Source organism: Trachemys scripta, chromosome 5 (assembly GCF_013100865.1).
Source record: "Trachemys scripta elegans isolate TJP31775 chromosome 5, CAS_Tse_1.0, whole genome shotgun sequence".
NCBI classification, from domain to species: domain Eukaryota; kingdom Metazoa; phylum Chordata; order Testudines; family Emydidae; genus Trachemys; species Trachemys scripta.
The window spans coordinates 12,519,809-12,589,784 of NC_048302.1; the positions used below are offsets into that span (position 1 = coordinate 12,519,809).

The 69,976-nt window shown below is 44.4% G+C and overlaps 5 protein-coding genes across 6 annotated transcripts in view; 4 read left to right on the forward strand and 1 right to left on the reverse strand.

Annotated features, from left to right (window-relative positions):
- Window positions 1-4,643, forward strand: part of JCHAIN (joining chain of multimeric IgA and IgM) — a 9,171-nt gene extending 4,528 nt beyond the window's left edge. Inside the window, exons 2-4 of the mRNA XM_034772772.1 lie at window positions 768-900; window positions 2,020-2,100; window positions 3,084-4,643. Coding sequence (XP_034628663.1) covers window positions 768-900; window positions 2,020-2,100; window positions 3,084-3,285 — 416 coding nt within the window. The 3' untranslated portion in view covers window positions 3,286-4,643. The remainder of the gene's footprint in view (window positions 1-767; window positions 901-2,019; window positions 2,101-3,083) is intronic.
- A 3,989-nt stretch (window positions 4,644-8,632) lies between these two features.
- Window positions 8,633-26,435, reverse strand: LOC117878579 (protein FAM47E-like). 2 transcript variants are annotated; one of them, XM_034772900.1, is made up of 8 exons: window positions 26,205-26,435; window positions 17,881-18,259; window positions 16,307-16,464; window positions 14,358-14,514; window positions 13,613-13,819; window positions 12,204-12,356; window positions 10,249-10,326; window positions 8,633-9,414 (listed from the first exon to the last, which is right to left on the reverse strand). In XM_034772900.1, the coding sequence occupies exons 1-8, from the start codon at window positions 26,219-26,221 to the stop codon at window positions 9,283-9,285; spliced, it is 1,281 nt and encodes a 426-aa protein (XP_034628791.1). In that variant the 5' UTR covers window positions 26,222-26,435; the 3' UTR covers window positions 8,633-9,282. The 2 variants fall into 2 exon arrangements, with proteins under 2 accessions (XP_034628791.1, XP_034628792.1); XM_034772901.1 differs by lacking the exon at window positions 26,205-26,435 and adding an exon at window positions 19,872-20,077.
- A 4,944-nt stretch (window positions 26,436-31,379) lies between these two features.
- Window positions 31,380-35,198, forward strand: LOC117878048 (C-X-C motif chemokine 11-like). The gene is made up of 4 exons (XM_034771921.1): window positions 31,380-31,530; window positions 32,497-32,623; window positions 32,716-32,788; window positions 34,442-35,198. Exons 1-4 carry the CDS (start codon window positions 31,473-31,475, stop codon window positions 34,463-34,465), a joined length of 282 nt encoding a protein of 93 aa, XP_034627812.1. The 5' UTR covers window positions 31,380-31,472; the 3' UTR covers window positions 34,466-35,198.
- A 17,167-nt stretch (window positions 35,199-52,365) lies between these two features.
- LOC117877544 (C-X-C motif chemokine 10-like) lies at window positions 52,366-55,970 on the forward strand. Its single transcript, XM_034770652.1, has 4 exons — window positions 52,366-52,858; window positions 53,712-53,838; window positions 54,476-54,565; window positions 55,506-55,970. The coding sequence occupies exons 1-4, from the start codon at window positions 52,798-52,800 to the stop codon at window positions 55,528-55,530; spliced, it is 303 nt and encodes a 100-aa protein (XP_034626543.1). The 5' UTR covers window positions 52,366-52,797; the 3' UTR covers window positions 55,531-55,970.
- Window positions 55,971-56,884: 914 nt separating this feature from the next.
- Window positions 56,885-69,976, forward strand: part of SDAD1 (SDA1 domain containing 1) — a 31,086-nt gene continuing 17,994 nt past the window's right edge. The window contains exons 1-9 of the mRNA XM_034772353.1: window positions 56,885-57,053; window positions 59,579-59,683; window positions 60,375-60,473; window positions 60,975-61,085; window positions 63,452-63,523; window positions 63,626-63,726; window positions 67,098-67,155; window positions 68,130-68,204; window positions 69,467-69,568. Coding sequence (XP_034628244.1) covers window positions 56,964-57,053; window positions 59,579-59,683; window positions 60,375-60,473; window positions 60,975-61,085; window positions 63,452-63,523; window positions 63,626-63,726; window positions 67,098-67,155; window positions 68,130-68,204; window positions 69,467-69,568 — 813 coding nt within the window. The 5' untranslated portion in view covers window positions 56,885-56,963. The remainder of the gene's footprint in view (window positions 57,054-59,578; window positions 59,684-60,374; window positions 60,474-60,974; window positions 61,086-63,451; window positions 63,524-63,625; window positions 63,727-67,097; window positions 67,156-68,129; window positions 68,205-69,466; window positions 69,569-69,976) is intronic.

The window sequence follows — 69,976 nt, forward strand, 5'->3', positions numbered from 1 at the left end:
TATGAAGTTAGGACTGGTTCTGACAGTGCTGCTGAAGCTGCCCAGCGTTGGACGGACCCCACCCCCCTGAGGAGAGGCTGGAATGCTGGTGGGATTGTTACTGCTCATGTTTCAGGCAGTTTTGGGATGGCAGAGCTCTGTGTTGGTGCTAACTCGATGTAGCATACAGAAGTAGGGTAGTGGTTTCCCTTTAAATAGCTTGTGAGCCTTCTTTTGGCCCTCGTGGTCTTCTGTTTCAGATGCCAGTATATATATATGAGGCTAGGCCTTCCTTGTTATTTATGTTTAGGATACACAGTTATTTGGACCATACTTGGTCCATTGTGGTTCCTTTGTATTCTGCATAAGGAGCAAAAGATAACCCTTGAGTTGCCTGGTGTGGAGCAGAACATCTTCCTTGGCTTAAGTTGAGGTATTGGCACAGGTACTGTACTCCTGTTCAACAGGAACCCTGCACCTTTTGTCTCTCAGACCCTCTCCAGCTATGCATAATTTGTGGCTTCATTCCCTATTGCCCCACCCTTTCAGACCCAGCTGTTTGAGTAAGTGATGGAAGGAGGCCACACTGACTTTGGGGCTGAGCAGTGGGGGATTCAGTTTTTCAGGAGGGCCTGTGATGACTGAGCAGATGTTAGAGGAGAACCACCTGGTACATTACTGAGCGGGTGATAAGACGTCTGAAAAATACAGTAAATCAATTCCAAACTGGCAAGAAGTTTCTTCTCTCTTGTTTTTCTCTCCTTTTAAAACCCATCCTGTGTTCCCAGGTTATGAGGATGAGGAGGCGGAAGAGCATGTCCTAGTTGATAACAAGTGTAAATGTGCGAGGGTGACCTCGAAGTTTGTCCCTTCGAAAGACAATCCCCAGGAAGAAGTCCTGGTGAGAAACATACGAGTCATGTAAGTGGCAAACAATGCTTGATTTGAAGTAGGTAAAGATGAGGTGACACAGCACAGCAGGTTCCTTTTCTTTGTCTCACTTCAGCATATTAGTTATGGGACATGAGAAGGTTTCTTTATGTCCTGGTTTTCATGTTATAGTGTAAGTAATTACAATTTCATTGACGCCCACCTAGTGCTTTAAGGGCCTGTAGCGTATAGTGCTGTAGACTAATGGAAAATGGCCCATGTCACACTACATGTTGCTGAATTCCAGCTGCATGGTGCTTCGTCCATCAGTCCAAAACGCAGCTCAGAAATGTTTCTGAAGGGTTGACAGTAGCTTTGTAAGATACAGTGAAGGAGACAAGAGTAGCTTTTCTCCTGTCCTGATAATTAGGGACACTGGCTGGCACAGAACATAGGATTGCCATTCCAGAGTGGACCCCTGCTCCAGCAAGTCTGAGATTTTGTCCCTGGGAGAAGCCAATGCCGAACTCCCATGATGCAATTAGCTAATTAATTGTCCGCTCACAGGGACTAATTCTGCATTCTTTATTCCCACTGAGTGAGGGATGTTTTGATTGAGTAAGGAGGGCAGCATTGGAGCCATGGGAGTTCAGGAAGAGCTCACTTCAAGAAAGTGAGCGAGTCAGTCACCCGCCCACCCACCTGAAAGTGAGCTAGTCTCATATGTGTTGTATCCCGGTTTCCACCAGCTCAAGAGAGGGCAGGAGGAACATCAGTGCCATGATGTCATTACTGAAAGCATCATCTGTGGCAAGTGACACTTGTGGAACTCGTTCCATCACTCACTTATGGCCTAACACGGTGCAGTGTTTTGACACCCTCCAGTCTTTCCATGGTGGTGTCTGGCAATGATGCAAGAAAGACCCTGTCGCTCTTGAGGGTATGCGAAGGCTCAGTGTAGGTATAACGCATATCCGTTCTACAGATCAAGTATCTGAAACTTCACGGGGAGTGGAAGTGGATGAGATGAAAATATCTGAACACAGAATAAGATAAGAACTTGGATTCTGTGAATCAGAATAATCATGACACATTATGGAGCTTGCAGAATTCATTAGAGCAATTTGTGGTCACTTGATAGTCCTGTTCTTTTTTCCCCCCCTCTCTTAGAGTCCCCCTGCTGAGCAGAAAGAACATCTCTGATCCCACCTCACCAGTGAGAACCACCTTTGTCTACCGGCTGTCTGAGCTGTGAGTAATTTTCTTTACTGCATTAATTTCAGAACACTTTGCCCTTCCATCCCACTGTCCGAACATCCGTGAATTAACCCTCACCACATCCCATTAGACAGATATGGGAATTGAGGCAGAAGTTACGTGGCTCGTCCAACGTCTCAGGAATTCTGCTACAGAGCTTGGGAACAGAATCCCCAACCTCCACTCCAGTGACTTAACCACAAGCCTGTCCTTCCTATGGAGAGCAAATTCAGGATTAACCATGGTGAATTTAGATGTAGAAACTAAACAAATCCCTTCATCAAATGTCATTTTTTAAAATAGTGCCATGATGCACAGAGCACCAATACATTAAAATCCAATACCCATGTGAGATCATGGGGCAAAAGCAAGACCTTGACTTCTAGCATAGATAGCGATGAAGCTGGCAGGAATTTCACTTCTGCAAAGAGCCCGCTTATGCTGAGGCTGAATCCAATGTGAGTGAGATTCAGCCTATGTAAATGTAAGATGTTGGGTCAAATTCTCTGCTGCTCTAACTCATATTTTTATCCTGAGTCTTGAAATATTTGATGTTTTAAGTAAAGTCCCAGCTCTTGGAGTCATGTGATCACAGGAGAATCCCAGAGTTCATTAAAGATGAAAGTGAGTTTCTAGCCCTCAGGGTTGCAGAAGAAAGCTTGAAAAAGTCACCCAAGTGCACACTCAAAAACCGGAAAGCAAATAAAAAGAACCCCACATTTACTGTTAACCAAACTCATCATTTTGGGGACCTGACATCATTTTTGAAGGTTTGGGGGCTGGCCTTGGTGCCAGAGAATTGGGCCATTTGCTCCTAAATCAGGATAGGGCCTGGCTGCTCCAGAGCCTAAAGAGACAGTAAAGCCCGACTGACACGTGACTGCCAAAGTAGCAATGAGGACTTGAGCCCTCTCCCATGTGGTGGCCTCTTTCAATGACTACTGCCTAACATGTGTTCCATCCTATCTGTCTTCCAGCTGCAAAAAATGTGATCCCACAGAAGTGGAGCTTGGGGACCGGGTAATTACTGCTGAGCAGAGCAACAACTGCAGCAGTTCCGATACCTGCTACACCTATGACAGGAACAAATGCTACACCACAACCTTCCCGTTTTTCTACGGCGGGAAGATCAACACCGTCCAAGCAGCTCTGACTCCAGAATCCTGCTATGCTGATTAGATTAAACCACTGCTGTTAGAGTGCCTTGTTATACTGTCATCTGCCCCCACAGACCAAAACACATTTATATTAGCATGGTAAGAAAGACAGTGTCTGAAATATCAGCTCCTCACAGTTAACGTGTTAGCTACATGAAAAGTAATGCCTTCCTTCTATAGCACACGGTGGTAATAAATATAACTGAATAATTAAGCCAATTATGCATGGTGGGCAAAATCCTATACTGTGAGGCAGATCCTCAGGTGGTATAAATCAATGTAACTGCCTTGAAATCAAGGGAGCTACATTAACTTACACCAGCAGGGGATCTGGCTTGGACAGTCTTCATTCAGTCCTGCCTCAGAAGAGGTTCTCATTAAAGTCAGTGGGAGTTTTGCCCTAGTAACCTTTTAGCCCAGAGAGATAACGCTCCTGCACATAAAATACCAGTGTGCCATTTGAAATGGCTCTTTTGGAAAACCCCACTTAAATGATCTAAAATAATCTTTTGCACAAACTTTAAGTAACACAAGACCATACTGTTACACTCCCACCTGCAAGCATAATAGAAATCAGTGCCATTATTGAGAAGGAGGTCATTCAGGATGGGGCTTTCAAAGAGGCCTATGGATTTGGAAACCCAGTTTCTATTCATTTTTAATGGGCATCCTAATCCCTTATGCGGCTTTGAAAATCACATTCTCAGTGTATCCCTGCATATTTAGAGAAGACTGAGGACGCTGCTGTTCTTGAGTATTTTTAAGTGGTGCCAAAATACCATGTGTTACGGGAATGGTAAATTATTCTTTCCCTGGATATTCGAGATTGAGCTACTTACCAATGATATTTCACTGCTCTGTGTTTCCATACTGACAATTATTAATGCTTTCTCCAATTCATCCAACACTGGGGAGAACAAATTATTTCTTTCAGTTTAAATAAATAAATGGTCTAGGTCCTCATTCTGCATTCAGAGGTGCATTGGTGGCCTTTGGGCTTGCACGATCTGATTGCAAGAATGGGGCCCTAGTTAGGGCTTCCTTACAGTCTTCTACACCGGATTCCTCTCTCTTGTTTGTAGAAGGAATTCTCACCCATCAAGGAGGCTGATATTGCATTGCACTGTTCATCACATTTGAGTGCATCATACCTTGTGTTCTCACTAAGCAGTCACGTATGCAAGTCCATAAACTGTGTGCAGCATTACCCCTGGGAAGGCTGATACATTCCTCCCTGTTATAAAAATTGGTTGCACATCCCTAGGCTATTCTGAGAAACCCTGGCATATTTCATGTTGCAACCAAATAGAGCAAGAGCCATGTACCCATGATTTCAGATTTGTTAGCAAGCTTGAAGTAATTAAATAGATTTTTCTGCAACTATCTGTGTGTGAAATTTAAATGGCATTCAAAGGAAGTCTGGTCTGTATTGGTTTTCCTCCAATCTTCAAGGTGAAGAAGAATTTGCACTAAATAACTGACTATAGTTAGGGTTCTAACTATAGCCCCCAGTAGCTGGTGCTGCTGCCCCCCCCCCCCCCCCCCCCCCCCCCGCCAAGATTTAGTCAGGGGTATTTATAGTATAAGTCATGGACAGGTCACGCCCGTGAATTTTTGTTTATTGCCCATGACCTGTCCATGACTTTTACTAAAAATACCCATCGTAGCCTTAATTATAGTTACAGGCAAACCCATTCTGACATATTGATTAGATGCTTATACTTTTATCAAGGAATTTCAATGATGCAATGAAGCGCCATTGCTTTATCCTATCAAGATCCATCCTACATGTTCAAAGTGCTTGACACATTGCATGAACGGGCCGCTGTGAGCCAGTTTAGACCCTAATCCTGCAGTTCATGTACCTGCATGTTGTAAATTGCAGGATCTTACTGTGTGGCTGGCATATTAGGTCTGTACAGCATGAGTGCCTTCAAATAGAAACCAAAACAGTGCTTGTCATCAGGGCTGCCAATTCAAATCCAAAACATCTTCCCTACCGACAAGACAACAACCTTTATAGCCGCCCACATTTGATCAACAAAATGAGGCCACAGAAGATTAAAATACCCTTTTGAGCCAATTTATATCACAGCCTGACATTAAATGGCTGTCACTGGGCCACTTCCTCCCCTCAGGGTGTACCTGGAGGTGTGGGTGTTGACTGTTTCTCCAGGGTAGATGGCCAGTGGCAGTCCCAGTGACGCCTCGGTCGGCTGGCAGCTCTGGCCAGCCCTCAGCTCAGCAGGGCGCCTGCTGTCTCCTCCGGCAGCTGCCACCCAACTGAGGTCTAGGACCTGCCCTTTATACTTCCAGTGGAAGGGGTGGGCACAGCCTGGCTCCGCCCACCTGGGCTCAGAGAGTTGTCCCTCCCCCTCAGGGGGATTCAAGTGGACTTTACTGCAAAACTCATGGGCAAAAGCTGGTGCAGTGCTTTGAAAATGTAGGAATAACTGTTCCCATAGCCGGTGCTACACAGCCAGAGGAGGGCACGTGCTCTCATTGAGTGTAAAAAACCCACCAAGAATACTATGCCCAATAAAACGGGGTTAGAAGAAGGCACAAATTTGGTTTCAATAAACAGGACAGTCCCAGAAGACATGCAACAAGCCCACACTCATTAGGTTACCTCCACATCACTCACTAGAAACCCTATAGTGCTTCTGTGAAGTCCATGGGAGTTTTCCCTTTTATTTCCAAGGGAGCAGAACTGGAGCCTAGGTCCCCAAATCCCTATTGAAGCACAGTTTGGGGCACCCAGTAATACCAACAGAGGCAGGGGCAGCTCTATGTATTTTGCTGCCCCAAGCATGGCAGTCAGGTGGCTTTCAGCAGCATGCCTGTGGGAGGTCCGCTGGTAACGTGGATTCGGTGGCATGCCTGTGGAAGATCCGCTGGTAACATGGATTCGGCAGCATGCCTGCGGGAGATCCGCTGGTAACGTGGATTCGGCGGCATGCCTGCGGGAGGTCCGCTGGTAACGTGGATTCGGCGTACCCGCCGCCAAATTGCCGCTGAAACCGTGGGACCGGTGGACCTCCGGCAGGCATGCCGCTGAAAGCCGCCTGACTGCTGCCCTCACGGCGACCAGCAGGCTGCCCCCCGTGGCTTGCCACCCCAGGCACGCGCTTGCTGCGCTGGTGCCGCCCCTGAACAGAGGAATCTAGTCTGGGGGGGAAAACAAAGCAAAGAGGAACAGGAGGCTTTTTCTAGCAGGTTTACATGCTCAGACCCTCTCTTCTGTTTTAATAACCATTTGTAACAGGGCCCTGTAACAGGCCATCCCTGGGAGGTAGGAAAGGCCATGGGTGAAATTCTGGCCCCACTGACTTCAATAGCACCAGGATTTCACTCCACATTTGTAAGAAAACAGGACTGAGTCCCTCCAAATCGTTTATTTAGGACCCTGAGACTGAAGGAGGGGTATCTAGACCTCAGATTCCCCCTGCCCCGTTATCAGACAGGGGTGGCCTGGGTTTAGGCAAAAAGGCCCCAACCAAGCAAACAAACCAGCCAAACAGAAAACAGGCCGAGAGATTGGTCCTTCCCTGGCTGAAGAATACACCCAGGGCAGTAATACGGAGCAGGCTCGCTCTGTTGAAAGAGGGAGGAAACAGTTCATCTCCTCTTAGCACAACATGCTGGGAAGAGGAGGAGTCCGGGGCTGTTTATAACACAGGCTCTCCTAGGTCTATGTTAGTGTTAGAGGAGGAAAGCACTTAGGTGCTGCCTAGCGAATCTTGGGAGAGGAACATTGATGACGGATACATTCCTTGGCAAAGACTTGAGATCACTATGTAGCTTGTGGGACTGGGCTATATGTGAGTAATTGTGTCTGATGTAATAGACATGATTGTCATTAAGAAAATATTCCATCTCTGTTCTTTATCTAACCAATTAAGTGAGGCAGGACTTCCTGCTGCTGCTGCCACCAGTGCAGTAGGTGATGCCCCCTCCTGACGTCGGTACCATTGGCCTATCAGATCAGACATGGTTCTTTGCCAGGGCATCTCCCATTTGCAATAATTTCTGTGTCAGGACCCACAGGGATGTATTGACCAGAGCTATTTTTGTCCCTAGACACTGCACAAAGCAATCAGAGCTTAGCTTTTTAACAAACTGATGGTGTCCTATGCTCACCTGCTCTAAATACTCCAGGGGGTGAGTCTGTTGTCCTCATTCTAATTTGTAACTGTGTGGTGCTGCTCCCACTAGTTTGAGACTGAGATTTTTGTTGGCTTTTTAGAGACCCTTTGAGTAAAGGGAAATCTACACTGATTCCAAAGCTGGAAGCAGGGTTGGCTGGACAATCTGCAGTAAAGACTGAAATGTACATCAAGATTAATTGAATAGGGCCCTGCTCCTCAAAAATGCTGCCAGACTGCAGCGAACCAAGTGTGGAAAACAGAGATCAACCAAGGCTGGCTAGGCCAGATGGCAGTAAAAATCTGCAAGGAAAAAGCACATGAAGGGACTAGAATGTAATGCACATTCTGCATTCAGCTCTGTCCCCAGGGCTCCCTTCAGCCAGTTACACTGCTCTTCCAGCTTTCTTCCCCTCACAAAATTATTCCTTCCCCCTTCGTTCTCCCTCCTCTGCTTCCCTCGAATGTGCCTGTAAAGCACAGGAGGTCGTGCAGAGCTGCACTACCCCCCTGGGAGCTGCAGACATACAGGCCAGCAACAAATTTCTACCTCCCCCTCCTTCTGGTGCTGGTGGCGCTGGAACAGTTTTTGGAGTGGCTTACCCAAAAACTGTCTGGGTTACCCCTGTCTGTGCCCCTCACCGCCCCCTAGAGCCGGCGCCGGGAGCAGGGCCGTGGCTCTTGGAAGGGGGGATGCAGACAGGGATAAGGCGGCGGAGGCTGTAGCCACAGCTAGAGGCAGGTGCGGAGCCCCAGGTGTGGGGCCGGCAGCCGAGACCTCTCATGTGGGGCCAGGGGCCAGGATCTCCGGGCTGGTGGCCAGGACCCAGGGACCAGTGGCCGGGATCCAGGGGTCAGTGGACAGGACCTTGGGGCCAGCAGCCGGGACCGGCGGCCGGGTGGGACCTTCGGGCCAGCAGCGCAGCCCCTGAGGCCAGTGGCTGAGCGGGACCCCGGGCCGGCAGCAAAGCCCCAGGCATGGGACCAGTGGCCAAGCGGGACCTGGAGTTGGTGGCTGGGGCTGGCAGCGGAGCCCCTGGCTGGCAGCAGGGATGGCAGCAGGGATGGCGGGTGGCAGGGGCTGATGGCCAGGATGGCGGGCGGCATGGGTGCAGGGCTGGTGGACGCAAAACCTGGGGGTGCTGCAGCACCCCCTGCACCCCTACTTCCTGCACCTATGCCTGGTGCAAACAGTAATCAGGGAAGAAACGCTGCCTCTGAGGCCAGGTCTATACTAGAACTCTTGCTGATATAACAACATTGGTTAAAGGAGGTGATTTTTCTTTTAAAATGAATTTCTATACCAGCAGAAGCCATAGCGTAGACAGTGTCATAAAAGTGCTTTTGCCATATAGCTTATCTCACTGGGGGAATGGTAGAAGCTACACTGCCAAGAGCACTAGGAGGGTTTCCTCTGAAGGCAAACCTTTTCTAGCGTAGACTTGGTTTGAGACACTATGTCTCTTGGGGATACCTAGATTGGTAACCTTTATGCACCTAAAGAAATAATCTAGTTGTTGGATTGCAAGCTCCTTGAGGGAAAGGACAACACAGCACTGAGCATAACATTGGTACTTGGCAAGTAACAAACCAGACCATGATTCTTAACCAAATTAGTGCAGTAGAGTCGAGCTGAAATCTCTAGAATGTAACCGGGTGTCCCAGCCAGCCTGTACCATGGCTGAGCAGCCCAGGACAGCTGGCATGTGTCTGGAATTCATAAATCCAAGTAGTTCTCTTTAAACTATATTTGACTAGCAATTTCTAAAGAAGGAAATGATCAATCTATCTTTGAGATTACTATTTTGGGGACTTCCAGGAGCAGTTTCACTAGTGCTTCTTCTGTTTCTTGCGAATAAAGTCAGAACTCCGTGTTAATTAACAATTGTGGAGGAAGATCCTTCTCTGATCCCCTTGGGTCTCTTCGGAGACTCTTTCTTGTAGCCCTTTGAAGTCTGCTCTTGTGCTCCATTGGCATCCCCTGCAGCCAGCATCTGCAGGAGGAACTAAAACAAAACACTATATTATACATATATATATACACACACACACACACACACACACACACTCTCAATTACTAGCAATGCACTTAACTGGCTGACTGTTTAATACAAAAATATTTTAAAGGAATTGCAGGGGATCAAGAAACCAATGTGATTTGTGTTTACATACAGATTTTTTTTAAGGAAAGCAGTTTAGACCTGATGGAATGGTGCCTGATAGCCCACGATAATGAGATTTTCTGTACACGCACGGTTACCATACTGGTAACAGAAGTGCAAGCTTACACCTTTTAAAAATCCTGTCCAAATGACAACAGCACTGTTCCAACAAGCTATTAACAGACGGGTTTAAGCTGTTTCCCTGAGCAGTGCGTATTTTTAGTTTGTTTTCTAAATGAGAACTGATCTATCCAAGCTGTGTTAGCTGCCCTGAGGACAAATACAGGCCTAATGATATTAGCAGTCTGGCTGTGTAGAGTGGCATAAACTTGCATCAGGGTTTTGAATCTGGCCCTCGAGCTAAGAGCACTGTTCCTGGCTTGCTTGAGCAGAACCAAACCACACTAAAGCATGGTACCCGGATATGTTACACCTTGTTGTGTGGATGGGGCCCATAAATTACACCCTTAGCTAGTGCATAGCATGGCTGTATAACCAGCTTCTCGTATGGGTCTGAGACTAAAAATCCCCGTCCACGGGGAGCCTGTGCTAGGAACAACGGTGCCTGAGCAGAGCTACGGCAAGCACGGCTCTGACTCCTGAATGCACAGGCCTAGGGCACCACGGCCCATGCTGTTCTGATCACGTCAACCAGCTGTTACACTCTCACTGACTTACCTCAGGCTTCCGGTAGCCCTTCCTTTCGAGGAATTCCTTAAACGCGAGTGTTCCATGGAGCTGCAGGAGCTCTGCCTCCTAGGGGAATTTCCAAACCAGACTTGAACAGCTTCATATGAAGGGAAAACTTAAAGTAAGCTTGTGAAACTTATTTTTATTTACACCCTCATTGAGTCCACCACAAAGGGGATTTCTGTGAAATTCTCATCACTACAACAAACACCAATTAACCATTAGGCATCTTAATTAGCTTAACCGATTTCTGATTTGCTGCTTTTATAGAGATCTGTATCAGGGGGTAGGGGGTAGCCGTGTTAGTCTGGATCTGTAAAAAGCAACAGAGAGTCCTGTGGCACCTTTAAGACTAACAGATGTATTGGAGCATAAGCTTTCGTGGGTGAATACCCACATGTCACATGTGTCTGACGAAGTGGGTATTCACCCACAAAAGCTTATGTTCCAATACATCTGTTAGTCTTAAAGGTGCCACAGGAATCTCTGTTGCTTTTTATAGAGATCTGGTTACTTCACAACCCTGAAGTGTGGTTTTTTAAAGACAGACCATAATCAAATTTACGGTCACCTAATTTGACCTCCTGTATAACACAGGCCATAGAACTCACCCAGGAATTCTTGCAGAAGAGGAAATTATTCTTTCTTACTATGTAAGTGAACACTATTGAGCCCAATAACTTGTGGTTGAACTGTACAGTACCTTGTTTTTCAAAAAATGCCTTATCAAATCAAGGATCAACAGATTTTGTAAAGCTTTCAGATGAAGCAGACTTCCCATCTTGCTCCTAACAGGATCTGTTTCAAACTTACCTCTCCCTGGGCTTTGCCTTTACTGTTGTCTTAAACAGTACTAACAAACCCGAATCTTATCCTCCGCCTACGCATTCTATTGACCTTGGTTGTCTCCACCAATTTTTCCTTGCAGGATTCCTCTGTCTCTAACCTTCATTCTCAGAGACATTCAAACCCTCTTGTGCTCCTGATCTGAAGCTAACAGAACCCATCTGGTCTGACATCAGAGTGAGTCAAAAGAAGCCCTTTGCATCTTTATCAAGGGTCCTAGAATCTGATGCTTTCTGACAGCTTTAAAGTAGAAAACAACGAGACTGCCACGTATTCATTGTAATTCAACAAACCAATATTGTATAACAATCATTGTTTTAAAAATCGGGTTCCCTCTTTCAAAGTGAGCAATTGCTAAATTCTTGAATTGAACTTTGGAAGCACTGCCCTCTAGTGGGCCAAGAGTATCTTTACTGTTCCTTAAATATAAATCTAGGGAGTCTGGGGGATGTGAGCACCGCTTTGACACCTGTTTGCTAGAACAAAATGTAAATGCAGTGGTTTATGAGCCCCTCTGCTGTTTACCATCAGTCTGATAATAATGCTCGACCTTCTGTAGCACTTCATCATAGCATTTTTTATGACTCATCACATCCCCTAATGTATGTAAGGGGTAGTTGTCTGTTTACATCTGTGATGAATTTGAGCCCTTGTTTATATGGGTGGATACTGCAGCCAAAACCCAATGCTTTCTGAGCTGACATGTCACATGCCTGATCCCTCCCAGGGAATGGCATTTTTGCCACATTGGAAAGTATCTGGTTAATCTGCTTATTTACTGAAGCAAAAATGCTCTCACCTGCATTAAAGAATCACTTGAATTAAAACAAAATCCTTCAAAATAACTGCTGGTCTGTGTGTAGCTGCCTTTTACAATCGCAGCCATATACAGGCATTGCTGTGCCACCCTTTATTGTGGGCTAAATTAACTACCATGTCTGGACTACAACGGTGAGTCGGGTGGATAATATAAACCATTCCCCGCACTGTGACTGTGTCAGACAATATATGGTGAGCAGGCGTGTTCCAGTAACAGTGTAAGCCCATTCACTTGGTTGGGAACTATACCACCGAGAGTCCAGGGGTGCTTGCAGTACCTTTTCACTAAACTGGTTCCTTAAATTCTGAACGGTATCCACTGCTGGGTTTGGATCCTCTAAAGGTTCATTTGCTCTTTGTTTTCTCCATGTTTTTGGTTCAAGGTACCAGGCTCCATACCTGATCTTCTCCCATTTTGGTTGGGATGGATCCTGTAAAAAGATAATTGGTGATACTCTCTAGTCATGTTTGCGTTTGCCTCTCCTCCCACCATGTGTATGTGAACCACTGCTTTTTTCTGAGTGGAATGTCAGACCTTATGAATGGATGGGATCCTGCACTCATTGAACGTGAGATGGATCGAGTATAGCTGATTATGTCTCCCATTGGTCTCTACAGCAGGTATAAGTCCTAGCCCCGCTATAAGTGTGAATGTTTCATTGGTTATCTCTAATAATTACCTGCTTGCATTGATTTTTCTTTGTATTGCAAACAGCATTAGGTAAGGATCCACACAAGACAGCAATCCTCTCACAGAACCTCTCCCTTCATTCCAGGCAGGCAACCACAGCTTGGTTGTCATCTCAGACTTGTTAATTTTGTGGATGACCAGGGACGTCTCAGAGGATCACAGCTCTGGAGTCACTGATCTAGTGAATGTCTTTCCATCATAGTCTCTAAAGCAAAACTAGCAACAGTTTTGGAGAAGCAGTAATCTCTCCGTAGCTACATTTGTGATTTGCTTTCTGTTATAAGCCTAGATCCAGCCCAGCTTTGCCCTCTCCCCTAAAATTGTCAGAAATGTCGCTTCCTCTTCAGGTTTGACACAAGTGGTCTGTGGCTAGTGGATAACGTTTTGCCCAAGTTTTAGGTGATTAAGATGAAAGCGTGTAGCAAGAAAAGCCATGAACAGGAGGGGTAAGAATTTGTAAGTTAAAAGGTGGTCATCCTGTACTTTTAACTTGCACTTGCTCCCCAGTCCTCAGTCTGTGGTTTAAGAGGGTCTAAATATACCATCTCACACCACTGCTGAATTTGGCCCATTGGCTAGAAGCCTGCAATTCTGCACCTTATCCAAAGCTTACTGAGTTCAACTACAGTCTTTCAATTAACATCAATGGGCGTTGGATGAGGTACTTTATACAAGCAAAACATCTGCGAGTCAGTGGCAGTTTGGCCGGTAAAGGGACTGTACGGTTAGGCCATAAATGATGTTCCCAGTTCCCATCTTGCCCTTTTTCTAGAGTATTGCCCCATGCAAAAATAAGGGTCCACAAATGTTCAAAACAGACAGCGATTTTGAGTGCCTCAATTTTTTGGTGCCCAGCTTCAAACACCTTAGAGGAACCTGTTTTTAAGAAGGCGGGTACTCAGCACTTCCCCTTTAACGTATCAAGATGGGCACCTAAAAATTAAAGCTCCTAAAATAAATAGAAACATCTGAAAATATAGGTACAGGCCTGTTTACCTTGGCAAGGCCTGGGTGGCACCTGGTACGAAGAGGACTCTTGACAGCAGTTGGTGGAGGTGAAACATCCAGATACTTTCTCAGCTCTGCTGGCACATTGTTTAATTCCACAACATGGATGGGCACAGACAGCACCAGTTTGGTTTCATATCCAGTGTCAAACAAGCTCAGAATGGTGGCTTCATCCACTTTGTATTTTTCTCCTCCCTGCAGTAATAACCCAATTGCACAGAGTAAGAGGGGAAAAAGCAGCTTCTCTCCCTGTCATTCTGGTTTGGCTAGTTCAGCACTCATATCCCCAGACCTCATCTTCCTTAGGATAGCCAAGGTATATCTCACAAGCCACAACTGATTTCTGCTGATTCTATTGATGTTTATGTGTTTAAAATGTGCCCGTCATAGTAATCTGTAGGCACATTTAAAGTTGATTTAACAACCATACATGAATTGGTGAACTAATGTTGGTCAAATAAATGGACGTGACTCCAGAATGGAGCAGCTATATGAAATCTGACAAGTACACTATGTCCCCCTCCTGCAGGGAAATGCTCTGAGTAAACAAATTGACTTGACAGTATTCCAGAATAAGTCATGTACATTAGGATGAACGTTTTCACACATGGGTGCCTGAAGCTAAGCATCTAAAGTCCTATTTAGGTTCTCAAGTCTGGAGAACATTGGCCTCAGTCTTGATCATTGCATTTCTGGAATGAGAGTGTGGGGTTTTACAGGTTCTTTTACTTACCAAAGAAGCCACCCAGTCACAAAACTCCTTAGTCACTCGCCTTACATTCTCATCCAGGGGAGGAACGTAGCTCAGACTGGCCTCCTTTTTCCTTGCTGCTACTTCTTTCTTGGACAGGTAGGTGTACTGCGGATTCTTGCCTTTGGACTCCTTGCTGCTTAAGATATTAGTGTTATAAAATAACATCTAAAATGTCTTTGATTAGCACAAACAAGACCCAGTAATAACTGGCACGGCATAGTCACTACGACAGAGGACCACATAAAACTTGTGTTTATCTTGCTTTGGCTCACAAATGGTCCAAATGACTTGTACAGTTGGGACTAAAATAGCACAGTGATTTCATGCATTAAACGTTCACCTCTGGAGGACTTGGTTCAAATTGGTCTCAAACATAGGGAAGCCACCTATCCTGCACCTAGCGAAAGTCCCACAGTTTGAAGGCCAGGCCTATGTTCAGATCTGCAGTTTTCTGGGGGGAAAAAGTAATCTGGCTAAAAACAAACAACCCTTCAAACTGGCAAACGATACATGTCAATCACTACACCTTTCTGACACTGGAACCTTCATCCTCCCTTACCTGCTTGTTGTATCACTACTGAATGTCTTGTTTAGACTGTGAACTCTTCTGGAGTTGGACTGTCTCCTTGTGGTGTTGTACAGCACCCAGCACAATGTGACCACATTCCTGATAGCAGCCTCTGGGCAAGACTAACTAGTGTATTCTAGGACATCAGTTTATAGTCAGTATAATCTGAAGCAGGGGTAGGCAACCTATGGCACGTGTGCCAAAGGCAGCATATGAGCTGATTTTCAGTGGCACTCACACTGCCCGGGTCCTGGCCACCAGTCCGGGGAGCTCTGCATTTTAATTTAATTTTAAATGAACCTTCTTAAACATTTTAAAAACCTTATTTACTTTACACACAACAATAGTTTAGTTATATATTATAGACTTATAGAAAGAGACCTTCTAAAAATGTTAAAATGTATGACTGGCACGCAAAACCTTAAATTAGAGTGAATAAATGAAGACTCGGCACACCACTTCTGAAAGGTTGCCAACCCCTGATCTGAAGGATGCAAGTAAGGGTATTTTGTGATCATAGAACCATAGAATATTAGGGTTGGAAGAGACCTCAGGAGGTCATCTAGTCCAATCCCCTGCTCAAAGCAAGACCAACACCAACTAAAAATACTGTCCCTTTGGTATCAGATTTTGTTAAAAAGGTTGACCCAAGAAATATTTTTTCAGTAAAAGACACGAGGTGTTTCTCAGAACACTGACCACCTCGAGATATATTATGTGGGTCTAGATGACTCCCAAACTCTTTTTGGACACACCAGTCAAAAATACTGTACAAAGGTTACAAATATGGAAAGGAAATGTGACAACTGTCCTTCTCTGCACAGGAAAGTACGAGGATTGACATAGCTGGGGGCTATGTGTCAGGATTAAGATGTATTTGCAGAAGAGCGTAATGTGGGGAAACTTGCTTTGGGCCATGTGCCAAGTTCTGGGCTGACTTTTGTCCCAGGAAACACCACTGACTTTGTCAGGGTTACCTGGGGTGTACATCAGCAGAGAATTCACCTGTGTCTGGCCCTAGTTGGCACCGTTACCATATCACCTGTGTAAATAGACACTTTAAAAGTCATGCATTGGCCATGTTTGTTCTCCACCTATCTAGGGAACATGGGTTCCCACTGTCACTCCCTGACCCAGTTCTTCTGCATGGCTGTGAAACATGCTCTGACAGGCAAGACTCTCTGAAGGTGAATTGGCACAGAGTATGGAGTACCCCCAGCCTTAGAAACAGGCAACTCCTCTCTTTCAATACAGCTACATTCAGAGGAGAGAGATTGGACTGGATTGAACCCAGGCCCAGCAGCAGAAGGTGGATTCAGGTGGCCCTGGTGCTGCTCGCACTGTCCTGTCCAGTACTCACAGGGCTGATGATCTGGGACATGCTTCTTTACTTTTCCCATCCTCCAGCTGATACTGCACTTGCTGAGGGGTGTGGCTGTCCCGGTCACAATCCTCGTATCCACCTTCGCTATTCAAGTGCATCTCAGGATCCAGGATGCCCACCACCTCTTCGAAAAGCTGAGAGCCAAACAAGAACAGAGCACGGTATTCACACCAGCGCAGTTCCCGTGGAGACTGCGTAAGGGGGCACATAACAAACAGAGCTCCTGGACAGCATAGCGATGACCAGACGGAATCAGTCCTATTGTCCACTCACCTGTCCCAGACACCAGATGCCTCAGAGAAAGGTGCAAGAAACCCCTGAGTTGGCAGATGTGGGATAATCTGCCCCCATGAAGGACTCATGCAATCCCCCAATAGTTAGAGATTGGTGTCATACCTGAAGCATAAGATTTAACATCCCTTCCAAAACTTTGTTTAGCATTAACTACTGTATCTCTGGATAGTTATCTATATAAATGTCCAGTCCTTCTTTGACTCATGCTAAGCTCTTGGCCTGAACAGTATACTGTGACAATGAGTTCCACAGTCTACTGATACATTGTGTGAAATACATTTCTTTCATTGGTTTTGAATTTACTGCCTTTAATCTCATCAAAAGTCCCTCTGTTTCATAACCCAAGGACACAAGTGGAGTCTATGCTGTGACCTGGGGTCTCACTAATCAGACCCAAGATTCCTCATTTACCCCACAAATTTCAAAGAGTTTGCCTGACACACTAAATACACTCTCCTGATGCTCTTACTGCTTCTTATCCTTACCCCAGTACGTTCCCTCATAGCATTCTGCCCTGACGAGGAATATGCTTGCCATGAATTCCTCTCTCCCTTGCCCCTCTCCCAACACGAGACTAACACTGTCCCTTTGCCTGGTCCCTTCCTCTCCAAATGACCATGTTAACTCTCTCACTCACCTTCACTGTCTGCCCCCAGCTTGCCCGTACAGAGTCCCTCTGAGCTCTGTACCAGAAGCTCCCTGCCCCAAACCAAAGGTAGAACTGTGTGCCGACTACTCTCTGCTGCTTCTTTGCATGAAGCAGGGAATGGGTAGGACAGAGGCTGGAGGAAGATGGGGCTGTTCGAAAGACAGGCTGGGGAAGAACGGGAGTTGGATCAGGTCAGGACTTGCTCTGGTGTCTTGGTCAAACTCTTACCTCTTTAATTTTGAGCAGAGACACTTACTGTCGTGGAATATCCGGTTATATTTGATGTCTGGTAATAACTTAATTCTGCCTAAATACAGCCCCGTGTGCTTGACTTCTAAGCAGCCCTTTAAAAATAATGCTTTCTCATGTTACATTTTGACAAATGAATGGGGACAGGTTCACTGACTGCAAATAATGTGACAAAACTCAAAACGGATGCCAGTTCAGATCTCTCGCTATGTTTAAAATCATTCACCTTGCCATGATGAGTCACATATTCTGAAGATTTTCTATATAAGGAACAGCTGACAACTGAATTATTTGTGTTTAAACTTGCCAGAAAGACACTTGTCTGCAAGAAGAACAGCAGTAATCATGGAACCTTTACCTCTGGAGGGATGCTTTCTTCCAGATGAGAATAGAGTGCTAGTGGGTGCTGGATCAGGCAGTGTTCTGTTTGTGCAATGTGATCCCGCCTGGCTTTCTGCCATGGACTGAGCTTGGAAGGGCTGACTTGGGTTTTGGTGCACTTTTTACTTCCTTTCTGCTGGGCCATGCGTGAAGCATCAGATGCGTGATTACGCAGAACAATCGGTACAGGCCCCTTTGTGCCACAGATGAGGATGTTGTCAGATGGTGGAGGGAAGCCGCTTCTGAAATCATCCAAGCCACTTTTCAAGAATCTCCAGCGCTGGCTGTTAAGGGAATCCGAGAACTTCCGTTTGTTGCGTTCTTGAAAGTACTTAGATGGCATTTTCTCCTGGTACCTGAAAGCAAACACTTCTGGTCGGTGCTGGAAGTAATGGGGCTTTTAATGAAGCACATGAACATCACTGGAGTTTCTCTGGTGTTCTTATTTGCAGTGTTGTTAAACGTTCAAATTCCAAATGGCTATGCAACTCCCCCATCTTGGCACACATTGTCCAGGGGGCAAGCCTGCTCCATCACTCAACCTCAGAGAAAAGCCTGGCCCTAAGAACGGCTCTAGGGGAAGCTGGTAGTGATCCTATAAAGAGGAGCTGGCCAAATGACAGAATTGCCATTCTGGGGAAATGTTGAAATTTGGTTTAAAAAAAAAAAAAAGTCAAAATCTGGGAATTTTTTGCAAAACGAAATATTCTGAAATATTTCATTTTTATCAAAAGCCTTGATTTAGATAAGGTTGAAACATTTTGTTTCTACTTTATCATTTCTACTGATATATTATGGTTTCTTTGTTTGTTTATTTAATTTATAGTATATTATATACTGTAAACCGCAGTGTTACGAACACCAGAGTTACAAACTGACCAGTCAACCACACTCCTCATTCGGAACTGGAAGTACGTAAGGCAGCAGCAGAGACCCCCCCCCCCCCCCAAAAAAAAAGCAAATACAGTATAGTACTCTGTTAAATGTAAACTACTAAAAATAATAAAGGGAAAGCAGCATTTTTCTTATTCATAGTAAAGTTTCAAAGCTGTTTGAAGTCAATGTTCAGTTGTAAACTTCTGAAAGAACCACCATAACATTTTGTGCAGAATTATGAACATTTCAGAGTTACGAACAACCTCCCTTCCCGTCATGTTCATAACTCTGAGGTTCTACTGTACTATCAACATTGAAGTGATAGTCAAACCAAAATGATAAAGTCAAAATGAAATGTTGTGATCATTCTAGCTAAAGTTTTGTGGAAATTTATACATTCCCATGACACTTTGAGATTTTGTCAAATGTGCATTTTTTTAAAAAATGGAAAACTGTTGGTTGGAAAATTTTTCACCAGTTCTACTATTCAGGTTGTCATTATGGCTCATTACTATGCGACTTCAATTGCCCAGAACTGGCAAATTCTAACTGCTCAGGCTGAAATCATTCACTCATGGTCTATGCCTCAAACTGATATATATATATATTTTTAAAGTTTCACTGAAAATGATTTAGTCATTTCTAAGAACAAGATCAGGGAAAACAGGTAGTTTTACCAATTTAGAGTTTATTTGTTGTTTTTTTTAATAGCTTTAGGGCAATTTTTTTCAAACACACCAAGGTCCCGTTTTCAAAGCAGACTTAGACAATGAGGAACCTAAGTGCCATTAACTTTCCATGAGGTTCAAGTGATTTTACAATTGCTGCCCATAATGCCTCCATGGATTGGAACAGAACTTGCAATTTGGCAGGAAGATGGTCCTGTGGCATGATCCTCATCTGCCAAAGCCCAGAAGATCTATCAAACAGATTGCATATAATCTAAATTTTAAAAAAAGTTTCCAGGAAACATCCAATTTACTCTGAGCATCAGACAGTTTAATTCCAGAAGTATGTTACAATAATTAGTTAGAATACCATGGTATTTTCAATTTGATTGTGAGCTGAAACTGCAAAAATCAAAATACATACCTTACGTGTTGCACAACTCAGGGTAAAACTCTCACATGCAAGATGGCATCTAGCTCTGTCACTGATGCATGGACTGGATTTATAAAATGCTCCCCATTCAATGACAGTGCAAATAAGTGTGTAGCTACGTTTTTAAAAATACAAACTCTTGCAGTGTTGCTTCAGGGCGGGCAGGCTCAAATGATAAGCTCCCAGTGCATCTTGCATACTGTAGGCATGTTTGGAGCTGGTTGTTGTGGAAACCAAATCCCATAGACTCACAAGTCCTCTCTCTCTCTCTCTCACACACACAGACTTCTTGAACAGTTTGTTGTGAAATGCAACTTACGAATTAAAAGCTAAATTTGATTTCACCACACCAGTAGAGTTCTCATGCATGAAGTGTTATAATTAAAAACTTGACTAGAAAGTCGTCCCTAATGTTTATAAAATGAAATAATGTTCTCCCTCAGTGATGTTTTGCTTCACACGATTATGCTAAATTGTCTTCAGTGTTGCTCTGCACTAGTGGGGGAATGTTCATTTAAAGAATAAAACAAACAATTTCTGATCCGGGAATGACTTAAAGGGAAAATGCTATCACTGACTCATGGACTTGAATGGGAACTACTTGTGTAAATAAGGACTACTCTTGGGAACAAATGTCACAGAATCAAGGCCAAAGGGAGTATTAAGTTGGCAGTAGGCCACATCCAGTTAGTTCCTGACCACTGCAGCTCCCCTTATATATAGAAACTAGACAATCATGTGACCTAAAATAATTATGTACATATTACAAATACACAGATTAAAGGTGTCATAACTGTTGTGCACATGTCTATAGCGGAGCTTTGGAATCCAATGATGTGCATACTACAAAACACACAGATGAAAGTGTACTGTTGCACAGATGTTTTGCACATGTACACAGTGGGGATTTTGCATTTGTGTACCACTGCATAGAGTTGCTGCCTACACTGTCACTTACCGGCATGCTACTGCTGCATCCCCAATGGTAATATAGTACCAATATAGAACAGTGCATCAGCCCTTGGAGACAGAGAGCTCAAGGTAAATCGTAGGGAGCAGGTTATACCTCTGCAGCCACAGCAGCTGACAGTCACTGCTGGAGCCGAAGTGGCCTCAAGTAGGTAATTTTGAGTTTTGTGGCAGAAACTGGTAACTCGGATTGGGGCCTCACTCTGGCTTTCTGAGAGAGAGCAGGGGGAGCTGGAACTCTCATCTCTCTCTCCTCCCTGAGGGACCAAACAGCTACTGTGCTGTCAGTTAGCCTAGCCTTTCACCAGACCACGGCAGCAGGTAGGCTGGGAGTTGTAGTCTCAGGGGCTAGGTGTATGAGCACTCCCTTCCTTCAGTGCAAGGAGAGTGCTGAAGTCACTGATGGGGAAAAAAGGCCAGTAAGTGTATGTTTTCTGTATACACCAAGGGAAGACCATTTCAGAGACTAGGGAAGGAAAATAGCTTTGTAGGTGGTGGGATATCTGTTTATTTTTTTAAAAGAATGCCACCACATTTCAAATATTCAGTAAATCAGTCACTACATTTTTAAATAGCTGTTTATTTCGAAGGTCAAGCAGTTTCACAAACCATAGCCATACAAGAGTTGCATGACTATTACAGATGAACATCACGTTTTCTTTAGAGAAAGATTATTCAAAGTTTTTCTTTTTGGCGGAGTAAGAAGTGGCAGGAAGATGCTTCCTGTATAACTACGGTTGCCAACTGTCTAATCACACAAAGCCAAACACTCTTGCCCCGCCCGCTGCAGCCTTCCCTAACGCCCCGCCCCTTCTCAAAGGTCCCACCCACTCCATCCCCTCTCCTTCCGTCGCTCGCTCTCCCCCACCCTTACTCACTTTCACCGGGAGGGGCAGGGGGCTGGGTTTGGAGTGTAGGAGGGGGCTCCAGGCTGAGCCTGGGTCAGGGGGTTGGGTGCAGGAGGAGGTGTGGGCTCTGGGAGGGAGTTGGGGTGTAGGAAGGGGCTCCAGGCTGGGGTAGGGAGTTGGGGTGCAGGAAGGGGTACAAGGAGTAGGCTCTGGCCAGGAGGCACTTACCTCGGGTGGCTCCCGGGCAGCAGTGCTGCAGGCTAAGACAGGCTCCCTGCCTGCCCTGGCCCCACACCACTCCAGGAAGCAGTCGCCATGTCCTCCCCCTGGGGGAGGAGCAGGGGTCTCTGCCTGCGCCTGCAAGCGCCGCCCTCACATCTCCCATTGGCTGCAGTTCCCAGCCAATGGGAGCTGTGGAGTCGGTGCTCAGGGCACGGACAGTGGGCGGAGACCTCTGTCCCACCCCAGGGGCCACAGCGAGGGACGTGCCGGCTGCTTCCGGTGGCAGTAGGGCCAGGGCAGGCAGGGAGCCTGCCTTAGCCCTGCTGCACTGCCAGACTTTAAGCGGGCTAAAATCTCCCGGACTGGCTTCAGTAACCTCTGGGATATATGGCCTGATTCTGGGAGACTCCTGGCGAAACCAGGAGGGTTGGCAACCCTCTATAACCCAGGACTGATTGTTTCTAGATCTTATATTGAAAGAATTTTCTCTTTGCTTGCATTTACAAATGGAAGACTATTCATATTCAAAGATGGGTTTCAAATGCAATAGATGAGCATCTGGTGACTACTGAATAGTAGTTCCTTAAAATTCAGAGGTCCATTTTTGTGTTGACATGCATCGGGTGAATGAAGCTGTAATTTAGAAGCAACAACTGATTCCCACAACTGAAGAAATGCTCCATGTCATATAGCAACTGTTTCCACCAAGCTGGATTCAAAATGGGGTTTTCACTGACTCAAACTATTACCGCAGTCCAGAGGAATTGTAAGTCAACAGGGGTTTTACAGCGAGAAATGGTTATTCATCTGCTCTAGCAGTGCACCAGCACATTATAACAACACGTTTTGCAAGAGCACAGTCGGATCCAGAGCATCTAATGCCATAATAGCTTTGGACAAGGATAGCAACTTCAGATGTGTCTCTCCCTTCAAAAGGTGTTTAAGGGAGGAATCTTTATGACACTAGAGAAGTACACATCTGTCACCTCCAATTGTATTTTCCAATGGGAGGAAAATAATGGAGCAGAAATTATCTAGACTAATACCGGTACCAACATGGAAAAGTGTGGGAAAATGTCGTGACATTAGGATTTAGGACTCCAGTGACATCTCACTCTCTGCACGGGGGGTTTCTTTCAGAAAAAGACAAAGCAAAGTGCAGCTTCCTAACTGCTCAGAGTCCTCCAAGACCCCCGCAGTGCCCTGTGTCATGTCAAAACAAGGTGTGACTTCCATGATTAAAAACAATTTCTAATTGGGAATGAAGGTATCCAGCAGGAATGGTTTGGGAAAGTCCGGCGACTAACTAGCTCGCAGTTAAATCTCCTCTCAAACATCACTGAAATGGTACGACACGGAACAGCTAGCTGTCTCCAAAACTACTGAGAGAAGACACTGAAGCCTACTCCATATGGATGATGGCTGTGATTGCTTGTGAGTGATGATATCCCTCCAAGCAGCTCTCAGGCGGCTTCCGCAGGTTTTCCTAAAGCCCATGAAATACAGAGGAATCAGGGGAAGATAAAACAGGCTACAAACCAGTAATTGGAGCTCCTAAAATATACTCTGCTTTCCTCCCTCCCCACATCTACACTCCTGGATATTGTGCCCTACAAATCTCTGTTGAATTATTGTGTCCTTAAGCCAAGGACCTCACTTGGGACATGAAAACCATTTTCTGCCCAGCTCTACTGTCAACCCTGCAACTAAAGTCTGGCTCATCCTGTCTCTTCCTCCAGACTACGGGTAGATGGCAGCAGAGAACACGTTTCCCTATGATCTTCAGACCACAGGGCTACATAGTCATAGATAATCTGTTGGAAAATGATGAAGCATGGTATAATGGGTTATCATTGGGTAAATTTGGGGCTAATACTGCACAAAGGCCCCAAGAATCAACTGCAGCCACTTTTTCAGTTTGGAACCTCGCCTTTAGCCAGAAAGCAGTAGGAATTTTGGCTGGAGGCTGATTGCATGGTGGCCTCCACTCGCTATATCACAATACTGTCTTTGGACCTTGGTGGTATTTTATAGGGGCAGCAGTGGCATGTGCTGCTCCACCACATCCTGTTAGTAATGCCGTCATGTTGTCCACACTGCTTATTTGAGAGGTTTCTCTGCTGATATCGTAGAGAACCTCCATATCTGAAGATTGTTCCACTATCTGCCACCCACTGACGTGCTCAGGTCAGTGGGCAATGCATGCTTACGGGCACTGGAAGGGAAAGTTGGTAGCAGAAAAAGAAGAGCTTGCATGGATGATGTGGTATTCTGGGTGGATCAAAAGGACTGTTCATCCAAAGCTTAGCAGAGGACCATACCGAAGGGCCGCCATGGTTGCAAACCTCCAGTGACAAAGCTACCATATAACAACAAGAAAATAAAGCAGATGAGAAAAAAGCTGTTAAAATACAAGCTTTTGCTTTAGTGCTACAGCCTCCAGTTCCTCCCTCTCGACTCAGTCAGGCCATCCAAAGTGTCTGCTCCAGGTACTGTCCTTTTTGGAACCTTCCTCCACCTTCAAGCCAGGCACCATCCACAAAATGCAAAGAGCCAGGTTGAGAGACCATCTTGACAGAGAGACTCCTCTCAGGAGAGGCGTTAGTTCTGGGGTTTGTTGGTGCTAAGGAGGCACAGCTAGAGTGGAGGAGAGGGTTGTGTAGTTTGATCTGCACCTGCTGTGGTTCATGCTCATCCTGACCAATTCTGAGACTAGTTTCACAGCTGTGAGCCATGTGCCAAGCAAGCTGTTAATGATGATGGAATAAGTGGGCCCAGAAAGTCAGATGTTAACATGACCCTGTCGCTGTATAACACTAAACAGTCAAACACGGTTTGAGGTTTTGGGTACAAAGGTCTCAACTTTATAACCTTTTATTAGAGAGAAAGAGAGCAGTTAAAGCAATTAAAATTGCAAAGTATTAAGTGAGGTTTTAGTTTAACAATACCCCTGGAATGTTCATTCGCTTTAGCTATCGAGAGTTTTTAAATAAGGAAAACACAGATTCGTCAGTCATTTAGATCAGTGGCTCTCAACTTTTCCAGACTACGGTACCCCTTTCAGGAGTCTGATTTATCTTGTGCACCCCCAAGTTTCACTTCACTTAAAAACTACTTGCTTACAAAATCAGACTTAAACAATGAAACTAATGTCTGCTGCAAACTCTTCCTTGCTACCTCATTGCTAGAGAAACACAGGCACCACCAGGGCCGGTGCTTCCACTAGGTGACCCTAGGTGGTCGCCTAGAGAGGCAGGATTTGGGGGGGCGGCGTTTTGCCACCCTTGGCGGAAATTCGGCAGCAGGCAGTCCTTCTGCTCCGGATCTTCGGCTGAAATTCGGCGGCGGGTCCTTCACTCGCTCCCCACCGAAGTGCCCTGAAGACACGGCGCGGAAGGCGCCCCGCTGCCGAATGCTCAGAGGAGGAGCGCTGCCGCCTAGGGGGGCAAAAACCCTGGTGCCGCTACTGGGCACCACACACGGTCCGACCAGCATCTATGAAACCTGGCAAACTTGTGTTAGCATTGGGGTGTTTAAGGCATTGATTTTAGCAGCCTTGCTGGTCCCAGGCTCATAGCAGTGTTGCGAAAGATGCAGTCTTGGCCAGCTAAGCTGGGCACTTATTAAACATAAGGTTAAAAAAAAAAAAAAAAAGAGATAAGGTGGGGAAGGAAAATGACACTAGAGAGGGAGCGACAGCATGATCCCACGGCTCACATTTCAGGTGTCGTTCGGGATTTAGCCAAAGCCAGTGGAGGTGGCGCTGTCATTGGTTCTCTCTCTCTCTGGCCCAGACTGGTCAGGATGCCTTTCAGGATCAGGATGATACAGAACCAATGGTATCATGGTAGATTTTAGGGACCCAGGAGAAGTGGGGATGGCAGCCATGATGGTAACACTCGCTCCTTCTAGTCCACCCATCTCTACCCCAGCTTCATGACTCCCCCCAAAGTCTCGTAAGGACTCCAAAGAAGAGGGTGATTGATGGAATAGCCCATTCCCCTCATTATTTTGTTGGCCACTTAGATCTAACTTCTGACACCCTCATTTTGGTCCATTGATTTCTGATTCCATTCTCCTTTGCTCACGACTTATGATCTTAACACAGTCGTTGGGTGGCGTCAATAGACCTTTTCGTTTGGACAAATTCAGTCTGTCTAACTTTTTGCTGACTTTTAGAAGCAGTTTTTTGTAACAGGCCGAGTTGAACTTTTGTTACCTTGGGCAACTTAGAGTGCAGGCCTCTGCACAACAGCTCTGTCTCCTGCACACAAGTATTACTCACAAGGGTAATAGGTCCATTTTCCATGCAGCGTAGCTGTGTGGGGGAAGTCATGGCCACAGGAAAGCAGAAGCAGCTGTGGAAATCCCTGTCAGGCTCTGTAATTTCAGTTTTGAAGAGTGGAACATTGCTCAGTCCATAAGGAAACTGGGACTTCCCCACAGAGACTCAAGGACCGCTGAGAGAATTCTGTGTCTCCTTGAGCCTGGAGGGCAGCAGGCACCAGGGTCATGTCTGACCATAAAGGACACAGGTCACACAGCTATATCTTGCTGCTACTTATGTCCTATAAACAAATGACTGGGGAATTTCCTCACATACAGCCAGATTGTTCTTTTGGCTCAGGTTTCTAATCTAGAGCTCAGAATTACAATGCTAGTTTTGTATAAACATGTATGTACTGTAGCTCAGGGGTCTGCAACCTTTGGCACACGGCCCATCAGGATAATCCGCTGGCGGCCTGTGAGACATTTTGTTTATGTTGACTATCCACAGACAAGGCCTCCCACAGCTCCCAGTGACTGCGGTTCACCGTTCGTGGCCACTGGGAGCTGTGTGTGGGGGGGAGTGTGCCCGCAGACAGTCAACATAAAGAAAAAAGGCTCCCGTGGCCCGTCAGTGGATTACCCTGATGAGCTGCGTGCCAAGGCTGCCAACCCCTGCTGTAGTTAGTGTTTCTTTATCTTTTTAGCTTCCTGCTCTGCTGTATAATACACTCTTGCAGACACTGTCATTTTGAAACCTGGAAGAGGAAGGGAGAATCTGTGCAGCAAAACAAGACATCCAAATGTATTAAATTAGCTAACTAAATACAGTAGAGATCATGTTTGCCATTCGGCTGCTCTTCTAATGACTCCAGTGTCTGCACAGTGGTAAAATGCAAGAGAATGCCTTTGGAGCACCAATTGTCCTCTGGAACAAATAGTAATAATAAAATCATACTATTCTAGATAAAAGTGGATGCACCTTGTTATTTACACAGGTGGTTAATGGAAGCACATTGTTACCTGATGTACTGAGAAAGTCATTCTTCAGAATGTAAATATACAGATTTCTTAACCTCAGTGCAGTTGTTAATTTATAGCAGCTGACCAGAAAACAGACCTCACTCACTTCCACGCTACTGCTTCCAGCTCTGGGACCGTCTCTGCCACCAGAGCTGTATTCTCTTCCAGACAGAGGGGCAGACTCTTCGCGGATATAGATTGTCCTTGCTCCATTGACAACAATAAATCTCCAACAATTTACAGCAGTTGAGGATCTACCCCAGACTACCTTACAGACCTGTGCAGTTCAGAATGCTAAATTGATGGGCCATAAAAGGCCCTTCCATGTGTTTTTGCTGTGCAGTTCATGAGTTCTAAGTCCATGCTCATGAAGAAGATGCTAAATGGAGGTAGTGAATTTACCTTGGACAGGTTGCAACAACCTCATTGAGGGATGGATTATGGCTAAATGATGCCTACTTCCACCTACAAACTTTGACATATCTTTGCCAGACGCTCCCTTACAGTCCGGTCCCCTAACACCGGAGCAGTTATTAGTCATTCAGAGCAGGTGGATGACATGAGCTTCGAAAGGCAAGCTTGCATCAGGAGTGAAGGGGCCATCTTCTAAGAACAGCCCTGTGACCTGTTGTTTTATTTTGAATGCTGATCTAAGAAACATACCTTTTGAAGGAATGAATATTGAATAGTGCTGCAAGACCCATTTCAGAACATGAGTCATGTTTTTTATCATGTGGGCCTCCGTTATTAAGTTCCCAGGTGGAGTACTGTAGAAATGCTTCACTCTCACCGATCAATGTTTGAACAAACACCCTCGTGATGCAGCTATGGACCTGATCCAAAGGCAGTGGAAAGGCGCACAGCGACTTCGGTGGGATATTGATCATGGTCTAATTAAATACTCTTATTTCACAGATGGTGAGATTCAAAAAGGGACGTGGGGGCCTAATTACTCAGCACCTGCAGCTCCCACCAATTTCAAATGGAAGTTTTGGGTACTCAGCACCTCTGAAAAAATCACACCTTAAGCAACTTTCCAAGGTGCATTTTGAAAGTTGATCTGGAATAAACATGTTATGGAAATAAAGAAGATGACTCTGATATACTTACGGGCTGAATTCTGCCCGTAGATTAATGGGTGTAGTTTCCATTAACTTCAAAGGAAGTCCTGGGCACATATCTGAAGGCAGATTTTGGCCTTTCGAATCCCTTTAGCCATAATACTGCCGTATTAGCTGAACACTCACCTAGGAATCACCATTAACTTTATTCACAGAATGTGCTTCTTCCATCAAGTGACAGTAATATATCTTTTAAAAGCAGACAGCACAATAGAGCTTCGGTGGGCATTTTCTACCCATGCTCCCCAGTCTCGGCAAGAAGCTACCTGATTTTTAAATCTTGTTCTGTGATTTTTAGCTGTGTTAACTGAAACTGGGGTGACGCAAAGTTTAGTTTGAACTAGTTTTAACAAAAGGCAAAGAGTATGAGATTGTGCTGCAATTGGAAAAAAAAATTCAGAACATTCCAAGCAATTATAAATAAAAACATCTCAATTTGCCCTTTTCCTACCCACAAAAACAGAAACCCACCCACCCACTCACCCACCCACACAAAGAAGTCTTGTTCAAAGACTCTTTTCACTTCTGAATAAGAATTGTTTTGTGGGAAGTAGAAATGAACTAGTGCGAAGAGAATGAAGGCAGGGGATTTCTATGGGGGAGAAAGAGAGAGAAGCAGAGTGCAAGTGAGCCCTTGTCTACATATCACTTACTTCAATATAACTTATGTCACACAGGGGTATGAATAATCCACCCCCCTGAGCGACGTAAGTTACATTGACCTAAGCGTTGGGGTGGACAGCCCTATGTTGGCAGGAGAGCTTCTCCCGCCAATGTAGTTACCGCCGCTCACAGAGGTGGAGTTATGATGCTGATGGGAGATCTCTCTTCCGTTGGCATAGAGCGACTTCACCAGACGTGCTACAGACAAGGCCCTAGTGTAGACTAGCCCAGAGTTTGAAGCTGAAACTCAGAGGTGCAAGTATGTGCCAAGAGAACTAGGGAGCAGATGCAAAAGCACATTCAGGATTAAAACCTAGACTGGAAGTTAAAGGTTCTTAAGATTTTGTTCAGCAGAAGCTGAAGAATGACAACTCAGTAATTAAGGGTAACTTTTGTTTCTCACTAAGGTCAGAGAAAGGCATCTCCATACTTTAATAGAATTATTTACGACATTTAATGGTACTTCTGTTCCTGCAGAATCAAGGACCAAATCCGGCGGGGGAAAAGCCATCTTTTAAGAACCCAAATCAGTAGAAGATGAACCAAATCAAGCCAGACTTAAGTGGAGGCTCCTGTTCTGTATGTCCAACCAGCTGTCTTGCCTTGTACCTGGGACTAGAGACTTAATATTAAAAGCCTAGGTGGAGTAATAGCTAGGACTTTCTATCATAATATCCAGCTAAGAAGCCTTTAAAATACAAAAACTAAACTGAAAGCTCCCGTAGCCGACAAGAGAAAAAAAGAACAAATTGTTCAGTAACTTAAAAGTTTAACATCTTACTTAAATAAGGCATTGAAACATTTGTCTAGGTTGACCCTTTTTGTATCTGCAACTTACAATGAACACTGCTAACTGAACGGAAAAAGTGACCTGTCATCTACCTTTCAGTACAACATAACATGAACTACAGAATTGCAGGGTGTTCTATTGTGAGCTGCTTTTAACAGCTAGCAAAAAAATTATAATTTAGTTTATTACATGGGTGGAAACCTGAATCCTCGATCTTCGGCTTTACTGAATGTTAATTCGTTTGGGCTTTGTCCAGTAGGAAGAAATCAGCCTTTTGATAACACTAGTCAAAATGTTAATACTTTGTTTAATGTGGGTTCCAAGTGACCAATAGTCCCATAAAAGGAAACATAGGGCACTGGGAAACTCCTGCTGGCTAACAGTATTGTAACTGGTTTCAGAGTGGTAGCCGTGTTGGTTGTTGTTGCTGATACAGACTAATAGTCCTTGTGGCACCTTAGAGACTAACACGTGTATTTGGGCATAAGCTTTCATGGGCTAAAACCCACTTCATCTGATGTAACTCTGGCAGTAGCCACATCTAGCTATCCTCTGCCATGAGGGGTTCCAGCAATGCATGGAAGTGGTGGGGATATGAAGGTAAATGGGAAGAGAATAGGAGGTGTGAGGGAACCACATATACACAAAAATCCTCCCGGTCTACTAACACAACAAGGGTTCAGTTGAAGTTAAAAGGTAGGAAATTAAAAGTCAAGAAGAGGAAATGCTTCAGTAATTAGATTGTGGAATTCACTGAAGCCAAGAACTTAACAAGGTTCTGAAAGGGACTGGCCATTTATATTCTTGATATCGATATCCAGAGTTATAATCAATGCCCACAAAAATGTGGCTGAAGTAGGGTGACCAGACAGCAAATGTGAAAAATCGGGACGGGGGGTGGGGGGTAATAGGAGCCTATATAAGAAAAAGACCCAAAAATCGGGACTGTCCCTATAAAATCGGGACATCTGGTCACCCTAGGCTGAAGCAACATTAAACTTGGGTTTGAGGGTTTAAGCCCTTCTCCAAATATTAGTTCCCAGGATGAGACCTAATAGGGGGTGTATGTGTGTGTGGGGAGAGGATTTTTCATGTCTGCCTACTGGGGGGTTCTGACACCTTCTTGTCCTCTGAAGCATCTGGGGCCAGCCACTGTCAGAGACAAGATACTGGCCTAGATGGACCTTGGGTCTGACCCAGTCTTGCAATTCCTATAATCGTCTGCACCCATTTAGCCCCGGTGATGATATACTTTAATTTCTAATGCTGAGGAGCAATTCTTACCACATATAAAATGGTAAATCTAGAGGGGGGGAGTAAAGAGTTTTTGGATGGAAACTAGCATGCCTAAATCAGCCGGCACATAGAGCCAGGGTCTGCCAATATAAAACTAACTACTGTAAATAATAAAATCATAAATGATCAGACTCTTGGATTGAGAGGAATAGGTAAGGATTTCTTCTAACTGGAAAAATGAAACTAGCACAGACTTGCTTATCTACGGGGAAGGAAACCGAGCTACTCAAAGATAGATGGGGTTTTCTGATGTGGGAATTCCCGCCTACACACTTGTAGCTTAAGTGAAAATGCCCTACAAATAGCAGTCCAGAAGCTCCCTCTGAAACCCACACCACATCTACTTGTCTCCAACTGAGCAACAAGTGGAAGAGGAGCAGCACCAGCTACGAACATGAAGTCTCTTATTCGTCTCTCACTCCTGCTTCTCCTGGCTGCAGTTCTGGTGCAAGGTACAGTAGCATTTCCCGCGGCACAGCTTGATGTTTACATTATTCCTGCAAACTTTCATTGCTCTTCACGCCTCTTTCCTGCAATGTGTCTTAAAACGATCACCTGTCTCAAAACCCCTTGTTAAACGCTTTGCAGTCTCTTACAAGTGTTATGTTAGAGATCAAACCTGCTAAGAGCTGCACAGACACAATATCAGGAAATACTTAAGGCAGTAAATAAGAGGCAACTGTTGACTTTGTGTAATTGACAATGCAAAGCAAGCTACAAGCAGGAAAATTCACTCATTTTGTACAATCTTATTTTGTTACTTAACGTGGTTTCTCCCCTCCCCTTCTGGAAACTGGTCTCTCCCAGCAGCAAAAGTCTGATTTGTCAAGCAAAGTGTAAATTAATGCTCAGTTTATGGTAAAATAGATGCTCTTCATTACAGAGATATAATTTTATTATATATAATCATAGAAAGGGAAAGTATAGGATTAACGCCACCAGCTCCATGCAGGTGCTGATGTGCAAATGTCTCCCACGCAGCCATGATCATGCCCAACTTTCATTTATTGAGGCAGTGGTTGAAATGTTATTTGGAGCCACCTCTGCTGGAAATGAAAGGGTTAAATACTGCTTAACAAGTGATTCTGGCCCAGCTTCTCAAAGGTATTTAGGTTCCTAACTTCCACGGATTTCAATTATTCGATTTCCTGAATACATTTGAAGAACCGGCTCTCTCTGCTCTGATCTGTCAGAATACAATTCAGACACAGGCAATAGGCCAAAAAAAAAAACAACAAAAAACAAAAAACCCCCACACCTCTTATTTTATTTCACCTGTCACAGATGCTAAACCTACCCTGACTTTGGTGGAGTTACACCAGCGTAAGAGAGGAGAATTTGACCTAGTAGTTTTATCATAATAAACAATGTTGTGCTCAAATGTATTAATAAATCCGTATTTCTTTATGTCATCGTAGGAATGCCAACCTCCAGCAGAGGACGCTGTCTTTGTGTAACAGCTGGTATACCTTCAATCCACCCAAAATATATTGCAAAGGTTGAAATATATGGGCAAAGCAGCAGTTGTCAGCAAATCGAAGTGATGTAAGTGCACAATTAATACCGTGCAGCGCACATTATTTTAGTATTTATTTGGTCACTTCCTTTTCATGCTAAGTCATCTTTTCTCCTGACAGTGTCACACTGAGAGAGAGAGGGCAAAGAAAATGTCTGAACAGCAAATCCAAGCAAGCATCACGCCTGATACAGGTAAGTCATAAGGATGCTGCCTCTGTCCTGGCTTTTTCTAGAATGCTCCACTTTGAGCTTTTTCGATACAAGTTGTAGGGAATTCAACTTTGGGATTTGAGGAAATATTTTACTTTAGTCTGTACTAAACCCTTTATAAATCCAATGTTAGACATTTGAGAGACAAGTCTCAGCGCTTATTATCAGTCTACTACATATCTTTAGCAGCTGAGTTTCCTGGATCTCAAACCCCCGGGACTGACAGTACTGGCATTTTGGTATTGGGAGATACCGTTGGATGAGAGGATCTCCTTTTAGCACAGCGTACAGGAATCCTGGGTTTAAACCTCTTTCCTTAAATCACTGAGTCATCATTGTGCGGCTTTTTGTACTGGGTCTTTAAGTCAAATAAATCAAGATGCTCATTCTGGACAAGAGCTTATGAGCTCTTAACTTTAAAAAGGCCTAATTTGCATGCATTGTATTTACATATTAGATGCAACGAGGAAGCTGATTCTCTGTCTGTATGAAGTATTATCATTGACATGAGAGGCAGCAAGCTCAGGGCCTAGATTTTAATGTCACCCCTTAGTAGAGACCTATAATATTGATGTAGAACAAATGCACAATATAACCCTTTACAAAATACACTGTAATGATTTCCATTATGCACAGAAGTATAGAAGAAAAAAAAAATGGATGGATAAGTGACTCCAGTAGGAAACTAATCCTTTGTGAGATGGTGAAGCCCAAGTATAGGAATACAAAATGGGGTAGTGGAATAAGCTTGTTTAAATAATAATTGCATGCCCTAAGCTAGAGCACATGCAGAAACACAGTGATGGCCCGTTCCAAAGGGCACCTTACAAAGCGGGACAGCTATTCAGAAACAGGCTCCAGTGCACCTGACAGTAAACTCCTATAGGAAGTTGACCTGATCGCCTAGAATTGTTAAATGAATAGATGGACTGTGCATAGCTCAACTAAAATTTTACTTTATAGAAGAGCCAGGCCTTTGGAAACAAATGGTTAACCTAGTAACCATGTATAACAGATTCCTGCAAAATGGAGTCTGAATAGGAGATATGAGGCTTTCAGTCCTGGGCACTTGAAAGTTTTCTGACTGGGAAGGGAAATTTGATCATGAATGTGGCCCACGTGTAGTTGTGTGTGTTTCTGGTTTGGCATTGCCTGCCTGCTGTTTGCTCTTGTGAGCATTTGTGGGTTTTGTGGTGCACCATGCTTCCAGTTCACTGAATCAAAGTTTTCAAGTGAAGCAGTGTCCTCTGTTGGTTACAATGGGGTTCTGAGAGTCAAGACTGCTTGGTTCTATTCCCAGTGCTGCTAGCTAGTCACTGTAAACTATATTCTGACACATTCACAGCCAGCAAGTATTACTCTAATCCAGAAATAATCCCGTTGACTTCAACAGACTATTCCTGGAATAAGGGGCTATTCAGCATAAGTAAGGGTATCAGCATCTGGTCCTGTGTGACATAGGGTAAAGTGCTCAACGTCCATGCCTCAGTTTCCCCACCTGTAAAGTGGGGGCATTGATATTTCCCCACCTTTGTAATGCACTTCGCTATCATGGAGATGCAATAATGGAACATGCTTCCACTGTACTTGAAGGAGGCCAGACCAGAGAACTGATAGTATTTTTCCCCCTTCCAGAAATTCTTGAGGAGAAGTAAGTAACAGCAGCGACCCGAAAGGAAGACTGTGCAAAACTACTAGTGAACATGACTGCTCAGGCCATTTACCTGCTCACAACGAGGCGAGCACCCAACCAGCCGGACTCGTCACTGGAGTGCTATTCCATAGCTTCTAGCCAAGAAAGTACATCATGATGTGTGATCAGCCCCACAGCAGATAAAATATTTGCAACTGTTTTTCTGTGTCAACATCTGTCATCATTTTGACTGCTATTGTTTAGCCTTGTCAGGGTTTTTGTTATCAGGCACTTGACCTCAGCCAAAGCAGATTTGCTAAGACGTGAAAAAAAAGTAGGTCCTCTGTGATATGCATTTACCTTAGAGATACTGTAGAACTCCGTCCCAAAGAAACCAGTTGAGTCTTTTGGGTCAATCATTTATATTCTGTGAATATTCAGGAATAGCATTCTCCTTTTTTAAAAAATATGCAAGGGAAACCCCCCTTTAGATAAAAATAGCTTGATGCAAACTAACAAAAGCCAGCAAACTCAAGGTCAGAGTTTTAAAGCTTGGTTTAACTCAAAGTACTGGTTTATTAGTTTCATAAGAGAGTTTAAGAGGAATTGTCACCCCCTGTTTTGGATTTTTATCTTCCATCAGTTTATATCATACTGACTGTAACATTGAGACAATTTGTCATGAATAGTAAGTATGGATGTACAATCATTTCAAAAGACATACTTTGAAATACATAAAGGTACATTTTGTTTTTTGTCTGAGACTGTAGATTTTTTTTTAAACATTGAACTAATATCTTGAATTTGCACAAGTGTTTTGTAAATAAATAGATGTGTTGGATACAAGCATTGCTTTTTTTTCTCTTCTAAGGAAAAAAATACATACCTCCCCCAAACACACTGTGAATAATATTACTGGACTCATTTTGGCACAGACCCTCAGCAGACATAAATCAGCTTAGCACCACTGATTTCAATGAAGCAGTGTTTGCGTTGGCTAGGGGACCCGTCCAGTATAACAAAGAATTCAGTAAATAATTCTCCCTCTCTCCCTGCCCTGCCATTCCATTCCCAAAGCATGTCTACAGTAGCATGCTGCAACTTACCCCTGCACTTCAGGGGCTCACAGTTCTCATGGGAGCAACATTACCAACCCCAAAGTTTAAAAATCTTGAGTTAGGATTCCCCCCCCCCCCCAAATGGGTTTAAAAATCCCCCCCCCCCCACAAAAAATGGGTTAAAAAATCATGATATATTTTAAGATAGGGGAGCAAGTTGCACACTTTGTTACTTCAGCAAACTGAAGTCCTTGTGCTCACCATTGGCTCCTTGTCCCTCCATTCTCACCCACAAGCACCAGGTGTACCATCCTCCCCTCTTCCTCCACTTCAAGGACACACTGTAACTAGCCCACACCCCATGCCAGGGAGTCTGTTTTCCTGCACCCGGAGAACACCCCTTGCATCGGTGCAGGGTGTTGCTGCTACCTTCGGCTCCAGCACCTCCTGCCAGCTGCCTACCTCTGGACCCAAGTCATCTGTGGTTCAGGCCTGTGGCTAGATCACTTAAGTTCAGACTCCTTCCAAGATATCATAAACAAGCCCCAACAGAACTGAACAGTTCTCCTACCCCTCTGGGCTACCGAAGTCCTTTTCTCTCTCTCTATTTACAAGCTGTATCTCAGGGCTTCCCTGGCAGGAGCCTACACTACTCCCATATCCCCTGTTGTCTGTACCTGGACCCTGAACTTTTCTCAGCTGGAAAAACCTACCACCTCTACCCAAACCAACCACCCTCAGTCTACTTATTACAGCTTAGCTCTGCTCCCTCTGGCCAGGAGCCAGGTAGTGACACCTCCCCAGCTGCAGGGCATGACTAATTGGGTGCCTGTGCTACTCTTGCAGGTGGTGGGGGTTAAGCCTTATCACAACCCCACCCCCTCCCCAGGCTTTCTATGCTCCCCATTCCTCCTACATAACAGTGGTTCTGTGTGCCCTCCCCCTCCTCTTTTCTTCCCATGCTGCAGGTTCTAGGTGGCCACCTACCAGGGTCTGTGTTCTCTAGTCTCTTATTTCTACCAGACAGGTGTCATAATTTATAGGGTGTGTGTGCTCTATACCTCCAGCTTTCATACAGTTTTTCTGAGAGAATCAGCTTTGTTCTAGGCCCTAGACCTTTGCTTTTTGCAGTGGTGAGCCCTGCACCTCAACTACCCCACCACCAGGACCTCTGGCTTCTCAACATGGCTCTTCCACCAGTCCAAGCGAGTTTAGACCCCTAGGAGAGACTTCACCCCTTTGGGGAGTGACACAGCCAGCAGGACAGCCCTTCAAAACAAGCCAGAATTTATCAGTCAACTGGAATACAATATTTAAGGGTCCTCAGGTTACCATGGCAAAGCAAAACTTAACTGAGAGCCCATGTTTGCAAAATTAATTGCCCTCTTTTCCAAAGCCTCCTGGATTTCATCTGTCTCTCTGCCCTAGAGAGCAGCAGCAACAACCATATATCACCATCTGCCCATATGTAGGCCTTTCTTTCAAATTGCTTTCATGCTGTGTTCACATGTTCTGCTTCCCTTGGCTCCAGGTGTTATCTAGTTGTTGGTACTTCATTATACCTCTGAGGCAACTCCTTTGATACCCTGACAGTTAATTCACACCAACCCACCCATGTCTATTTAACACCAACACCCTTATTTCCCTGTCACAGGGGAGAAATGAACTCCTTCACAACCAGTGGGTAGCAATATGACGTGAGTGGGGGAAAATGAATCATGCATCTCTTCATAATATTACCACAGAAATGCCCATAGTCTCGGCAACAGGCCATTCAGAATGTCAACATTCTAAACTGACATGGGGGTGTTGGTGTCACTAGGCATCACCCTAGGTAACTCGGGGGGTTGGAAGACCCGAGAGTCGATGAAGCCCCCCCGCTCTAGGCCAAAGTGAATCAAAGCCCCTGCATGTTAAACTTTACTAACCTCACAGGCCAGCAGCTGGGAAGCAGTAGTGATAAGGGAAACTACATGCTTTTAGCTAAAGGACAAGATTACTTGCAGAAAGAAACAGTGAGAACAAGCTGCATGGCCAAGGTCGTGTAATGTAGCCAGAGGGAGAAAGGGGGAGAGGTGGGAATGGAGGAGGGGGGGGTGAGAAAGGGCAGGGGAAAGAAGGGAAAGGGTTAGTGGCAAAATGTATAAAAGATAAAGGCCGCTTATGTTGGTGTGCTTGATTTGAGACGTGCCTGTCTCCTTGCACCACTTTGAGATCTCAAATAAACTTTGATTGCTTCTCCACCCTGGTGTGTTCATTGGCGCGAAGCACACCGGGCAACGGACCCCGCTGTTGCTGTCCTCGGGCACTCTGTGCCGGCAACAGGGGTATTATGCTGGAAGGTGTTAATTGCTGCCGTTAAGTGATATATAGAAAATTGGAGGTGTTTGAAGCTGATGAGACTGCTAACCAGATATCAGGGCTTCCACATGCCCCCCATTTTCCCCTTCCAGTTTTCACCAAAAGCAGTTTACTCCCCTTCGATGCTTAGAACAGTCTCAGAAATTTTGGAATTGATTGGATGCAGATTTCAAAAGTTATTGCATTGTAGACAGAACAATGCCCTTGAGGTGAGTGTAGGGCCTCCCAAGCTTGGCCGAAAAGATTAGTTACGTTTGGTCTGTCTTCTGATTTGTGAACTCCATCAACCAAAGGGGTAGTGACGCTGAGCAAGCCGTGAGTGAGCTAAATCCCTGTCACACGGATTCTAGCTCATTTTGTTCTAGCCCAGAACCCAGACCTAACAACATCTCGGGACACAAAGCCAGTAGATCTTTAATGTCAATAAAATTACACAGATTTGTATCAAGTGTCACAAATTTGTATGAAGTGCTGCCTGAGGGTGCGGAGGGCTCTCAGATTCTCCTCAGACCCCAAAATGGCAGTTAATTTTGTGCCCCTCAGCTCCACCTGCTGGACTCATCGCCAAGAACTCCTGTTATTGCTAAGTAACTTTCATTTTTGGGTCCCCAGTTCCTGCATCGACCAAGTGTTATGCTTATAAGAAGCACATGGGATTTTTTTTAGGCGAAAAGGCAAAATGCTGTGTTTATTGAAGATTCAACAATTAGCATATGCATTTTAATTACACCACACACACACCCCCACACTGTCCCGCCAGTCGATGTTATAGTTACCAGTTTAGAATCCGGATCAACCTAGTGGCCAGCTAGGTTGATCACCCATAGGGCGGAGCTGGGTTCTGTCGGTCACTTCACAATGGTCCAGGGAAGTCTTGGCGGGACGAACCCAACGTTTTATGGCAAGGCACCTTGTTTATATAGCGATTTTTTTTTATTGGGCCAATATGTTTTGCACTGATATGCTGTAATTAATTGTTGTTTGACGAGTGCTTGTTTTTTTAATTTTTTTTTAAATTTATTGTGTGTTTTTATTAATTTTTTTAGGGAGTTATTTGATGCTGGTTTTGATTACAGCTATTTTGTTTCCATTGATAGGTGCCTGTTTTATTTTTAGAGTTGTTAATTTGCCCTTTTTTGATATTTTAATAGGGGCGTGTTGCAGCCGCCTGACAACCTTGCGTTTGTCTTTGGTTCCTTTCTAGACCATTGCATGGACACCCATCCCCAAATCAATTTGTTTTGTGCCCCCAGCCCTCATATCTGTCCCCACCCCCATACTCACGTTCACTTTATATGCATAGCCCCAGTGTCCATCTGCCCCTTGTCCCCAGTACACCCCTGCTCCTTCTTCACGTCCCCTTCCCAGAGCTGTTCACATGCCCCCTCTGGCTCAGGCCTGGTGATGCAGATAGAGAAGAGTGGCGCTGACCCATGCTTTCAGTGTGGCAGAAGGCAAGTAGAGCTCTCCTCTTTCCCTCAGGAGCAGACAGATTTTTTTTTCTTTTTCTGTGGGGAGAAAGCAACGGCTACCATTTCAACATTTATTTACATGTGTCTGATGAAGTGGGTATTCACCCATGAAAGCTTATGCTCCAATACATCTGTTAGTCTTAAAGGTGCCACAGGCCTCTCTGTTGCTTATTTCAGCATTGCCATCCTCAAGTGTTCAGAAACTGCAAGTCAGGCCTCAAAAACAGCACAAGATTGGCTTGCAAATCATGAGATTTAAGAGCCACCTGGTTTTTATTTTCATTCTGGTTTCTCAGTCTTCAGGGTACATTCAGGTCATGTTTTCAGGTTTTCCTCTTCATCCATGAGGGCCAGACACATTTTAAACAAAGGCTGAGATTTTCATCGAATCACAGGACTCCAGAAGCTAAGACTTTAAGACAACAAATATCACAAATTTCACCATAAAAAAATAATGAGATTTGGCAACACTGATTACAGAATAACTACTCAGCGAGAGAATGGGTATCAAAAGCTGTCCCTAAGTATAAGCCATTATTGTTGAGACAGACCCTTTACTCACACTGGTGAGCAATTACATGAGTCGTCCCATTGACTTGACTGGGATTGTTTGTGCAAGTAACTGCTCACCAATTCAAGTAAGCGGTGCACAATTTTGCCCTAAATTATGCTTACATTAAAATTTCTCCTTGGAAGAGTGTTTTTACACTTACTGACAACTAATTGCTGTGGGAAACACACTAGCTTTCTGTGGCTCAGCTGTCATACTATTCAATATAGGATGACCATTGGAATAATTGTTACTATTCATAAAGGGCATGGGAGCGCCAATCGACTTGTGTTGGAGGAATTTAATTAAGCGATTTGAAGGCTGGATTGTTGTAGTTTTGGATAAATGCCAGCAAGCAGAGAGAGACTTCCCAGAAATCACATCTGTTGACTTTCAAAGCAGCGTCCAGAGTCACAAAATGCCATGGACTATATTTTACAATATGCCACAGTCTCTGTAGGAAAATCCCTCAGCTGGTTTAGATTATGTTATAAAAGATTTCTATTTCTTGTAAATCATGCCTGCTCTCTGCATTTGCAGTCTCAGATCATCCCATTTTGCCATCCCCGTGTCATGATAAGTCTCAGATACCAGAAAGGGATGTTATTCAATATTGCATTGCAGTCAATAATTGAGGTGGCAAAAAATGGAACACATCGCATCCCTCTCACTCAAAACTGTACTTCTCTTCTGCCCCCGAAGTCTCCCCCTTTCTTTAGCTGGTAGCAGTCAGAAGAAAAAAAGTTATGGCATAGCCACATTCAACCTTCCTCCCCTGATCCAAGCACAGACACTAGTGTAAACCCAGGCTCTGATCCTGCACACGCATCTGTAGCCATGTCCTTAAGTTTAAGCACACAAGCAAGCCCATCAGGCCCTATACTTGTGTGAGTCGAGTTAAGGATGAACGTGGTTGGAGGATCAAGGCTCGGATTATGTTCCTAGGGTCTGAGTTCCAGAAATCCTGCATACCCACAGCTCCAGTTAAAGTCAATGAGAGCTGAAAAAAACCCAGTGAGACATAAGGTCCAATTCGCCTTTGTTTTGCACCATGTGCAGCCATTTACAGCTGAGCAAGCTGAGTGCAAATTGGGCATGAAATGATACCATGCTGATTTGGTGACGTTTTACATCCGCTTTGCATAGGTGTAGACAACTCCACAAGGAGCCCTGTTGCTGGGAGCATATGGTAAGGATTTGCTCTTGAACCAAGTCGAGTTGGTTAAGTTTTAGCTACTAGAAATCATTGTATCTTTATTTGTCTTGTAACATTTTCTGACTTTAATGCCTTGTACTCTAGGGATATCATATTGAAGGTTTTAAAAAAGAGGACACTCCATGGGGCCCTGGCCCCGCCCCTTCCCTGCCCCATCTCCGCCCCTTCTCCAAAGTCCCCGCCCCAACTCCGCCCCCTCTCTGAGCAGCCCGCATTCCCCCTTCTCCCTCCCAGCCGCGAAACAGCTGCCCGAGCGCTACCGGTTTCACGGTTTGCCGGGCAGCCCCCAGACCTCCAGATCCACGCCCCCGGCTGGGCGCTTCCCCAGTGCAGCCGGAGCCTGGGAGGGGAAGCGCCCGGCCGGGAGTACAGGGTCTGGAGGTCTGGGGGCTGCCCAGCAAACCGTGAAGCCAGTAGCGCTTGGGCAGCTCCACTCTTCAGCTACACAGAGCTGAGGTGTCTGGGGGGAGCAGCAGCAGCCGCCGCGGGGGAATCCGCCTGCAGCGCACAGCCTGCGGGAGCCGCAAGGTAAGCAGGGGACTGGGGCAGGGATGCCGGCAAAGCTATTTTCCCGGACGTGTTCGGCTTTTTGGCAATTCCCCCCGGACGGGGATTTGAGGACCAAAAAGCCAGACGTGTCCGGGAAAAAACGGACGTATGGTAACCCTATTGTACTCGTACTCACTTAAAATCTCTCTTTGTAGTTAAATAAACTTGTTTTATTCTTTAATGAAACTAATCCAGTGCTGCATTCACGCTGAATTGTTTGGGTAACTCCTTTTAAAGTAGCAAACTGTTGGATACTGTTCCCTTACAGGGGCAACTGGACCTAAAATATCCAAATTGTCCAGGAAAAGGCTGGCCAGTGCAGAACACACATTTTGGGGGAACATTTGGGACTTGGAGTGTTTTGGGGTCACCCTGCAAGTGGTAACCAGCGCAGGTGGAAGCCAGAGTGTGGCTGGCAGACTGCAGCTAGACACAGACACTCAGAGTGTGACCTTCAGGCTGTTTGGGGAGCTACAGCAGCAAAGCATTGTGAGGCGCTCCAGGTTGCAGGGGAGGGATGTCACAACCCCTCGCTGATCTACATTGCACCTTGGAATGTCAAAGACATAGAGCAAGCCTCTCATTTTTTCAAAATTATCCTTGACATCTTGACAGCAGTTTTTAAACAGTTTGATGTCAAAATTTAGCATTCAGTTTCTGGAATTTACACTGTGAGGATTATCTAAGTCATAGCATTGTTTATACTCCCTGACTGGATGATTTATGCAAACAAACAGTGCAGATTTCAAATTCTGAATATCACGATCATCTACAACGTGAAATTTGCTTTGAGTGAATATTCAGGTTCAGCATTCTTTGTATTAACGAAGTTCAGCCATTCTCAAGGAGCCAGTGCAAAATGGTTGCAAATATGGTCAAATCCAAGTTAGTTTTTGTAAGCAACCAAATATTTACAGAATATTTTTTGCAGTTCTTTCCCTTCTATTATATAGATACTGATTCAAAGCCCAGTGAAGTGAATAGGATTCTTTCCATTGATTTCACTGGGCTAGGAATGGGCGATGGGGGATGGATCACTTGATGATTACCTGTTCTGTTCATTCTCTCTGAAGCACCTGGCACTGGCCACTGTCAGAAGACAGGATACTGGGCTAGATGGACCATTGGTCTGTCCCAGTCTAGCCATTCTTATGTTCTTAAATGGTTGGTACCCAAGTGAACAATGCTTGTCTTGGACAGAATAACATTTCGGCTGGTTGCAGACATGCTAGGACCTTTGGATTTCAAAATGGCAATGTCCTTCCATGATGTGTACAAGTCCTGTTTATTTCTCAGGCACCAGTGTTTTGCTGGCTTGAGGCCAGAGTGCTCAGTCCTGTTGGCCCATGGCCTTCACAGTGCACATGTTTTTAATCTAGTTTTCTTATCAAAGAAATTCTGTAATCTCACTTTACTCCACCATCCTCCTCTTACAGGCGGTCCCAGTCACTGGATCAAGGTTTCTGATCTCTATCTTGCCTCACACTTCCCCTTTCTCCTGGGTGTCATGATGTTCCCTGGTTAGCCACATGCTTAACCTGAAGCATGGAGTAGGTCCACTAAAGTCCTTGCTGGATCAGAGATCGTGTTCAGCACCTTGTAGGATCGAGCCCAAGAAGATCTAGGAAGTGATCACCTAGAACTGGGTTATGACTCAGATTTATAAAATGGAAAATCTCTTACTTTTTCCCTTCTGTCTCAGTTGTGCAGCTAGCAGAATGTCAGCAAGACTCAGACTGAAAGAGGAACTGGGGAGGTGGGGGTCTCCTGTGGTTATAATGAAGATATTATTTCAATATAAAGAAAACAAAAGCAAAGCAGGGGGCAGATGAATTCCCTTGGTTAATCATCAGCCATTTGATGCCTAAATATATATACACAGCAAATCTCTCACTTTCACATCAAGATTAAACAAAGGCTGTTTGATTAATTATCCATCTCACAACTATCTTAACATAGGGCCTGATTTCCAAGAAAAGCCTTTATGTAAGGTGCTCCAGGGGGAATTCAACCCCAGATGGCTATGTCACCCAGAGGGCAGCGGCCATAGACTGATTCTCTGGGTGAGGCAGAGGGTGTACCCAACACACCCAACAGTGGCTTACACTTGCTTCCTGCATAGTCACTACACCTGTGCAAAATGAGAGGATAACAGAGTTAGAACAATTGTGGGTGGCCACACAAGCTGCAAGACAACGGCGAATCAGGCTGAAAGACGCGTTTTAGTGCCGTTTCGCTTCCAGTGTGTCACAGTGTAATTGTTCTAACCTTTGTAGACAAATATTTCATGCAATGCACAGCGCTACTGGAGAATGGAGACCTGCAATACGGAAGAGAGCGGTTGATTTAATGTTAGAAAATTAAATGGAAGCCTAGAAAATTGAAGCGAAGTCTTGTTAACGGATGTATACGTTATACCATTTTTCCAGCCAGGCAGCTGGTTGGGATTAGTGAGCAACAACCTTTTCTTGTATCAGAGGGGTAGCCGTGTTAGTCTGAATCTGTAAAAAGCAACAGAGGGTCCTGTGGCACCTTTGAGACTAACAGAAGTATTGGGAGCATAAGCTTTCGTGGGTAAGAACCTCACTTCTTCAGATGCAAGTACAGCTTATGCTCCCAATACTTCTGTTAGTCTCAAAGGTGCCACAGGACCCTCTGTAACCTTTTCTTGCTGCTTCCTAGTAGCTCTGCAAAGCAGAGAGGATTCCTGAGTAAAAAGGATTTAGGAGACTTATTTTTGTTGGTAGTCAGGCTGCCTGCACACAGCTGCTACTTCAACATCTGCTTAAGCCGCAGACTGTGGTTTGGCAAAGAACATCAAAACTTAGGGGGATTTAGTACTTTTCTTTTCTTTTCCAGAAAAACACTCCATTTAGTATAAGTGAACAAGAAAACGGAAGCCCAGGAGGGTATTTCGGGGGAAGTGGTTTTAGAAGTGCTGTATTTGTTAGGCTAGACATGTAGGAGATGAATGTTCATGTAGCACAGTGACCACACTCAGGCCCAGGCAAAACACACAGGAGCGCCTGTTACCCCTTGGCAGCCTCACGTTCTTGAGGTCAATGCGGATGGATGGCCCTTCGCCTCTGTCAGGATCAGGCCCTCAATTTGGTCATTCACATAGGAAGAACCAAATTAGACAGGCCATTTGGGGCATATACAGACATAGCAAAAGGCTCGAGTGTTTTTGCTCTTTGCCGCTCCATTTTCCTGTGGTTTACCACCATTTTCTCTTCAATGTTCTTGATTTCATTCTCTTTCTATCCATACATCTCTTGTGCCCCCTCTCCATTTGCCTTTTACTTCCATTGTATCCTCTTGGTTCCTGTTCTTAAGCTCATTGAAGGCAGTGGGAGACTCCCACTGATTTTAAGGAGCTTTGGATCAGGCCCATGGCCCTCATCCAGCCTCAAGTCTCTACTATGCCGCCATCTAGTGAGCTGCCCCTAGACTCCCCTCTCCTTCTGCACCTAAGGCCTGTGCAACCAGATTGACTATCCTTCCTCCTTCCCGGGGCTCTATGCAGGAGGGCATCCCAAAATACATTGCACAACGTGAAAGACACCCACAATCTTCTGTCATCAGGACCATCAGCTGAGGCAATGTGGGCCAGCTATTGAGAGACCCAGAAGGCAGGGGTACAAATATGGTTTTACAGCGTGATAGGACAGGTCAATATATACACTCTGGGCTTAGTTTGAATTAAATTTTGTTAGTTACAGTGCACCCTCCGATGCTCTGGGTGCATGCACTCTCTGTTTAAATACAAAATACGTGAGGAGGACCAGTGTCCAGAAACTGAGGCCAACATTTTCAAGTGACCATTGGTTTTGGGTGCCTTGTTTCCTAGGTTCCCCAGCTCACACCTAGCCTCAATGTTCACTGGTGCTGAGTGCTTGCAGCTCCAGTGGAAAGCAAGAGGCGGTGTGTGCGTTCACTACCTCTGAAAGGCAAGCAGCCCCTTTAAGCGGTCTCAAGATGAGCACCCAAAAATGGAGGCCCTCAATAGTAGTGGTCATGTTTGAAAATTCGGCTTTGGAAGTCCCGTAGCTCTTCCTCCCCAAACAGAAGGCCAAGGTGTGGTCTGTGTTGGGGCACTGCCCCAGGAAATCCCTGGGAAGGATTGTGCTTCAAGAGGTACAATCCCACCCTTAGCCACCCAGCATGCAGGGGAAGCATGTACAGCAGCTACCAGGTTGGCCAACGCTGAGAACGGAACTGGAGAATCTCGGAAGTTGAGAGCATGTTTCTATAGCTCAAGCAGGGGCTATGGATCAGGAACATTGGACCTTGCAGCATCAGCCCCTGGGGCTGGCCAGGTACTCAGGCAAAGCAGACTTAGCCCTGGCTCTTCCCTACCCCTTTCTGCTCCCTAGGGGTGTTTGGAAGGACACTTTCAATGTTTTATAGGTTAAACCCAGCACCTTGATTTGAAGTTGCCTGACTCTGCCCAGCAAATGTGCAGTGTGTTGTGTGTAGAAGTGCAAAGCCAAGAGGGATGGGCAGGGGCAGAGCACAGGGGAACCAGTCCTGCATGGATGAGAGCATGGCTGCCCAGACACCCGCCGTTCCCCAATAGCAGCAGGAATGAGACCAAAGAGGGTGATGTGCAGCCTCATTTTCATGAGGAGGGTCGCACGGAAGCCTGTGTCTCCTCAGATAAAGCCATTCTCAGCCACCCTTTCTTTAGCCTGCACTTTTCAAGTGAGGTGCTGGAGGAGACCACCACCACTACTCAATGCAGAGAGCGACACCAGGTGAAATCACAGCCCCACGGACATCATTGGCAGACCTATTATCTTCAGTGGGGCCAGGATTTTACTCCTAGTCCTTAACCCTACTTGTTCTAACATGCCACTTCCATTCATGCTTGCACCAGAGCACAACAGGCCTTAGGGACCTGCCAGTCTGGGCACAGTGCGCAGCAAGGAGCAGTCTATAAACACTCCAGATACACTCTCATATTTTAGGCAAGGTGGGAAACACTGAAAGACATGACACCGTGATCCACTGGACTTTCAGAAAGCCTTTGACAAGGTCCCTCGCCAAAGGCTCTTAAGCAAAGTCAACAGCCATGGGATAAGAGGGGAGGTTCTCTCATGGGTCAGTAACTGCTTAAAGTTAGGAAACAAAGGGTAGGAATAAATGGTCAGTTTTCACAGTGGAGAAAAATAAATAGTGGGGTCCCCCAAGGATCTATAGTGGGACCAGTGTCATTCAACATATTCATAAGTGATCTGGAAAAAGGGGTAAACAGTGAGGTGGCACAGTTTGCAAACTACACAAAATTACTCAAGAAGTTAAGTCCAAAGCTGACTACGAAGAGTTACAAAGGGATCTCACCAAACTGGGAGACTGGGCAAGAAAATGGCAGATTAAATTCAATGTTGATAAATGCAAAATAATGCACATCGGAAAACATAATCCCAACTATACATATAAAATTAGCTTTACCACTCAAGAAAGAGATTTTGGAGTAACTGGAAAGTTCCCTGAAAACATCTGCTCAATGTGTAGCAGCAGTCAAAAAAAAAAAAAAAAAAAAAAAGCTAACAGGATGTTAGGAACCATTAGGAAAGGGATAGAGAATCAGACAGAAAATATAATGTCACTATGTAAATCCATGGTATGTCCAAACTGTGGATACTGCATGCTTTTTTGGTCAACCCATCTCAAAAAAGATATATTAGAATTTGAAGAAGTACAAAGAAGGGCAACGAAAAGGATTACATGTATGGAACAGCTTCTCTATGAGACAAGATTAAAAAGACTGGAACTATTCCGCTGAGAAAAGAGACAACTAAGAGGGGATATGATAGAGATCTATAAAATCATGAGTGGTGTCAAGAAAGTGAATAAGGAAGTGTCATTTACCCTTCACATAACACAAAACCCAATTAAATGAATAGTCATCAGGGTTAAAACAAATAAAAGAAGTACTTCTTCACACAATGCACAGTCAACCTGTGAAACTCATTGCCAGAGGATGTTGTGAAGGCCAAAAGTATAACTGGTTTCAAAACAGAATTAGGTAAGTTCATGGAGGATAGGTCCATCAATGGCTATTAGCCAAGATGGCCAGGGAAGCAACCCCATGCTCTGTGTGTCCCTATACCTCTGACTATCAGAAGCTGGGACTGGATGACACAGGATGGATCACTCGATAATTGCCCTGTTCTGCCCCCACCCCGCCTCTTCCCACGCAGTTCCGCCCCCTCCTCTGAGAGTGCCCCATCCTCACTCCTCTCCAGTGCCTCCTGCACACCGCAAAATAGCTGAACGTGGCGGGCGGGAGGTGCTGGGAGGGAGGGGGAGGAATCGATCAGAGGGGTCACCGGCAGATGGGAGGCGCAGAGTGGGAGCAGGGGAGCTGGCTGCCAGTGGGTGCTAAGCATGAAGTCTGTGCCTATGTACCCAGCCACCAATGAGGATAGGTAGGACTTTGACCCTAACTTAGAGGAAAAACAAATAAGTGTTTGGGTCAAGTGTGTACAAAGATTTATGGCCAGCTGCCTAGGTACATACAAGACCTTGGCTTTATTTGTGCATGTATTATATACACATCCTGTTCATCTTATCTGTAAAGAGGGGAATTCTTATGCTGTTCTGGTGTGAGTTGTCAGCACGGATCTTCCCAGCCTGTTCTACAAGAAAACATCATGTGTTCTATCAAATCTAAACTCACCCCTTCCCTGAAATTTGGCTTTAATAACAATAAGATCACAAAGATCAGTTCATGGCTTCTCCCAGGTTGGCTTCAACTCGAGTTCCTCACTCAGCCCACACTAGAGTGGGTCAAAGCTTGGGATTTCTGCTCTGTGGGAAAGTTCAGTGTTTTGTTTTTGTCCAATTTGGTCCACTCGGACTGCTAGGGACCCCAAAGCCTCCACTCTCAAGCTAGCTGGCTCTCATGCTTGGCTGCTTGGAGAAGGCCAGCTGGCCAGGATGTCTTCAAGTGCTGGGGTTCCCATTCAGGGCAGTCTGTCCTAGAGCTACAGATCCTGGAATAGAAGAAGGTTGTAGAATCCCCATCACTGGAAGCTTTTAGAAACAAGTTGGACAAACACCTGTCAGGGATGGTCTAGGTTTACCTGTTCCTGCCACAACATAGGGAGCTGGACCTGATGATCTCTCGAGGTCCTTTCCAGCTCTACATTTCTTTGATTCCCTTCACCTGGTGAGGCGAGCTAAGCCTGACACATGTGCTGCTGGGCTCCAAATCCCCTTTAAGGACCAACTCACCACACAACAATGACTCATCTGACTCAAGTATCTGATGAGTAGATTCCAAGGCCCGAAGGGAACACTGCATAACACAGGCCATAAACCTTCCCTGCTTCAAGTCCAATAGCTGTGGTTGAATTAGAGCAGATCTTTTAGAAAAACACCCAATCTGGATTTAAAAATTACCAGTAATGGAGAATCTACCACAACCCTTGGTAAATTATTCCAGTGGTTTATTAACCTCACTTTTAAAAGTTTGCACCTTATTTCTAGCCTGATTTGATTAGCTTCAGCTTCCAGACATTGGTTCTTATTGCATCTTTATTAGCTAGAATGAAGAGCTCATTATCAAATTCCTGTTCCCATGTAGGTGCTTATAGATTATGATCAAGTCACCGCTTAACCTTCTCTTTGATAAGCTAAATAGTTTTAGCTCCTTGTGTCTCACCATAAGGCATGTTTTCTAATCCTTTAATCATTCTTGTGGCTTTTCTCTGAACCCTCTCCAATTTTTCAACATCTTTCTTGAAGTGTGGACACCAGAACTGGACACAAATTCCAGTAGCAACCGCACCAGTGCCAAATACAGAGGTAACACAACCTCCTTACTTCTACTCTGTTTATACATCCCAGGATTGCATTAGCCTTTTGACCACAGCATTGCACACGGAGCTCATATTCAGCTAATTATCCATCATAAGTCCAAAGTCTTTTTCAGAATCACTGCTTCCCAGAATAGAGTCCCCCATCCTGCAAGTATGGCCTATATTATTTGCTCCTAGGTGTATAACTTTACATTTGACCATACTGAAGTGCTTATTGTTCACTTGTCTATGTTTATCAACTTATCCAGATTGCTCTGTATTAGTGATCTGTCCTCTTCATTATTCACCACTCCCCCAATCTTTGTGTCACCTGCAAACTATCTGTGGTAATTTTATGTTCTTTTCCAGACCATTGATAAAAATAGTTGCTTCTAAACTGATAAACCAAATTGGAAAAAGGCACTCTTATTCTGGGATTAGTGATTCTTCACAGGGATTTATACTAGTACGACTACGGCGGTATAAATATCCTAGTATAATTATGCGACTAAATTCCCCACATAGACAAGCCCATACTCACTTCTTCTAAACATGTGTGTCTCATACAGATCTTTATACCAAGCTTAGCGCTGGGGTATAACACGATCCAGTGGCTGGAAACTGAAGCTAGACAAATTCAGACTGGAAATAAAGTATAATTTTTTAACAGTGAGGGTAATGAACCGTTGAATCAATCTGGCCCGGCCCTACACCAAATGGCAACGCAGGCGAGGAGCATCTTCAATGCCCCCATCCCCCCATTTGTTAAAATTTTGAACACCTTATTTTTTATTCCATTTGTAGCCCATTTCACGACTCTGAGGTGTGATTTATCCCTGTCATATAAGACAATACATTTGCATGCTAGGATCTGTACAATAAAAACAGCACCCCAAGCCCAGCGCCCCCAACTCCGGCTCCCCAGGTGGTCATCTGGGTTGCCTGCCCTAAATCTGGGCCTGGAAACAATTTACCAAAAGTTGTGGTGGATTCTCCATCACTGGCAATTTTTAGACCAAGATGGGATGTTTCTCTGAAAGAGATACTCTAGCCCAAAAGGAATTATTTTGGGGAATAATTCAATGGCCTGCGTGATACAAGTCAGACTAGAGCCTGGTCTACCCTTAAAATTTAGGTTGACATGGCTACATTGCTCAGGGGTGTGGATTTTTCACATAACTGAGTGATGTGGCTATGTTGACCTAACCCCCCGCCCCACACACGGTGTAGGTGCAGCTAGGCTGACAGAAGAATGTTTCTGTTGACCTAGCTACCTCCCGCTTGGAGAGATAGAGCTACTATAGTGATGTCACGGTAGCCAGCATCTATACTATGGGGTTATTGCAGGATAGCTATAGCGCCGTAGCAATACTGCTATAGTCCCACATCGGAGACGTGGCCTAGATCATCACAATGGTCCCTTTTGGTCTTGGAATCGATGACTCTTCTCACACAAGAAATACTCAGTCCTTCAACATGCAGAGTATCATTAGAGGCTAAAGGATTCTTCCATTTTAGTTCATTATTTTCTAGCACAATGTCTTTTTTTACACCACAGTTGTTTTGTATTAATAGCAGGAAGCTCCACTGCCCTTTCAGTCTCCCAATTGTTTGTTATCCGTTTGGCGTGCCACTCTAATACGGAAATTCTTAATTTATTTTAGTTAGAGTAGAAATCCCCAGATATGCTGTATCACATCAGTTGGTTTCCCATTGATGCAAATAAGACTTAGGTATGTGCTTAATATGTTTTCCTGATTAGGGACCTGTGAAGGGGTCAACTGGCGCCTCCTTATAGCCAGGTGTGATGTAGCAGTTCTCTCTTCACTGTGTGTGTGTGTGTGTGTGTGTGTGTGTGTGTGTGTGTGTGTGTGTCTCCTGCTGGTGGCTGTGCCACCTGTGTGGTAGTCTGCCTCTTCCAGTGATGTGGCCCTCCAGCCAGGTCCCTTCAAATGTAACACTTCTTTATGTTGTAGACTTCAGAACTATAACACACAATAACCCCAAAACAGAAGGAGACAAAGCAGGCTGCTCCCGAGAGCAGCGAGGAACAACTCATCCTATCTTACTACAGGCTGTCTGACTACAAACTCACTGCTGCTAGTCTTTGGCCCAGCTTACACACTACATTACAGAGCCCTCTAGCCTGGAAGCAGAACCAGGGGAACCACCCTCTCCCTGAAATGTAAAGTTATAATCTACAATTTTAATACAGTTTTAATACACCACAATTTGGACCTCACTGAACCTGTGTCATTCCTTCATATTTCATATGTTGTGAAAGAGCGGAAGACACAACAATTGCTAAAGTCCAGAATCCAGGGCCTGTACTCACACTACATAGCACCACACTCCTTGTGCAGTATCACTGAAAATATTGCCTTGTAAATTAAACTAAGTAGAGAGTATACAGTCTAGGTGGAGAAGTCACGAAAGCCAATAGTCCTGTGGAATTTTTTGTTTTTGCCAGCTGTTCCCTTTTCATTTAAACGCCTGTTTTCTCTTCAGAACAGTAAGTAGGTTTCATTTTCCGTGACTCCTAGGAAATGATCAGACTGCATATGGGATGTGTGCAGGGAGCTCTCTGGGTGATCTCACAAGAGAAACTAACCCATGGGGATTCCTTAAAGTTAAAGCCCCTCCAAAATATTTCAGGGGTGGGACAGAAAAAACAGAGTCAGATTATCTCAACTCCAGTCCCTTAATCCTAAATGTGAGTTGACTCATCTTTGGGGCTCATCTTTGTTTAAATATTAACAGACATACTGCACTTTTTTCCTAATAGTATGTCCTTCACACTTGCATGGAATTTGTCGTGAAAACTTTGGTTCATGTTTCCAAGCAAGATTCCTAAGATATGAGAAAACAGGGCACCCTTAATGGAATGACAGGAGCTGAGATAACTTGACTCCCTTCTCCCCACTCCTCACCACACACAATGTTTATTTGTGGCTTTCACTTCAAGAATTTCCCCTGTGTTATTTTTGCCTAGGAGAGCAAAAAGGCAGCTCCGCTCCCTGCACACAGAGAGGCGGACGTGGATCACTTCCTAAAACTCACTGAAAGTGAAACCTAGCTTCTTTCCTTATGAGAAATCAGGAATATCAATTAAAAGGGAACAGTTGGCAAAGCAAAACAATTCTGTTACCCGTTGGGACTTCCCCGCACAGATTGAATAATCTCTGGTTATTTTAGCTGTCTTGGCAATAATCAAGACCAATCAGCATCAAGGAGGGAAAAGGCTTAGCGTATAAATGTACACTGGAAAACACTTTCTCTTAGACACTCCTCAACCTCTCCCAGACATACAAGAATAATACAGAAGAACCTTCACTCTCATCACCATGAAGGGAACCTGGGCTGTTGTCTTTTGTTCACTGCTCCTGATTGCGGCTGAAATTCAAGGTAAGAGGCAGCAATATCACAAAAGACATGTAATACAGTGAGAAAGCCAGAGGTGTGAGTCACTGGAAAGCTGTGTAGAATAAATGCTTGGAAATTACTTTTGGGGCAAAAAAGTGATCTGAGTTCAGGGTTTGTGTTCTACTGCCGCTCGCAAACATCTGTCCGCTTTGCTTGTGTCTAGAAGGTGTGTGTTGTCCACACAGGACTCGGACTGATCAGCTTGTATTTAGCAGGGAAATGAATGTGACAGTTTTCGGCAGGCTTGGATTTCTGCCCAACTGTCCCCTAGTTTGTAAGGGTGTGAAATCAGCCTCAATGTATTAAATTCTGTCTTGTTTTAATCAGCAGAGGAAGACAGTTTGGGCCTGATCCAAAGCACAGTGAAGTCAATGGGAACTTCCCACTGATTTCAATGGGTGTTGGATCAGAGCCTTTGTGAGCAAAAATGATTTTAGTTCCAACTGCTCATTCACTCCCATCACTTTTACAATCCTGGATAAGCCCTGGGGCAATCCTGTTTTCCATTGACTCGTGTGAGAGCAGAATCAGGCCCTCTGACTTCAAAACAAGACTGATAACACAAAAGAAATTCTCAGCTCTCAAAGGAAGAGGTTCAGAAGGGCCTAGTGTAAACAAACTAACGAGATCAAGGCAAAAGTGTGTAGCACGTTTTGTGACATTGTTCTAATGTAAATATGCACATGGAAACACTGCAGGACAAATTACTCTGCAGCCGTGAGGATGAAATGGAGTGTTTTCAACCTCTCCTCTTCCGACTTAAATATATTTGATTGAAGTCATCTCAGGTATCTAATATCCTTTTAATCTCTCTCTCTTGGCCCATTTCTTTTAGGGCAGCCGACCAATGGAAAAGGACGTTGCAGCTGCGTAGACAAAGGTTCTGATTTAGTTCAGCCAAAAGCCTTAGGAAAAATAGAAGTGATTCCCAAGAGCTCTTCCTGTGACCATGTTGAGATCATGTGAGTAATGACTTAACCACTCAGCTGTCACCACTCCGTGGGGCTGCTTGTCGCAATTGCAGGAAATATGGGGATTTCCCCCCATTTAAAGTAACCCCAGGTTCTGATGTCCATCTCCGTATTACAAGCAAAGCAAAGTGTAATGAGGCTAGAGACTAAGGCCCAGATCATCAGCTGTGTGTTCAACACAGCTTCATAGACCTCCATGGAAATACACCAACTGAGGACTAGCCTGGAGGGTGGGATTCTCCAGGGCTCGGTGCCTTGTTTAGTCATTGACACCTGTGCACAGGGGGTGCACAATGCTACCAGATCTGAAGAGGAGCATTTTGCACTCCCTTGCACAGGGGCCAACGACTACACAGGTTGTAGGGAATCAGGCCCTGAGACTAGATGAGAACCTAGATCCCACTTCCTAGGTGCATAGAAATACATCAGGTAGATCCTTCTAATGCTTTAGCTGATTTGAGGTCTTTTGATTTTATAAACGCTCCCAGCTCATGGCGACAATGTAGCGTATCACTCAGCTCACCGAGGGCCAGACTCCTGCTATTCAGACCCTGATCCCAGATAACAAAGACAATGGTGACCTTTCCATTCCATGGAAATTAATTCTGTTTTGCTTTGTTCATTTCAGTGCAACAATGAAGGCCACTGGAGTGCAAAGATGCTTGAACCCTAATTCCAAACGGGTACAGAAGATGATGACAACCCTCATCAACAAAAGGTAGGTTTCCCATCTGTCTGCAGGGAAAAACTCTCATGGGCTTAAGAGCTCACTTCAGTCTTATACATCAGTGAGATCCAACTTTGTGCTCAATTGATGGTCACTGCAGTCTCACGGCCTGTGCCTGAACCACTGCTCACAGCGTCCTCAGAAACCTGCATTGCAACCCCAGAAAATGGCAGATTTCTTGGGACACAGTATAAGCTATCTGGGGTATACAGAACCCCGCCATTGCAGCAATAGCCCCTGCTTCATGCAGAAGAGCACGTCAAATGCATTGCATTGTTTCAAAGGGAAAAACAAGTTTGTTTAAACAGCCTGTGTGTCTCAGACTCAGTACTACACTCACTTGTGCTGAATTTTGGGGCTCTTCACTCATGTGTGGGCTTCAAAAGCTGGGAAGAATGGCCATTCATGATGTCTACCGAGAAATCACATAATCCTTTAGGACCAGATTGTGCCACATTTACCCTCAAAGCAAAGGGACTATTCGCAGCGTAAGGTGCCAATCAGTTTAACAGTGGTAGAATCTGGTCCTTTAAATTTAACCTGCTGTTCTACCAAGTACTCGATGGCCCTGGTTCTGATGTCACTTAAACTGGTTTCAGAGTAGCAGCCGTGTTAGTCTGTATCCGCAAAAAGAAGAACAGGAGTACTTGTGGCACCTTAGAGACTAACAAATTTATTAGAGCATAAGCTTTTGTGGACTACAGCCCACTTCATCGAAAGCTTATGCTCTAATAAATTTGTTAGTCTCTAAGGTGCCACAAGTACTCCTGTTCTTCTTTTTACTTAAACTGTTGTAAATCAGGAGTAAGTCCAATGGTGTGGCACAGCGTAAAGCTAGTGTGAGACGAAAATCAAGCCCTTCTGTATGTAAAATCCTGAAAGAAAAATTCTAATGAAAGGATAAAGTTCCCAATGTGTTTTATTTTGACAGGTCTTCACAAAGCACTCACCGGTAAAGGAGAAGAGCTAAAGATCACTTCAACAGAGTAATGAGATTTTAGGATTTCAGTGCTATAGGCTCCCTCTTTGAGCCACACGGACGGGTTATTATATTATTATAATCATAACTACGAGAAAAAAAATAATATTCTCAGGTAACACATACTAAGAATTCCAAGTTATTGTTTCTATCAGGTTTGAAATTAATGTAATTAATATTAATTTATATAATATCACATATGATTGTTGTTCTAGGGTACGTGAAACATTTGTCTGTAGGCTTTATAAATAAAATTGAAGAAGGCTTATAATCTAAAGCTAACCACACTCTGTGTTTAACTGATGTATAAACATTTATAGATTAAATGCATCTGAAATAGAACAAATGGCTAATATAATATTCACAACATTCCTTGTGTTAGACTTCCTCTTTTAAAGATAAACCAATTAAAGTGAATAAAAGACACTGAAAACTGTAACAGTTGCTTTGGAGTTTGTACAATGTAATCATTCATCAGCTGAAATTTCATTCATAGTGCTAGATATATTTACAGTTGACTAACTCCATCAGAGAATTAATGCTATTATCCTACCATATTAATTGATAAAAATACACGTAAAGAAAGCTCAATGTTTGTAAAATATCCAACCAATTGCACTTTCTCAAGTCCTCCTCCTACACCTCTAACACCAGAACTGCACCCCATCCCCACTCATCTACTTACCTTTCCCTGTCACCCCAAAGAAAACCCTGGAAGAATAGATAAGCATTGCAGCTTCACCTGAAGGTCGACACATTTGGTCTTTGGCAAAGTGGGGCGGGAAAGCTACTGCCACACTGGAGGGCACCTCCCTGAAGAGGCTCTGGGCCTGATTCCCGTTTACACTGCGGCTCTTGGCCTTGGTGTGCAGCACAACGGGGCTGAGACGTGCGTCCCTGGTCGGTGACAGAAAGGAGCTCGTCCCAGAAGAGCAGCACAGGGACCCAGATCCTCCAGAGTATTTAGGTACCTAATTCCTAGTGATTTCAGCGGGAACTAGGTGTCCAACACCTTAGGGGAACTGGGCCTGCCGGTCCCAGCTGGAATCCCCCCTCCGCTGGCCAGGGACAGCTCTTTCCCTAATACAACAAATTCCTATTAAGCGGGGACACTTTAATGAAGCATTCGCCCCATCACTGTGCTTGCCCCAAGGAGCCCCATCTCTAGTGCTGGCCTTGCTGCCCAGCACTCTCCTGGGCCCCTGCGCTCTCTGCCTGTAGGGGGCGCAGGCAGCTCCCAGCAGGCCAGACTCCGAACAACGCACGTGCGGTCGCTTTTATAACACATTTGTCCCTCTGCGGCTCCCTTAGCTTTGGAAGCCAAGATGGCAGCTCCCAGTGGTCGCCCACGTGGTTGTTCCGGGAGGGGCAGAGCGACTCGTAGGCTGTAGCGTCCCGGCTTCGGCAGCCATGTCTGGCCGCAACAACAACAAGCTGCCCAGTAACCTGCCCCAGCTGCAGAACCTGATCAAGCGGGACCCGCCAGCTTATACTGAGGAGGTGAGAGAGCGGGACCCGCGCCGCCGGGAAACCCTCTTTTCCTTGGGAGGCCCGGAGGGCAGTGACACCGCGTGTTGTGCCCTGTGGGTGCCAGAGAGAGACAAGGCGGGGGGAGTTAATATCTCTTAATGGATCAGCTTCTGCTGGTGGAAGGTGCCGGCTGGCGAGCTTCACAGAGCTCCTCTTCAGGTCTGGGGAAAGTAACCAGAGTCACCCCCATTCAGTGTCACTTCCACAGCGCAATCCCCCTGCCCCCAAAGGGCTCTATGGCCTTGCTCACAAAGGGCGTGTGAACCTGGCGATAACTAGTTGGACGATGATGGGAGTGAAATCCTAGTGGTGACGAGGCACTGAGCTTTTCAGCTCGGCTGGTTACATGGAGGTGCCTTGTCTGCGCTGCCTGGAGTTAGATGTTTTGATGAAAAAACGCCCCTTTCCCCCGTTAAGATATAGCTGCCTTCACCAGAGATGGTGGCATATAAGGCAAGACGCCTCCTCCATATTTTTCTCACATGGGGCTGGACCCCTTGAACTCAGTGTGACTTTAGATGCTTCAGATTAGGCGTGTGCTAAAGCATCAAACTGAACCAGGGCCTTAGCTCTGGCTAGACACCTTTTTTTTTTTGCCAGCAATTTAACTAGTTTAGTTAGGGGTGATACTTTTACTGATAGAATTGTACTGGTATAAAGGTGCCTTATGCTGGTGTGATTTATTTGTCTTCCTGTAGGGGACTAGCTATGCTATTACGAAGCACTGCTGTACTAGTATAACTGCATCCATACTGCGAAGTCTGTACTGGTATAGTTAATGTGGTACAACTTTTGTGTGTAGATCAGTGCCTAAGAGAGACTTTAAAAGTTGCCTTAGGGCTTGTGTACTCATGGAAGTATTAACGAACAGCTATTGCACCTTATTCAGAGTTGTGGTACAAGCATTGGCGAGCCCTTAAACTGCCAACTTGCCATCATTTTAGCTTCTTAAAAAAGCTAGAAGTAACTTTATGCCAGTCCTGAATCCCCGTACCAGTTCTTGTAGTCCTACAATTGCCTATTTCTTTTTACAATAAAAACTCCCCTCTTGCTACTGACTGAAAGTCCCACCCAGACATCTGAAACTGACCGACGATAGGGGAGACATCAAAACTGACAAGACGCTTAGGGTGAATCTACACTATCCTGCTACATCGGCGCGTTGGGTGAAGATGCTCTACGCCGATAGGAGAGCGCCCTCCCGTCAGCATAATTACTCCACCTCCACAAGAGACGAAAGCTGTGTTGTCGTCAGGAGAGCGTCTCGTGCCGACTTAGCGCTGGTGTGGACAGCACTTAGGTCGATGTCATTTGTGTCGCTCAGGGGTGTGGCTTTTTCACACCCTGAAGTGACATAAGTTACATCGACTTAAGTGGTAGATAAGCTCTAAGTGTTGTCAGATGCACAAAGAAGAGAAACTGTAAATATATTTCTACTCTCTCGTTCATTTCACACAGATCGGTGTTAAAGACGGTTAGCCCGCTGGCATATGCATGGTCCAAGATAGTGTCTATGCCAGTGGAACAGTCATGTTGACCATTAACTTTGGGGTGAGGAAACTGTTCTGTTTGATCCTTGATGTTAAACACAGCCATTCTCCCAATGTACATATGGTCAATAGGTCTGGATACCTTCCTCGCTGACCCATCTCCCCTGTGGTTAGAGGTTGAGTTGAAACCAGAATTTTAAACCTCAGCAGTTCTCCACACAGTGATGATAGTTTAAAGTGGCATTATGCAACACCCGTCTCCCTCCTGCCTGTAGGCAATGTGCATGCATTATACCTGCACCGCAGCTATTTGTGCCTTACCGGCTTCTGATGCATACTTTTCTGGACGGGGACTGTGCTCGGCTGCTCCCCAGTCCTGCAAAGACTTAAGCATGTGCTTGACTGCTCACAGTGCATCAAATCTTTGCAAGGTCAGGGCCTGGGGGTCCATGCAGTTTCTAGCACAACGGGAACCTAACTTTGATTGGTTCCTCAGTGCCCCATTGTAAATATTAATATCTCACCCTAATAAGAGACGTACTCCCATCTCAAGTGGATTAACTGTTAGTCACATCACTGAGACACTTGAGATGTATCATCAAAAGCTGCTTGGCTTGAATGTCACAGGGAAAATGTAATTATATATTTAAAGGGACTCAGTGCCATTTCAGGGGGCATGGAGCAGCGTTCATGTCGCACTCCCCTTCAGTACCCTGCCCAAGCTGGGGAAGCTAATGATCCAATCAGCAGACCGTTGTCGATGATTAATCTTGGTCACGTACCGCCTGAGGCACGTTGCGCATACACTAAAAAGAGTGCCTTTTCGAGGGGGATTGTCTTCCATGAATGGATTTCTAAGGGCCTGATCCTGTACCACTGAAGTCACTGAGAGTTTTGCTGCAGTTTTCAGGTGGAGCAGAATGGGGGCCTTGGATCTCTTGATATTGAGAAGCTATCTTATCCAGTAATGACAACTAAGAGTGAAATGCCATATTTGTGTGTCAGTTTCTCCAGCAGTATCGTCACTACCAGTCCAATGTGGAGATTTTCAAACTCCAGCCCGATAAGCCCAGTAAGGAGCTGGCTGAATTGGTGATCTTCTTGGCACAGGTAAAATTCTGTAATTCTAGGAAAAACAAACACCTAGAACTATTAAAGATGGCCTGCAAAACCTTTCCCCCCAATGAAATAATTGTAAGCTATATACAGATGCTCCATATAGCTAGGAGCAGGTGATAAATAACAGACGAAAAGATTTTTAATAATATATTTTTTTTAATTTCCATTCTCCAGTGTTGCTTTCTGTGGATTACAGTATACAATGGTAAAAGTAAAACATTTTAAAAACTGAACTGTTTGTTTAAAAAACAAACAATAACCCAGTTGAGTCCCATTTGACAGACTACATTGCTTCAGCAAAATTGTTAATAAGTGTGTTGTTTCAGAATGATTCTGGAACATCATAGTGATGCCAAATGGAACTTGTTACTCATAATTATCTTATTTTTGTAATGGGTGTTGCAGATCACCTTTAAATGCATCGAACATACAGATTTTACAGCACTCTTAATCCTTTAATAAAGAAGTGAGCTTTTATGTAGGTAGTTAATGATAGAAACTTCAGCATTCAAAGATATACTGCACATCAACAAAATTTGAAAAAGTTAGTCGTCATTTAATGTATTTTTTTTAGGGTTTTTTTTTTTTTTTTATAGTATCAGATACTCTCAGGGAAATATACCATTGTTACACTGTTAGAGTTTATTATAGCGACTTCAATAAAGATTACTTTTTTAAACAGGTTGGGCACTGCTATCCAGAACATCTTGTTGATTTTCCACAACAGCTGAAAGAACTGCTTTCTTACAACCACACCGTTTTGGATGCAGATCTTCGAATGGTAAGTCTGACATTTAAAGCACTGATGTTTATTGATAAGGTCTTTAAGAGGATTCTGTACAGAATTTTATTTTACAGTATAAGCAGGGGCTTACATTGTCCTAAGTGACTATTAATTTTGTGTGCCTCAGTTTTTCAGTGCCCAGCTTTCTGAATATCGGACTCCTTCAAAATGCCTCAAATTGGGTATCCAAAAATCAAGGCCAGAGTGGTCCTGTTGGTAGAGAAGTGGTACTCTGGTTTAGAGGACCATCACAAAGTTAGCAACTCGGGGCTCCAGTAGCACATCTTTTCCCAGATCCTTCAAAGACTAATACATGTGCTTAATGTACTGTCTTAATGTACACAACTTAATGTCTTGTTGACTTCTCTGGAACTACTTGTTGTGTGTAAAAGTCTGAGCAGGATTTGGGCCTGACTTTTATTTTTGTAGATGAATAATAAATGCTCTTGTCTCAGTCATTTTCAAATTGTGATTCTGGTCACTGCTTCTTTGTTGCAGACATTTTGCAAAGCCCTGATCTTATTAAGAAACAAGAATCTCATAAACCCTACAAGTTTGCTGGAACTCTTCTTTGAACTCCTGCGCTGCCATGATAAACTTCTGCGAAAAGTAAGCTGCAAAATAAGAACTGGTTTTATGTCCTTGGTGAGCCTCTTGTCGATGTTTTTCCCTCTCTGATGAGAAGGAAGCACAAGTAATTCAGCAGCACCAGACAGCCTGTTTGCTCTTCTCAGTAGTTGAACATATAACCTGATGGTAGTTCTGTTGGTTCCACTAGCGAAGATTTTAGTGTATTTGGGCTTTTAGCAGCTTGAAGTGATTGTGACCAAATATTCTGGAGATGGACACTTTGTTCAGTTCTCTGAGAGTTGTTGCTCTCATGAGCAGAGAGGTGGCTAGGGACATTTCCCCTCTTCCCCCCCCCCCCTTCTTACACTCTAGCCCTTTGTGCTGGAAAAATCCTTGCTGGATCATAGGGACAGGCAGGTCCATTGTATATGTGAGCGCCAAACTGTCCTTCGGGTGAATTGTAAATTTCTTGTTTGCAACTCCCCATCTCTCCTGCCGCCCCCCTTCCCTCTTCTGGAGAATGTCCGATTAAACTGGTAATGACTCATTAGCACTTTGCTGGCATGCTAGGGTGTCTTTGTCTCTGAGAAATTGGTTTGTGGACATTACCCAGAACTACAACATGTTTCAGGAACAATCATCATTTTACATGCAGTGTTGTTGCACACATTTTCACCAGGATCATAATATTCAGCAGACTGAGTTTTCAAATGAGAGCTCACAAGGCGTACTTTGTACAAACTATAACATCACCATATAAAAGTGGTGAGCGTGGGCTAAAGCGCGTCATAGGTGTACTAGGAATAAACATAATTACATTGATTTAAAAATCAGCATATCTGATCTCTCTTGGAGACACTATGGATAATTGTCTAGGCATAAGTTAGAATGTGTTCTACATCCCTACATGATACTAATTTCTGGAATAGAATTCAGGAGTTTATTCCTAAAGTTATGGGATAGACACTCCTATTCACTGAGGACTTTTCTGTTGTAGGTACAGTACCCAAACAGGAACTCCTGAGTTCTTTAGGGAAACTTGTAAATGAAAAGCGCTGCTGGCCATAAACATATTTAAATGCCTTCCTGGTTGCAGAAAGATTTATCACTAACTGAAAATGGAATTGACTGACTGTTGTCGTAAGTTTGATTCCAGTCAAAACTTAGCTGAATTTGTAAAAGAAATTTCAGCAATACAAGAATTGTTTTTATTACAGCTATATTTGATGTTGTTGTTCAGTTCTCTATGATCCCCATTCTGCAAAGACTATGGTCTTGTCTACATAAGGAAATTGTGCAGAATAGTATCAGAGGGGTAGCTATGTTAGTCTGGATCTGTAAAAAAGCAACAGAGAGTCCTGTGGCACCTTTAAGACTAACAGATGTAGTGGAGCATAAGCTTTCGTCAGACGAAATGGGTATTCACCCACGAAAGCTTATGCTCCACTACATCTGTTAGGCTAGGTCTACACTACCCGCCTGAATCGGCGGGTAGAAATTGACCTCTCGGGGATCGATTTATCGCGTCCCGTCGGGACGCGACAATCGATCCCCGAATCGGCGCTCTTACTCCACCAGCGGAGGTGGGAGTAAGCGCCGTCGACAGAAAGCGGCAGAAGTCGATTTTGCCGCCGTCCTCACAGCGGGGTAAGTCGGCTGCGATACGTCGAATTCAGCTACGCTATTCACGTAGCTGAATTTGCGTATCTTAAATCGACTCCCCCCTGTAGTGTAGATGTACCCTTAGTCTTAAAGGTGCCACAGGACTCTCGGTTGCTTCGTGCAGAATAGTTATTCCACATTAACTCCCCATGTGAACGCTCTTTTTCTCCTTTTGTGGTTTAACTTAGGGTTTGTCAAGACTAATAGTATGCAGCAAGCTAGGGTGTAAATCTACATTGCATTAGTGTGCTGTCTGTGTGGTCCCTGCTACCACACACGAAAAGTTCCCTAGTGCACATTGACCTGCTCTGCTTTGAAACAGGACTAGATAAAAGTGCGCTCTGGAACTTGTAGGGTGTGGTAGCAGGGTCTGCAGTGATAGTGTGTGGCAGGCTGGTGCACTGTACATTTATAACCCAACTTGTCACCCGCTCACTGTTCATCAAACCGTTATTTCACTTTGGAAGTGGATTAAGCTAAAGTGCAAAAAGTCACTCAGTGCAGAATAGGAGTGTCCCCACGGGGGATTAGTGCAGCATAGCTATTGTTCTTTAAAGTCGCACAGGATTGGGGCCAATTACTTTTTTTTCCTCTCCCAACTGTGGCTTTGGAAAAAAACATGTCTGCCATAGTGACTGGCGCTCTCCTTGCATGATAGTACGAATGGGCTTTAGGAAATGAACTTTGTCGGCTGCCGCGTGTAAATACTTCACTTTACTATACATGTCACTGTTTGTTTACAGACTTTATATACTCACATTGTGACAGACATCAAGAATATAAATGCTAAACACAAGAACAATAAAGTGAATACAGTAAGTATGCTGGCTTCCAGGTTTACTTTGACTGAATGCTTTTTATTATGAAAACTTTTTCAAACTCGCTCATCATTTTCCCAATTTCTTCTTCTTCTTAAGACACTGCAAAACTTCATGTATACTATGTTAAGAGACAGCAATCCTACTGCAGCCAAGATATCTCTGGATGTGATGATTGAACTATATAGAAGGAATATTTGGTGAGTTTGATTGCACAGAATTGGTTCTTGATTATTCTGGGGCAAACCAGGATGGATAAAAATAGATGATTTAAAAAAATACAGACTTTTTTATTTAAATTAAATGAAGGTTTATTTTTAAAAATAAACGTATTGGAATTTGACAACCTTTAAGGCCTAAATGTACTGTAATCTATTACAATCATTTAAATTAAACACAAAAAAATAATATTAAGAAGTACATCTTTGCTGCCTAATTTTAAAGAAAGTCAGACCACTGCACTGGTGGAAGTCACTGGCTAAGCACCTGGAACCAGAGTTTGTTGAGCTAACCCAGCTTTTGACAGCAGTAGCCTCTATTGCAGGTACTGAGAGACTATTTTCTTCTTTTCATTGTATTCAGCTAGTTCAGGTCAATGACTACTTTATTCAAAGTTAAGGAACAAATTGGGAGTTGAAAAAGCAGAAAAGCTTGTTTTCCTCTTCCAATCTATGAATAAAAATGAAGTGGGAGAAGATGAGATCTACTAGTTCTAAAATCTTGAAAGACATGGTGGCAATCAATTCAGTTCACTAAGTACAGATAATACTTTTTTAGTTTAATAAGTCAGTTAGTTTTAAATGCAAAACATGTTTTGATAAACTTTCTGATAAACTTTTTTCCTTTTGTATCCAGCATGTTCAAGATAGCTTTAACGAATGAAAAACATTTTAAAATGCTATTTTTGTGCATATAATTGCTGAAATAAATGTGTATAGAGGTGTAGTGCAGCTTCCTGGTTAGAAAAAAGAAGCATCAAGTATGATGTAAAGGCTATATTTTTTGTTGCAAATCAACATGTTTTAATGGTTCCCAACCAGTAAGAATCCATCGTTCTTTCGGAAAATAACTAAAAAGTACAAATGCAAAACAGGTTTAAAATTGATGATTTAAATCGAGGTTTTCTGCTTGCTGATCTCAGTCATTAAAATCTGTGATTAAAATTGCTTTGATTTTAAATCGGTGCACCCTGGGGCAATCCATTTGTAGTGTGGTTGTACTGTGTTTTGTAGAACACAATCTAGAAGGGCAGAAATGACCAAGAGACTTTGCAGGAGAAGGTGCACAGGAAGAATCTTAGACGTTTTCCTTTGAAGAACAATAAACAAGTATACTTGTACATATACATGCTTTCTTGAGCCTCTCTATTGATGCATTAAATCTTGAATATCGTTCTGCTGTATAGTAAGTCGTGAAGTCCAGCTGTGGCTGATGTCCAAGCCCTTGTGTACACTTGCGGCAGTGTGTATAGTGGATGTAGGTCCATGCAGTGGGGAAAGGTGCTGGCAGTGAGGAGGTAGCGGGACACTACACTGCTAAAAATATCAGTGTAGACCTGGGAGGCACCGCTTGGGTGTGCTGAGAGATGTGTAGGGTATTTCCTGAAGTTTCTGGCGTGTTTTGTACTCTACTTGCCTAAGCGGTGCCTCCCCAGCGACACTGCTTTTTACACCCGTGCTAGCCGGGTGGGCGCTGGCTGTTTTCTACACGCTGCTGCAAGTGTAGGTGTACTTCAAGAGAAGAAATAGGATTTGCATGGCTAGTATTAGAAAAGAAGCCTGTACATTGATGCTACCTGCTTGGTGAATTCACGTTTTTAGGAGTGAGTTGGTTTTCTGAAGTAAAAGCAAGCGCTGTTTTGAATAAGCTGGGGGCTGGGTAAGCTCCAAGATGGCAATGTATTAGAAGAAGAACAGAACTTCGAGTATTAATGGAGATGCACAGATGTTTATTGATTCCGCTGCTCTCGGCAGATGTTTCACCGTGAGGAATAGCAAGGGTGGATCTTCATTTGCCTATTGTTTTAGGTTCTAATTATCCCTAAGTGTGTGTCGTCGTGGGGGGAAAAAGAGTTGTCACCTAACTTGTACCCCCCCTTTAATCTCTTGGTCCTGCCATGGAAATGAACGGTACAGATAAGAAATACTGCTCCTTTTAAGTATTTTCTGCCTCTTTGGGATCTCCCCAATATTCTGCAGGGGTGGTTTGCACAGCCCTTCGTTCTTTATTCCAGGCAGCGTTCCTAGGGACTTCAGCAGGAGTTCAGCCCGACTGTGCAGCAGGACTGGCTTCTATAGAAAGGAGAGATAACAACTGGGGCATTAGGCGAGTTGGCAGAGCATGTTTGGGCTTCAGGAGCTTTGTTCACGTGTTGATCTTGGATATGCCATGACTAAGTTGGACAGGCAGGCAGATAAGTCATGCACTGCCGCAATGGGTCTGCCAGCTCTAGAACAGCAGTGTAATAATGCCTCTGGTACAATGGAGGGGAAAGAAATATTGCAATAGAGTAAACACCGGGAATATTTGGAATATATAGATGACCATCTTACTTATAGACGCATCGGCTTTAAGGCCAGAATGGACCATCATGATCATCTAGTCTGACCTGGGCCACAGAACCTCACCCATCCACTCCTGTAATAGGCCCATGACCTCTGGCTGAATTACCGAAGTCTTCAAATCATGATTTAAGACTTCAAGTTATAGAGAATCCACCATTTACTTCAGTTCAGTTCAGCCCAGCAAGTGACCAGTGCCCCATGCTTCAGAGGAAAGGGAAAAACATCCAGGGTCTTTGCCAATCTGACTTGGGAGAAAATTCCTTCCCAATGCCCCACATGGTGATCAGTTAGACCCTGAGCATGTGGGCAAGACCCACCAGCCAGATACCTGGGAAAGAATTCTAGGTAGTAACTCAGAGAGGGCCATGTAGTGCCCCATCTCCAGCAAGTGGGGATATTTCCTACCAGCAGTTGCAGATGGGCCATGTGCCATTGGAGGGAATGGTATGATGAGATTACCTGTATCATACCTTCCCCTTTTAAGGATAGGGCTTTTGCAGTATTGCTAAGTTGCTTTATAGGTATTCGAGACTCATCTCAAATTCAGTTCAGGACCTACAATATTTATAAACCTCTCTTACAGATTGTTTCAAACCTTTCCTGTAGCTTTTGTAATGAAAGCCAAATCTCTCTGCATTTATTTTAACAGGCAATTTCTTATCACTTGAAGTATCTTTTACTGTGGGGCCTGCTATTACTTTTATTGGTTCATCTTTGTTGTCAAAATGAAATTGTGTGTTCTTCTCAAGTGTGAACTTACCCAGAAGCATATATGCTTTATCTATCTAGACCTGATGATTTTTGTGTAGGAAAAATGACAACAAATGGCATGGAGAAACATCAGCTCTTGGTTTGCGTTTGAAATCACTGATGGTATGATGAAAGCAGCTAGTATTGTGGGATTTGTTTCCAGTGAATCTATTTTGCATTAAATCTACCATGATGTCTTGTTCTGCAAAATCATCAAACTTCTTGGTGAAGGTATATTAATGTTTTGCTTATTCCAGGAATGATGCCAAAACAGTAAATGTTATCACAACAGCCTGCTTTTCCAAAGTCACAAAGGTGAGGTGGAAACCTATCTCTGTGTGTGTGTGTGTGTGCAACTTCCTTTCTATACAGTAGAACCTCAGAGTTATGAACCCCTCGGGAATGCAAGTTCGTAGCCCAGCTGTTGCTGGCTGGTGTGACATTCCATACCCCCTTATGCTGGGCAGTGCTAGCCAAACGTGACTTTCAGGAGCACTGCCTCATGTTGATCGGCCCTGTTGCGCTTTCTCAGCTCCAACAGTGAAAATAACTGATATCCCAGCTGCCCGTTCCCAGAAACAGCCCTGGGTCTGGATGCTGCAGTGTTGGTGGTTTTAGAAATGCCTAGGGTGCCATGGGTTGGTTCGTTATATGGTAAAGGCCCGCACTCTATTTCTTAAAACCACCATAGGCTTGTGAAACTGAACATAGGATCTCAAGCTGCTGCCAAAGTTACCTTGAATGGCCTCATTGCTCAGAGCAATAAAACCAAAATTATACTAGCAACTCAGGAAACCAGCCTTTGCACAATAGGTTGTGTTTGCACTACAGTTGTCAGTCGATGATCACACCTTTTCATGTCCTTGGTTGACATAACTCTGCTGGCCACAGCCCCTGGCTTTGGTGCCGTTGTGCTGGCACAGCTTGTCTTATTTAGGGCTGGTAGAATAAACTCTACTGCTGAGCAGCTTGGCCAGTAATAAGATCCATCCACACTGGGGTGCTTTGCTGATATACCTGTGCTCGTAAAGCAGCCCTTGTGCAATAGTACATGTTCACGTGGGCCATTGTGAAAGTCCTGCTACCCTTTGAGTGGTTGCTTCATTGTTGCAAGACTGGCAACAAAGACTGAGAGTGTTTTTTTGCACGTCTAGTGTTTTCAGTCAGCCTGTTTGTTGTATGCCATTTCATATCTCCTATTATAAGCAACTGGTGACCTAACATGGGGACCTTTGCCTCTTGTAAACTAATTCTTCCCTTCCTTCCCCCCAAATGCCCATGTTTTTCAGATACTAGTTGCTGGTTTGAAATTCTTCCTTGGGAAAGATGAAGATGAGAAAAAAGACAGTGATTCAGAATCTGAGGTTAGTCCAGAGGCTAATTCTCCTGCTGTTACTTTCTCAAACTCTGCAAAATTTATCTGCAGTAGGTATTATGTATTTTATTTATCTGCCCTAGTCTCTTCTTGCATTGTCCTCTCTTCTCCATCCAGGATGCCAGCCACCTACACCCATTTGTTTTATATGTCTCCCCCACACATCTGTGGGCTTTCTTCCATGCCAGCCAGATGGAATAGAAGGGATCGTTTGTTGGTTTGCCCCTCAGTTTGAGGGATTCAGTCTCCTCAGGACATGTGCTGTTGTTGTTAATGGGAAATATGCCTGTACGTTGAGGGGAAGATCAGGAAAATGGACCTCTTCGTTTTCAAAATCATTAAGGGCCACTTAGTGACTGGCCCATTTGTAGTACCCGGGCTGATGGTCACTTAGCTGAGCTAGTAGGAAAAAGAGTTTTTTTTCCCCCCTTACAGACTGAGAGAATGTGTTTGGTTCTAGTAGTGCCCTCAGTATGCTGGGCACTGCACACTGGTGATACAAAGCAGGAGTGGCCACTGCCCTGAAGAGCTTACACTGTAAAGTACTTTTCCATGTAGACTTGTGATTGAGGAATGGGGCTGGGATTTGGGAGACCAGGGTTGTTTTGTTTTTGTCTGTTTTGTTTTTTAATTAAAACTCTGCTACAGACTTTGCATGTGACCTTGGTCAAATCACTTAATCTGTCTGGGGCTCAGTTCTTCATCTGTAAAATGGGGAAAATAGCACTTCTTTATCTCACCTGGTGTTGTGAGAATAAATGTACTGATATGTGGGGAGTGCACAGAGGTTAGTGATGGGGGGGTCAGACAAGTACATAGATGCTATTAAGCATTCTCTTTTGAACAAATTCACTGAAGTATGTTACCCTAACCATCCCCCCGCCCCTAGCTACTTTATCTGATTTGTATCGAGATCGTTTTAAAGCGTTACTCATTAATTGGGTATTGTTGAATAATATGTTACTGTTGCCTAATGACTAGTACCATATCTGTTTTATTGCTTTATTGACATGCGGTTACCGGGTCATAAACCTTGGTGTATGTGTTCTCTTTTATGAAGTCAAAGTTTTAAGTATTGAAATGAATGTCAGGCTGGTTACATGGCAAACATTTGGAGATAGAGTGAATTGGTTTCCAATTTTTGAAAACCTGGTGTGTGACCCTGACAATTGTTGCTGTCAATCAGCTGCAATATCCTATTTGAAGCCTCATTCCCTTGAATCATGCGCTGTCTGATGTTCCTTTGCGAAGGATGAAGTGCCCACAACCAGAGACCTCATGGTGAGATATGCAACAGGAAAGAAAACCACCAAGCACAAGAAGAAGCTGGAGAAAGCCATGAAGGTTCTGAAGGTAAGGGAAGCCCAGTTGGACATTTTGGTATCACCATGGAACTAGCAGCAGAGTCCAAGCGTAAAGTAGAAAGGGAAACAAGAGTAAATTGAATACATGTAAAGCTAAATAGGATTTTAAAAGCAGTCAGCCCTAACAATGCAGTGCTCCATTTAATCAAACTCCTAAAGATGACATGCTGTTCTCGTTTCCCTTTTTGATACCACAGTCGTCTACGTCAGGTTCTCTCCTTCATCAGTTCATACGCTGGGACCCTTCAAGACCAGGATTTTTTTGCTCTCATCTGTCCCTTTTTAGCCAACTACCCTTTGTCCTGTCTTCTAAGCAAAGCTCCCTTTGCTGCTCTGGCAGCAGCCAGCTTGACATACACATGTTCACGTGGAAGAACACGTGTTGAAAAGAGACTTT

What these genes read in the sequence shown, in the direction of transcription:
- LOC117878579 (XM_034772900.1), bottom strand. An exon ending in TGTCCCAGATCATCAGCCCT is followed by an intron (nt 14,515 to 16,306) that starts GTGAGTACTGGA and finishes TAATATCTTAAG; the next exon opens with CAGCAAGGAGTCCAAAGGCA. An exon ending in GCCACCCAGGCCTTGCCAAG is followed by an intron (nt 12,357 to 13,612) that starts GTAAACAGGCCT and finishes ATCTTTTTACAG; the next exon opens with GATCCATCCCAACCAAAATG.
- LOC117878048 (XM_034771921.1), top strand. Translation starts at nt 31,473, where the DNA reads ATGAAGTCTCTTATTCGTCTCTCACTCCTGCTTCTCCTGGCTGCAGTT. An exon ending in GGCTGCAGTTCTGGTGCAAG is followed by an intron (nt 31,531 to 32,496) that starts GTACAGTAGCAT and finishes ATGTCATCGTAG; the next exon opens with GAATGCCAACCTCCAGCAGA. An exon ending in TGTCAGCAAATCGAAGTGAT is followed by an intron (nt 32,624 to 32,715) that starts GTAAGTGCACAA and finishes TTCTCCTGACAG; the next exon opens with TGTCACACTGAGAGAGAGAG.
- LOC117877544 (XM_034770652.1), top strand. Translation starts at nt 52,798, where the DNA reads ATGAAGGGAACCTGGGCTGTTGTCTTTTGTTCACTGCTCCTGATTGCG. An exon ending in GATTGCGGCTGAAATTCAAG is followed by an intron (nt 52,859 to 53,711) that starts GTAAGAGGCAGC and finishes CATTTCTTTTAG; the next exon opens with GGCAGCCGACCAATGGAAAA. An exon ending in ACAACCCTCATCAACAAAAG is followed by an intron (nt 54,566 to 55,505) that starts GTAGGTTTCCCA and finishes TTATTTTGACAG; the next exon opens with GTCTTCACAAAGCACTCACC.